Here is a 72,089-nt window from a genome sequence, read left to right as displayed (position 1 = left end):
GGAATGTTGGACAAATCACTCTGAAAATTAGAGTCTCAATTACAGTCAAGATGATGTAACACTGGCTCGTTCACCAGCAATAAATGTTTCTGATTCCACCTGAATTTTTTACCTTGCAACTCAATGATGTACGATCTCAGTTCTTCACACAAATCTTTCACAAGTCCTGTTCAGTCAAACTCTTTCACTGTCTGCATCCTCACTCTTTCTCCTTCTTTTAATGGATTTAGAGGCTTGCTGGTTTTATCTTAGTAGGACTTTTGGGACAAAAGCTTCTTTAAGAGTTGAGCTTTTACTGCTTTGTTGTTTTTAGCACTTGGAACAAATTTTTACTGATTGATAGTGTGGTTCTGGTTTGTTTGGACATCAATCTCTGGGCAGCTGAGCCAAGAAGATTGTCATAAGGACTGTTTCTGAGATTAAGCACATTTAGAAAAAACATCAGTATTGTCATGTTTAGATTTTTCCTACAGCTGTTTTGCACTTTTAACTGCACGTTCAGCCAAGCTGTTTGATTGTGTGTATTCAGGACTACTAGTAACATGAATAACATCCCATGTTCCAGCAAATCTTTTAAACGGCTGACTTGTAAACTGTGCACCATTGTCAGAAATGACTTTGTGTGGACTAGCATAGACAGAAAATGTCTCTTCAACTTTGTAATGACAGTATTGGACATCAGGTTAGGAAGAAGGTCAATCTCGAACCAATCAGAATAAGATTCTACTAACACCAAGTAATGCTGACCATTCCATTTGAAAATATCTGTAGCTACTCTCGACCAAGGTAGTTCAGGAATCTGGCTTAGGTGAAGTGGCTCTTTTTGCTGATGCTGTTTAGCACTATTACAAACACAATGAGCTGAAAGTCCTTTCTCAATATCTTTTGACATAGAAAGCCAAAATACTAGCCTTCTCACCCATCTTTTGGTAGAATCAGTTCCTGGGTGGTCACAATGCAAGATTTTAATATACTCTTGTTGCAAGGATTTTGGAACAACCACCTTTGGACCTTTAATGATAATACCATCTTCCATCAAAATCTCATCTCTGTAAGGAAAATACTGCTTCACATCTGGTGGTAAACAAGACTGCTTTGATGGCCATTCTTGACTGATAAAGTGGTTGAGCTTCTGGAGAACTGGATCTGAAGCTTTGTGTGTCGTGAGCTGATCAAGATGCATGGAGAAAAATTCCTCACTTCCATGACTTCAAAATCAGGTTGCTCATTTTCATGCTGTTCAGTGTTTTTTTCTGAGTGATCTGGATAAATTATCAGCAAGATAAAGAAGATTGCCTTTTGTATAAACCAAGTGAAAACTGTACTTTTCAAACTTTAACATCATGCGCTGCAGGAGCTGTGTGCATTGGCTTCTTTAAAACAGTGACCAATGGTTGGTGGTCTGTCTCAATTTAAATAGGCCGACCATAAATATAATCATGGAACTTTGAACATGCAGACACAAGAGGCCAAGAGCTCTTTTTCTACTTGAGCATTACTTCATCTCTGTTTGGGTCATAGTTCTGGATGCATAAGCTACTGGTCTGCCGTCTTGAAGAATGACTGCACAAGACCAAACTTTGAAGCATCACAAGAAACAGTTACAGGTTTGTGAACATCATAGTATCTTAAAGTGGGCATACATTCAGCATTTATTATCAAGCATAACATACTGTGTTTTCTTGCATATCCTTCTGCCAGCAATGCACACTGTTTATTCTTCCTGTGAGAAATTCATCTCTATAAGTAAAAAAAATATTTGTAGACATGTTTTATGACATGTAATGAACTCACTTAAACAAGTATATAAAACAAGTAAGAGTTTTCATGCTGGTATTCTTAATTCCCACTGTCATTATAAAGTATGAGAGCTCACTTTATTGCCTAAATAAAAGTTGTCTAAGCATTTCATCATGCATAGTCAGTATTTTCTTCAGTAATTGCAGAGTCACATACCAGGTAGACAAATACAAGATGAGCAGATCAATCCCTGGGTTAGTGCAGTTCATAACAGGGTTGCCACATTTTCAAGTCGTCAGTGTTGTCATTTTTTTTTTTTTTTTTACAGAAATATGACATTTTGTAGGACTAGCCACTCAGCAGTGTAAACACTGGCTCTAGGTGATTTGGCTATATTGACTAAAGTTGATGACAGTCTGCCCACATAACAAAAAATTTAAAAAAAAAGGGATTGATGACAATGACCGTCACAACAACACTGACATTTGATTGTGTAAGCTCTACCCACAGTTAATAGAAAGTTTTAGATTTTACTTTATTGCATAAATAAAAGCTCACTGATGTAGTTTATCATACAACACATACAGAATGACTGATTTCTGCACCAATTACATAATGCATGAAAATAGTTCCTGAGTGCACTATTAGGTTCATAGATTAGTACTAGGCTAACTGCCCTTGCGAGCCATTTTAAACCTAGTCAATTATCCCCTGTGAGATTTGAATCCTATACCTTGTGTTTGTAAGACAAACACCTTAACTATTAGTCCATTCTCCCAACTCTAAGAGATAACCTCTTCAGATCCATTTATTCAAATACAAGATGAGGGAATCAAACTTTGAACTAGTACAGCATGAAGATCATTAGTATCTCATGAATAAGACTGTTACCTCTTCAAATGCCCAAAGTGGTGCATTTTTCACAGAAATTTGAGATTTTGCAGGTTAATCCATACTCACAGTAAGTACAAAGTATCAGATTTCACTTTGTTGCCCAAATAAAAGCTTACTTTTGAAGCATTTTAGTTGTTCCTGTGGTTGTATATGCTTCACAAACAAAATCATATTTTTTCTCCACAAACTACAGTTACTTAAGCCCTAAAATCTCAGAACATTTGTAACTTTTCATCTTTTTTCACAGGACACAACTATTGAAACAGGAACAGTGCTGTGAAAAGAAGGATTATACCCTAAATGTAAACAAATGTGGACTACAGTTTGGATGCATTGTCTGGTTAAGTCACTTACTCAAAAACACACATTAGATGGATAAAGGATGTGAGAATCAAATCAAGTCCTGGGCTAGTAAGGGATGAAGGTTATAATAGCACATACCCGTAATCCTCTCTCAACTGACTTAGAAATGGTTTCATAAATAATAAAGGTACACAGTGTCCATTTTGTTCACTTACAATGCTTACTAGTAGATGTCTCTCTCAAAAAATCATTTTTCTTCAGTGTAACATCTCCTGCAGTTGATGCTGTACACCTTTCCTTTTTCTCTTGGCAGAATCCCACACCATTTAGGACTGTATTATAGACTAAAACACTTTTCTTCAAAGTCAGCTGGGTAGCTATAGGGCCTCCTGTCAAGGCTGAAGTCTTCTACTCCTGCTTCCCTATCCCAGAATGACTCAGAGCTTTCATGGTAAGACATACACCACTGCCAGCAATCAGCATACCCCTGCCAGTTTCAAATACTTCTACTATAAAGTCATCTTGAATGGTGCAGTCCCTCCAAAGTCTAAGTAAAACAAACCATGGATCTTTTATTTTTAAACGCATCCTGAGCCCATGTATTTTTCTTTACTTTCTGTGAGACTGGTTGCTACTTCCAGTTGACATGCCTCTTCAACCAATCAGCAACTGAAGTACCTGAGAAAACTTTAATCAAATTATAAGAACAAGTGCTACATCCATCATGTTAACTAGGCCTAGCCAGTCTCCAGTCCTGCTAATACTACATCCTGCTGACCATCAGATCCCTGTGATCCATTGGCTTAATCATTCCTTGGGGAACAGGAATTCATTCTTGCAGCCACTTGGGCTTTTTTTATGCAATCTTAACCTCATCCCATGCTGGTGACGTGAGCTTCCACATGATTAAGGAGGAACTGCTTATACCTGCCCTAATACAGAAGCATGCCTGGTCCTTGACTCACCACCATTAAGGTTACCATTACTGGTTTGGATAGACCCACCCACATCTTTCACTTGGTGGCCTGGTCTCAGGAAGACTAACCTATGCCACTGCCCTAGAGAGTTAGGTCACCCCATGGGCAGGAGCCAGTACAATCCTCCCTCCTTCCTAAGTGAGTGTGCCGACATACATTGTGTGGAATGTGGCTTTGTAAGAAAGGCGTATCAGCTTAGTGTTTTTTTTTTTTTGTGGGAAATTTAGGCCAATGTATTTATCATTTACAGGACTTATTTTCTAATTTTTACTGTGGCATTTTATGATTTCCTTATAGATATATATATATATATATATATATATATATATATATATATATATTTTTTTTTTTTCTAACTGGCATCAATAGATATTCTTACAAGCTTGTCTATGGGGGTGTTCTAAGCTCAGGTCCTGTAGTGGCATCATGGATCAAGACTGAGTTCTGGAGTTTAGGAACTCCAAGTTGTTCAGATGGATGTCAACTTCAGTGATGAACGTGGCTGCCAAAGGATTGTTGGCCATGTTTATAAAATGCTTGTTTGATGTTTAATGTTAGCTGGCATTTATAATGTGTGAAGATTTTAATGCCATTTGCTTAGCTTTTTCAACTCTGGCATCAAAAATTCATATTTGGGGGGGGCAGGAATTTTGGTTTATTTTAATGCAATGTGAAATGTTAATGTGTTTTTACTGTTTGCAGTGCATTTTTCTGTATTTTTCAGTCTTATTTGGGCAGGCAGCTTTTCCTTACTGGACCTTTCATTTTTTAAAACTTTTGTAATGTTAAAGTTCATTTCTTGCTTTTTTTTTTTTTTATTTGTTAGTGTGGGCCTCTTCCTTTCTGATGCGGGATTGGATTTCTTTCAGATTTCTTTTTCCTCATAGCTTTCATTTTATTTTCCTGCTTCACTTTATGAACAATTTTTGGACTTTAAAATTAGATTAGGTGATATTTTGTACATGTATTTAATTTAAGTTGTTAAATTCTGTTATATGACTCAATCACTGTGAACTAAGCTGAGTATTCACAGGAAGTAAGTGAAGTTTGCAGTGTATCTTGAGGCAAAATAAAAAAAATTCAGCTAGATAGAAATTCGCAGAACAACATAGCATTATGGTGCAATGTCCCAAATGACATAGAAAATAGTACACAGATTACCATGTACTGATATGCAAGTAAAGATCAGGGAATGCAGATTGTGATTCATAGTTGCTAGACATTAAATGGTTCAGGCAATTACCTCAAAGTATAAAGGCAACAAGCTACAGGTTGACAATTGCATTATTTATTTATTTATTTATTTATTTGACATTTGTTGACTGGGAAAAGTCCAATTGGGCAGAAGCCCATTTTCAGCGGAGGCCTAGGGAAAAAAGTTCCAAATATATAAAAAAATTAGATAAGTATACAGAGAAGGAGGTGGCTATACCCAATATGTCTCCAGCTTGCCTCTGAAAGGTTAATGTAGCTAGTACAGTAATTGTTACACATAACTTGGTATCCACATGTATAGGATGTCCATTCATTCCTACTGAGAGCAATTCATGTCAAACAGCTCCCATATAATCAAACTAACATAAATTCCAAATGGAAAACACTGTAATAACTATAAAAATAAAAAACAGCCACCAAGGACAAAACCAGTAGTCTTCATCGGTGAAAACTGAATTTAATAGCACACTAAAACATAAATGACTAAGTGCTTTCACCAGATAAACACACCAGCTTCTTCAGAGTCATTTGTATTTTACAAACACTTCACTTAAGTAATACATTATGTAGTTAATTGATTAATTAATCATTCAAACCAACCAATCTGAAACTCACACTGCAAAACTAGTTGCAAGTTAAACACACCAAATCACTTTAAAAGTTCATTACATTTCTCCCCTACAAAAAATATATATAAACAATTCAAAATACACAGGTATAAAAACAGGCAGAAAAAATCTCACTCAATATGCCTTAAAAGTAATCTAAACAAACCCTAAAAAGTACATTTTATAAATAAAATTCTACCAAATATTAAGGATGAAAAACCATGATAATGTTCTCATGTTTTATATTAAATATACTCAAATCTGGCTTGCTTTTAACTTTAAGATGAGCATCAAAGAGACCCCATCATTCAAACCAGGAAAGTTCAAGGCATTAAGCCTGAGTTGCCACTCAGTTTCCAAGGCACCAATTTTATTGTTAACATCACACCCCCTTTCAGTAGTGACAATGCGATCAATAACAAAAAACAAGAATTTTTTTTAAAATTCATGCATTTGATAGTATGTAAATAAAGTGCATTGTGTTCATCTTTTCTTTTAATACATCTCAAGTTTTCAGATATCCTGTCATGTAACCTACGGATGGTCTTCCCCACATAAAACGCTTCACATGCTGTACAAGAAGCAACATAAACTAAACACTTAGTATTGCAATTACATTGCACTGGACAGGAAATGGTGTATTTATAGTCCTTAACACACAAATATGGACCTTCATTAATAAATCTACACCATCTACATGAACCACGTTTTTTCATAAGTGACTTTTTGCAAGGTTTGACCTCCCTTTCAAGAATACCTTTAAGGTTAATACCTCTACTATACACTATTGAGGGTTCTAAACCTAAAACTTCTTTAGTACAATCACTTAAACAAAACTTCCACACATTCCTTAAACATAAACCCAGTTCATGAGACCTATCATTGTATTTTAATACAAACATTGCACTTGCATTTTCTTTTTCTTTTTTATCCTCATCGTCAATAACCAAAACCTTCTTCCATAAAATAGGGAAATAACATGTTTCTCTTTTTTTCATGACCTCTTTTTTGATGTTAAGTAACAATTTCAAGGGGTACCCCTATCTAAAAACATTCCTATTAATTTATAAATTTCTTTTTGAAAAGTCTCATTGTCACTAACTAACCTAGATGTTCTCACAATCTGTCCCTTTATAATGTATTTTCTCTGATGAAAGGGGTGACAACTATTAAAATGCAACAATGAATTAGAATAGGTCTCCTTCCTATAGATGTTACTACAGAGACCTTCAGATGTTTTCTTGATTGTAATATCTAAAAAATTAATTTCCTCAGTATTCCAAGTATAAGTAAACTTAAAAAATTGAGTTGTAGCATTTAAATAATCAATAAACTCAACAATAGTTTGTTCATCACCCTTCCATAAAATTAATAAATCATCCAAAAACCGATTATATAAAATAATGTTATCATTATATTTTGAGGGAAAGATGAAAAGTTTTTCCCATGCAAGCAATACCAAATTGGAAAAAACAGGGGTGCACTTGGCCCCCACCGCCACATCGGTTAACTGCTGAAAGATTTTTCCCTCAAAGCTAATGAAATTATTTTTTTAAATAATTTCCATTAAATCAATCAGCAGATTAATTTTGTTTTTGTCAGTTGTTGTACTAGTCAAGAGACTTTCATGAAACATATTTAAACCTTGTTGATGTGGAATAACCATAAATAAATTGACAACGTCGACTGTTAAAAAACCGTAACTGCTATTAATGTCTTTAACTTCCCTCAGCCTCTCAAGGCAATGCCACAAATCTTTTAATATATGTGCTGCTTCACTAACTCCAAGTGTCCACAAAGGAAGCAAGGGGCTCCGTTTTGAAGCACCTAGCAGCAACTATTGGTCTAAAAGGAGGGTTGCTGATTCCCTTGTGGACCTTGGGAATCCTGAAAATTGTTGGCAAAGTGGGAAATTTTACTGTAAGGTAATCATATTCCACCTCATTGATTACCCCTGAAATAGTGCATCCTGTAAAAAAAGGTCAGTCTTTGTTTTTTTCCAATTTGGTATTGCTTGCATGGAAAAAAATTTTCATCTTTCCCTCAAAATATAATGATAACATAATTTTATATAATCGGTTTTTGGATGATTTATTAATTTTATGGAAGGGTGATGAACAAACTATAGTTGAGTTTATTGAATATTTAAATGCTACAACTCAATTTTTTAAGTTTACTTATACTTGGAATACTGAGGAATTTAATTTTTTAGATATAACAATCAAGAAAACATCTGAAGGTCTCTCTAGTAACATCTATAGGAAGGATACCTATTCTAATTCATTGTTGCATTTTAATAGTTGTCACCCCTTTCATCAGAGAAAAGGCATTATAAAGGGACAGATGGTGAGAACATCTAGGTTAGTTAGTGACAATGAGACTTTTCAAAAAGAAATTTATAAATTAATAGGAATGTTTTTAGATAGGGGGTACCCCTTGAAATTGTTACTTAACATCAGAAAAGAGGTCATGAAAAAAAGACAAACATGTTATTTCCCTATTTTATGGAAGGAGGTTTGGTTATTGACAATGAGGATAAAAAAGAAAAAGAAAATGCAAGTGCAATGGTTGTATTAAAATACAATGATAGGTCTCATGAACTGGGTTTATGTTTAAGGAATGTGTGGAAGTTTTGTTTAAGTGATTGTACTAAAGAAGTTTTAGGTTTAGAACCCTCGATAGTGTATAGTAGAGGTATTAACCTTGAAGGTATTCTTGAAAGGGAGGTTAAACCTTGCAAAAAGTCACTTATGAAAAAATGTGGTTCATGTAGATGGTGTAGATTTATTAATGAAGGTCCATATTTGTGTGTTAATTTCTATAAATACACCATTTCATGTCCAGGGCAATGTAATTGCAATACTAAGTGTTTAGTTTATGTTGCTTCTTGTACAGCATGTGAAGCGTTTTATGTGAGGAAGACCATCCGTAGGTTACAAGACAGGATATCTGAACACCTGAGATATATTAAAAGAAAAGATGAACAAAATACACTTTATTTACATGCTATCAAATGCATGAATTTTAAAAAATTATTGTTTTTTTTTTCTTATTGATCGTTTTGTCACTGCTGAAAGGGGGTGTGATGTTAACAATAAAATTGGTGCCTTGGAAACTGAGTGGCAACTCAGGCTTAATGCCTTGAAATTTCTTGGTTTGAATGATGGGGTCTCTTTGATGCCCATCTTAAAGTTAAAAGCAAGTCAGATTTGAGTATATTTAATATAAAACATGAGAAGAACATTATCATGTTTTTTCTTCCTTAATATTTGGTAGAATTTTATTTATAAAAATGTACTTTTTAGGGTTTGTTTATTTTTTTCTGTAGACTTAGATTACTTTTAAGGCATATTGAGTGAGATTTTTTCTGCCTGTTTTTATACCTGTGTATTTTGAATTGTTTATATATATTTTTTGTAGGGGAGAAATGTAATGAACTTTTAAAGTGATTTGGTGTGTTTAACTTGCAACTAGTTTTGCAGTGTGAGTTTCAGATTGGTTGGTTTGAATGATTAATTAATCAATTAACTACATAATGTATTACTTAAGTGAAGTGTTTGTAAACTACAAATGACTCTGAAGAAGACAGTGTGTTTATCTGGTGAAAGCGCTTAGTCAGTTATGTTTTAGTGTGCTATTAAATTCATTTTTCACCGATCAAGACTACCGGTTTTGTCCTTGGTGGCTGTTTTTTATTTTTATAGTTATTACAGCTCCCATATAATGTCTCTATCCATATGAAGGTGGTCCCTGACCTGTTGGTCTATCAGCTGGTAAGAAGTAAAAGTTGTGACATTGGTAACAGATATGCTAGCAGCAGCAGAGATAATTGTACAGCAGCATATAATAAGCAATTTGTCCTGGTGCATGATGGGGCCACATGTGCAGCAGAAAATGGTACTAGTAGGGGATTGATTCTTACCTATACTAGTACTATACTAGCTCCATTAACCTTCTAAAGGCAAGCTGAAGACATATCAGGTATAATGCAATTGTCAACCTGTAGCATATTCAGGGCATTCCTCAACTTATTGTATCCACATGAGAACAAGCAGATCGACTTTCAAAGCACACCTGGGGAAAGAGACACCTCTGTGCATGCTTTCTAACAGTCATGCCACACTCTGCAAAAAAGAGTGAAAATTAACCATGCACCACAGTGCACTATCCAAACAAAAACATCAAATGTTTACAGAGACAAAGTTTGGAAACAACGGCTTAAACTTTAAACTCCCTATAACCTCCAACTTTACAGAGAACTGCACAATCTGAGTAAAAAAAAAACAAAACAAGTAAACCTAGGTAAACAACAATATTATAGTCATCTAAAACTGCAACATAAAAATGACCCCAAAAATCCTGGATATCAATATGTAACCTGTTACATTAGGGCTCAAACAAGGAACCCAGTCTTTCTCACAATAGCTCACAATATCTCCCAATAGCTATTCAGTAGAAATTGCAACCTTGTTCAATACCTATGTAACAGAAAGCATTACCTCCTTAACTGAAAACTCTTCTCCCCCATCCTGTGCTTCTAACACCCCTCTCAGTAACATCCAATCCTAGTAATTCAGCAAACAATAGTTTAGACAAGACCAGCATTCTTGATACACCATACACATTACGAGTTCCTTTACTCCCTCCCTCAGTAGCCCCATCCGAATCTAATTTACCTTCTATATCCATTGCTAGCAACTTTCAGTAAGGATCTATCTCCACATCAATGATAAAAAAAGTCTACATAAACTTAAACCTTTCAGCTGATAACCTCTCAGGGGTGTAGCTAGGCATAATCAGTGTCCTCATACAAGTACATTTTTTCTGAGCATCCCTTGGAAATGTCAACACTCAAAAAGCAAAGAATGTTTAGAACTGTGTAAATGAATATTTGCAGTATAAAGGTATACAAATAATTATTGGAAAAAAGGAATACACTTCTATAACTTGTTTTGTATGAATATAAGTGGTAACAGATGAAAATAATGTGCCTCTCCCTATATATCTGCGGGTAGCATTTTTGAGGGTTGAGTGCATTCTTAAAGTAATAGGTGGGTAGTGGGGGCAGCAACGTTAGGTTTGAATACAAAATGTAAATCTCTGGCTACACCCCTGTAACCTACCTGAAGATAACTGCTGATGCAGTAGCATATGGAGGTCCTATCCTTATCAATAGATCTATATTTGAATCCTGTCTACCCTCACTGTAGAAAAAATCCTATATTTTCCCTCTTCATAAAGGTGGCATCTTGGTTGACATCTCTAACTTTCATCATACTGCAATGTTATTTTCTCTCTCAAAAATTTTTGAAAGATGTATACATAAGCAACTCCTCCACTATCCTCTACAAGAATGGCTCTTAACATCCTCCCAACATGGCTTCTGCCCAACACATACAGTACAACTATTGCCCTCCTATCATTCACTGACACCATAAAGAAATAGAGGGACTTGGGCAGACTTGTTTCCTCCTTATTCCTTGACTTGTCAAAAGCTTTTGATTTAGTTTCTCCCCTAAACTTCTGTATAAACTGTCTCATCTTGGACTATCCCCTTCTTCATTACTGTGGTTCAATAGCTATTTAACTCCAGTCAGTGAAAAAGGCAGAACAGCTCTCTCTCTCTCTCTCCATACCTGCAAGTCTTCACTGGTGTATCCCAAAGCTCTATTCTTGGCCCCCCTCCCCTTTAATATTTTTAGCAATGACCTCTATACCACCATAGGTCCCAGCCTCTCTTATACAACATGCTGATGATTCTACATGTATATGTGCACATAACGTGACTCAACTTGTCCATATCATGCAAGAAGATTGACAAATGGGTTCATAATGCCCAGTTACTACTCCGCCCTAAAAATACAACGTTACTGCTATTTTTCCCCAAATCAACACCTGATAAAGTGAATTTCAATTTTTTTTCACTAAACAAAACTGAAATTAGTCTCCCATACAAAACTTCTTGGAGGAATTATAGATGATAACCTTAAATTTGACCTATATTTTCAAAATAACATAAAAAGACTCCCCAACAATTAGGAATGCTCTACAGGCATGAAAAGATCCTAAGCAACACCTCCAAAGCCACTCTTGCCTCTATCTGTCTTCTCCCATCTATATTATATGGTGCACCCATCCTAACCAACCCTCAGGATACAGTTAATTCAATAAAGTTGTTTAAAAATAAGCTGGATTCATACTATAAGGTTGCAAATTTTGTTACCAATAAATAATACTGCAGCCACCACTGTATTGCCTTTATGGCTTTGAACTGGTTAGAAAAGCCTCAGTACTTAGATTAAATACAGCTTATCATCCCATACAGCATTATTCAAAAAGTTGATGACTGCCTTGATTTACTCCTAGCCTCCATTCCTTATCACCCTTATAGACTACTTTGATCTAATGAACAACATCTTTTTAGCATATATAAACCCCACAAATCCTCTGGCCAAACTCTCTACTCATACTTTTGTCACTAAAAATTGAAATTTTATCCTCTGCAGAGTAGATCTACCTCTAACCTCTCCAGCTTCAAGCTACTTCTAAAAGACTACCTAAATAAAATCTGACTGTGCTCCTGCATGCCACAGGCTGTTCTAGCTCCTCCACCTTTCTACCACCAGCATACTTTGACAATGTTCATAGAGAAGGAATAAATGAAATCTATTTCTTAGACAAAGGTCAAATATATTTTTGCCTAGGTTATATTATCTAGTCACCTCTGTTCCAAAGATTGTACTCAGTGCATTTAATATCATCTGTATGGACTGCAACTTGTGAATACTTTATCTATTGACAATGTTCTTTTACATCTCTGGTATACGCCAATCTTGTTCTGATGTATTGGGAACGTAAATTTGTATTGGAATCCCATTTAAGAACTGTTGGTCCCTCCATATAGATGTTTCCTGGATGACATAGTCATCCTATGGAATGAATCTGAGAATAAACATAAGGGATTTTTTGATTATATTTCGAAAAGTATAAGTTTTCTAAAATTTACTTATCAAAACGATAACTTAAGATCAAATTACTTGGACATAATTAAAAATTCTAAGGGAGCCTTCAAATCATGAATTTTTAGAAAAGAAACCTATTCCAATTCTTTCCCCCACCCTATTAGCTGCATGACTTCAGAGGATGATGACTTTGAACAAGAAGTTGTAAAATTAAAACACATGCTCCTGGAGAGAGGTTATCCTTATGGGATGATAGAAGGGCTATACAAATAAGTCAAAGAAGGTAGACAAGAGAGATTTTTCCCCATTTTAGGGAAGGATGATCTGTCTGACTTGGATAGCCCTGTTCAGTCACATGACATAGAACAAGTTGTAAGGAGGCACTTGAGTCTGCTTTCACCACTAATTTTAGTGGTGATGCGTTTACAATTAGGGATATTTTAAATAAAGAATGGGATAGGTTCTCAAAGTTATCAGATTTAAAGGGAATCAGAGATACTCCCTTTATTTGTACTTTCAGAAAGGGACTGAAGATTAAGAATCTTGTAGAAAGAAATGATTCGAAAAAACTAACCATAATAAGCAAGGTACATATAAATGTGGCAGATGTCCCCAATGTCACTTTGTTGTCCAAGGTGAAGGTGTGATAGTAGAAGCACATGACAGATATATTGCTGGGACTAGTTACACTTCCTGCAAGTCTTTTGATTTGGTCTATATAGCGAAGTGCGGGGCATGCCCTGCATTTTATGTAGGAAAAACTGAAAGGATGTTGAAGAGAAGACTATACGAACATGAGAGGCATACAAAATCAAAACCTGAATAATGGTCTCTATAAACACACGTTAGATTGTCCTACTGCAAAATTTACATTTTTGCGTGCTTGAGGAAATCGCTCAGGATGTTAGTGGTGGTCAATGGGAGGCCAGTACTGAATATCGAGAGCTATATTGACAGGTTATCTTGGAGGCAAACAGGGTGCCAGGGCTGAATGAGAATGTGTCTTTGCACCGGTTTTGAAGTTTAGAGCTGCAAGATTATGAATTACAAAAATTACAAATTTTATAAGAACATATGTATTTTGGGGTAGTTTGTATTTTAACCACATTTTTAATAACTTTTAATTTGCCCCAATATGACTTTATAATGACATATTATGTTTATTTGGATAGTGCATGTTGTATTTCTATATTATGTTTTGAACAAATATTTATTTATGTCAGTATTTTTAAAAACACCATTTTTAATTTAGAATGGCATTAAAATCTTATTGATTTAGAAAAAGCTTTTAATATTAAGTAGGAACCATATTAGTGGAAAGGTACATATTTTGTAATGTTTTGACTGTCACTTTAATGTTTCATTAAGTGGTGCTAATTGTATTAATGCTCACCTAATGAAGTGAGGGGCTTGTCTATATATATAGGGAATTGTTGCGGGTTTCTGGTGTTCATGTCTGATGAAGTATTTGATGAAAACGTACAATAAATGTGGCATTAATGGAATTATAGGAGTCCGTTCCTTTACTGAGTATAGATTTGGAGATTTTTGAACTTTTTGTGTATCTGCTGGAGTGGTTTGGCATTCCTTGGTCTAAGTGGCTATTTTTGTTTTTCTTGACTGAGGCTTTCCCCTTGTGTTACATTCTTTTACATCTTGTTATAGCTGTCCAAATATTTGCAGTTTGTATGTAAAGGTTCGCACTGTATGAGCTGAAACTGAATTATTACTAAGTTAATATGTCATTCTTCTCTATTAGGCTTTGCAATAACTTTATTTAACTGTAAACATATTATGTCAATGTGGAGTTTTTCTCCCTGGGCCTCCACTGAAAGTGGCATATTATTGCAGTTGGACTTTCCTAATAAACAAATGTCAAATAAATAAAGATACTGCCCAACTTTCTAAAGAGACCCATCAGCATTAAATCAAAACAAAAGGCTAGTATTCCATCAGCTGTCAGGTAGTGTGCAATGCTCAGGGACTAATCACTCATCTGTCTATACAGCACATTTGGAGTGTCCATGACTTCTATATGTGTCATGCAAGTCACCTGTATTACTTCTTCTTGCATGGACAGATCCCACAGGGCCACTTAATAGATAAGTACAGGCACAGCGGCACACCTACTCAGAGCTGGATCATGGTCAAATGGGGTCCTAGGCAGGGTAGTGGAGCAGAGCCCACCTCCCCCCTCCAAACTATTCCAGCATCCCATTACTTGGCTCTCTCACTCCACATTTACCATAAACACTGTTCAGGCCTGTCATTGTGCATACTATTTTCTTCTTTACTTTTACAGTGCTTATAGAGATATGGTTTAAACCCTTTATTTCAAATCTTATAGTACAAACAGTGGTCTTTTTGCTAATGAAAACAAAACAAAAATAGTCTCACATTAACCAAACTTGGTATGAGCAACAGTAAATTTTTCAACCCTTGAAATTCACATTAAATGAAAATGCATCTGGCCAGTGGTAGATTGTGTACATTTACATATACAGACATCCACCAAACCCAACAACTATATCTACATTGTTGACTACATCATTGGTGTCAAAAAATAACAATAATAATGACTAATGTCATATATTTCAGATTTGTTTCACACAAACACACAGTAGCCAAAGGATTGCAGATTCTCACACACACACACACACACACACACACACACACACACACACACACACACACACACACACACACACACACACACACACTAGTGCTGCAACACCAGATTAATGTCTGTTTAAAATGACCAGATAAAAACATAAGATACTTTCATCCAAAGAGAACCCCCCCCCCCCAACTCTACCAGCAATTATAACTGCTTTGTTGACTGTGTACACCTTTTATTGTTATGGAGAAATATATTACTTGGACTTAATTGGTAGCTTCGTATGAACTACATGAAACTGTGTAAAGATCGCTGGCATCATAACAGAAGATCCAGCCATATGTAGCACATTTTAAATAGAAGAGAATTTAAAAGAGCATAAGAAATATCAACTTAATAACATATGCTAAGTCAATATACACAATCTCTACAGAAGTAAAAGTAATCTGTACAATTCCACATTAAACAGCACTATTACTAATGCAGAAATTGCTGCTGGCAAACAAGTCTGCATTTAAGTAATTCATTGATAAATGTAGTGCCTGTGCTATCCTTGTAGAATAGATTACCTGTGTCATATTAAAACAGTGTGCAAGTGATATTGCCCAAAAATTTCCTAAACTAGATCAGCTATGCAATAGGAAATGTCTGGCAAACCACAACATCAGGTTTATGGTTACTAGGCATGCAGTCTTGGAGATTATTAAGGAGCCTAGCACAAATTCCCAATTGTTTCAAAGCATTGTCTGGTTAAATTAATTGTTCACGATCATGTGGTAGGTAAATGAAGGTGGAAAGTTTCAAACCCTGTACTCTTGCCCAAGAAGCAGCTAATTAACAAGTCAGAACTTTAGACTCCTGTGTTAACTGCTGGACTAATAGTTTTAAACTAAATGCATAAATCCTTTGCAATGTGATCTTGTTGAGAGGATTGTACTACAATAACGTGCAACAATTTTTACTCTGACAAGCCCCCATAACTAAGTGGGGCATTACCCACACACACACCACACACACCACACACACCACACACACCACACACACACACACACACACACACACACACACACACACACACACACACACACACACACACACACACCTCTGTTACTTTGTGTAATACTTCCAAACACATGCTGCTAGTTTTGCTCTACTTTGAAATCTCACACCCATGCTTGCTCCTGTTTCATTGGCTGAAAGGAAGAAGCGGACATGAGCAAAACAGGAAACTTTTTTTAATTCTTAAAGTAACAGTGCACAATCACTTAAAAAAGTAAGAAAACTTTTCTTTGCTTTTTTTTAAAAATTTAATGCTGTGGCTAGCCACCACTCCTTGCCAACATAGGGCCCTAGGCAGCTGCCTATGTTGCCCAGGGCTGGTTGTCGCTCTGCATCTATTTAGCCACTGACACATACAGAAAATATACTCATGACTCACAGTCCCCCAGTCTCCGTCACCCATTCCTAATCTGTTACAGGTGATACAAGATACCCACTAGAGCCCTGGCTCATGACGTCCATGCAAAACCTAAAATGTATGGTCAAATAGTTGCATAACTTTTCCAGTGCTCAAACCAGAAGTGTGATAGACCATGTCTTTGGCTTATGGTTCTAGTTCCATTGTCTTGCCATGTCTGAGCAGCAATGCAGTATGTTTGCACTAAAGTCTGCCAGATTTGTGTAGCATGATGTCTATTGCACAATATGATGCAACAAAATCAAGAATGCCAAAAGTATCCCCATCACCCACAATCAGTAAAGCAGCATGATCCAATGCAACTACCATCACATTCATCAGCAATGACATTTACTGGAGAGGAAGACGAGCAGTGTTCCTACCACTATCAGCACAGGCAAATTAGCAATGTCTAGTTTGTGTCTATGAACCCTGCAATGCACTCAGTGGCTGTATAGTGTTACATGGAACAAAATAAAACATTCAGTGTTACTGAATCATTAAAGTTAGGTTGGAAAAGATATTGTAAAATTATATCATACAAACAAAGACTAGAACTTTGTAGATGTTGCAGCTGTTGCAGACATCACTCTGATATCATAGCTCTTTCCAAGTCATAACCTTAAGACATACTCCCAAATCCACCATTACCTCACATAGCCAACCCTTTCATAACTTGATCATGAACCAGAATAGGTGGCAGCCTGCTTCTACTCTTACCTAGGTGAATTACTACTTGTTTCATGTGACACTACATCAGTGCCAATGATATTGATCCCAGACAGATCTCTGGATTCTGTTTTGTGAGGAGCCACCCTAAACTTAATATTTTTTTATAGACATCTTTATTATATCTGAATTAGAACAGTGGCACAAGTACACATACATTAATATAAAAGAAAACAAACCATACTGATATTTTAATGCACTATGCATATATGTTAACATTTTTGCATTAATTCATACTGCTATTATATAAATTGTTCAATTCCTTTCTTCCCTTAAATATCATTCCTCCTCCTGAACATTATTCTACATGTATTGGTCACAAAAATTGTGTTTACTTCTATCTAATTTGTTCTTTCCTTTTTCTCAGAAAACATAACATTGCAGTGCTACTGTTAAAGGCCTCATACAATCCATTTGCTAGCAAGTTAAACAGTATAAATATAAAACAAAAGGTTTGTAGATTTTTACTTAAGCTGCTGTACCAGTACCGAAAGCCAGATGAATGATTCTTTACACACCTCTTCAATAATTAATTAATTACTCTTACACAACCTAACCATCTCAGTTACATGTGCACTCTAATACACTAACCTCTTTCTATTAACTACACTAGACCTCCCAACCAAAAATACATCACCTTTCTTTACTGAGCACAACACAGTGGTGTTCTACATTTATCCCAAATTAGAAAAAAATACATCAAACATGTCCACGTCCAGATTTTATTTGCACATACTCAAGAAATCACCTTTGTGACAAAACCAGCCCATACTAAATGGACTTGTGTTCATAGGTTCATAGGTTGGTACTAGGCTATCGGCCCTAGGGCCTATACAAGCCTAGCCATAACAATTCCCTGGATATTTCTTCCCACAATATTTACTTCCCTGGATCCCTGACTAGCAGGGTGACTGACGGGATCCCCGAGGTGAATTTCCTATCTCCCATCCAATTATCAAGGTTCCTTTTGAAGAAGGCCAAGGAGGCACTCTGCCTGACATGTACAGGCAGTCTATTCCAGAGTATGGGGAATCTCTGGGTCAGGAACCTATCCCTCCAGCATGTTTTGTTCATTGTGATGACAAGGTTTAGATCCCTGGAGCATGTTGGTCAGAGGGATTGGGATTTCTTTAAGTGAAGCATGTCCAACAGCTCAGGGTTTGACATGGCCTTGTATGTTAAGCAGAGATCACCTCTGAGTAGACAATATGCCACAGAGTATAGCTGGAGATTTTTTAGATGGTCACCATGGGGCATCTGCCTTAGGCCTGTGATTCTTTTAGTGAGGTATTTCTGTGGCCTTTCCAGCTGTTGCAGATGTCTTGTGAGGTACATACCAAACGGGGGAATTGTACTCTATAATGGGTCTAATGAGGGATGAGTACAGTGGGACAATGACCTCCTTTTTTCTGGATGAAAAGCTCTTAGTGATGAGGTGTGCCACATAGAAGGATTTCCTGACTGTTGTGGCGATGTGGTCATCGAAGGTGAGATCACTGTCCACCTGTGTCCCTAAGTGTCTCATCACACTTTCTGTGTTTAGTGTACTAACACCTATTTGGTAATTCATGGGTACATGTTTTTTCTCAAAGGGGATAACTATACATTTCTTGGCATTAAGCTTGAGCCCATAGCTCTGGCACCAAGCATCTGTTTCTGTAAGGCCATTTTGTAGAATATCCGCATCATTTGGGGATTTAATAATGGCTCCCAGTTTGCAGTCATCTGTGAACTTTGTTAGCCAGAGTCCCTTAGTGTTACTGAACAAATTAAACATATACAATTTTCTGAAAAGCTGTCTGCCTTTATAGGCAATCTGATCAAGCTAAGCTTTGCAGAGAAGAAATGAGTGACTTCATTCATCAATTAAACATCTTCTATGTGGTAAGACAGGTTGTGCTGTACAGTCTCCCCACCATCTGTCAGAGAGCAGCTGGTGAGTTTGCTGCTGCAAAGAACTTTCTAGATCAAATACCAAGGTTTATTGTGGGAGACCTTCATCTCATAAGGGGTATAATGATCTATTAGCTGAAGCCTATGCATGAGCAGATGGTGGAGTGCTACCAATGATTAAGCCTTCCTCTGGCTCTCCTGGGTAGATCGAGCTCACATATCTTGCTTCTGTTTTGTTACAAGTCACCCAAAAACTTAACATTTTTTATAAACATCTTTATTAAAGCACAACTAAAATAGTGACACAGGTACAAATACGTTAATATAAAAAATAAACCATAGTAATATTTTTAATACACTATACACATAACCTTTCATCATTCATTGTTATTACAGAAATTGTTCAATTCCTTCCTTCCCAAAGTGGACAGAGTATACCGGATGTGTAACAGAACTATCCATTGAAGTCACTGGGGTCATAATACAGGCCTTGACAAGCTCATCTATGGCCTGCTGCACTAGAAGACCTGATGCATGATTGAAAACACTAAAGACTAATATTTCTGCATTGCATCAGCTTCAGGTTAGGGATCTGCACCCACAGAACCTCAACCACAAAATTAGCCAAGTAGAGACTAACCCTGGGATTCATGAAGCTCGGCGCAAGTCCGGCGTAAGGCTTGCACCGGCCGTGCGGCGTATATATGGAGTAGTTGCGCCATATGCATATTAATGAAGGTGTGCAGCCGCCACAGCCAAGTGCATAGGAAACGTGCACGAGTGCAAGGGGCGTATCGAAGTTGCGTAGGGAGGTGTGTCAATGTCGGCTGTCGAGGAGCAACCTAAACTGCTGAATATTATATTCCGCCAGCAATAGTAATTGTACCTATCAGTGTCCATGGAGACTGAAACGTATGCAAAGCAGAATCCCTGCAAACAGTAAATGAAGAATCAAACACAAATGCACTGTAGGGAATAACAGGTCCCTACCCATGAACAAATGACATGAAAACCGTGTGCCTGTAGTCCAACGTAGTATTGATAGCTATACCATGTGGAAATGAAACGTATCATATGTTAGCGTGCCACCAGTAGGTACGTTCAGTCCAACGGAGAGGTTCACCAGCCGACCCATAATGTGAGGGAGGGAACATAGCTGTGCAGATGTGTCCATAACAAAATGCACGAGGAGAAATGTAGATATATGTAGTGACCGTATGTCTGAATCATATCCCACAAGCCATGTAATAGTCACATACAAAAGGTATGTCCATATTTCACATACCAAATGTGATAGGAAATAGCATACGCATGTAAATGAAACAGAAGGAGCATATAAACAGCCATAACAATACGGACACGTAGGCCAAAAGGAACAGTATGATCTGTACCATTGACCAAGATTACCACCTGTCCCACCTTGTGAGCGACAGTCCCTCTGTGGGCAGATGTGTCCTGACACAAACATGTAAAACTGGCAAATGTCCAGAGAATATAGGACATAATTCTTCCATAGATGTCATGCAATAGTTGCATTAAACATATTTCACTGGACGTATATTACATAAATGTCATAACAAACAGAATAAGATACCAAAATGCTACAAGAATAAACTTAGATATAGGCAAGAATTGTAAGTTCTATCTGCCGAACTGACCATGGGTATGTGTCGGCCTGTAAAATATGCTGTGTTCACCGCAACTGTCACAGAAGGGTTGCCACCTTTACAAATGGCCAAAGTGGGACATGGTTGGTACAGACATCAGATTGTACAGGCCGACACATACCCACGGCCAGTACAAAAGACAGAACATAACTGTTTTGCCTACAGAAAAGCGAATTCTTGTAGCATTTTAGTTGCTTATTCTGTTTCTCATAACAGTCAGGTATTTCAGATACAGAATTAACTGTTTACTGCAACTATCACATAAAATATAAGAAATAAGTTTGTCCTCAAATCTCAGGACATTTGCCATGTTTACAATTACATGTCAGGACACAACTGCCCAAAGAGGGACTGTCCCTCGCAAAGTGGGACAGGTGGTAACCCTATGTCACACTGTGGCCAGTTGAAAAGGTGGAAACACAACCGTCGACTGTGGGGAGGCATTGTCCACAACAGTCGGACATGTGTAAGGAATAGCTTGGACATAGGAAAAGGTGCCATCCTACCAATGAGTAGAACAGGCTGGCAAAATCCGGAAGGCAGCTGTATAATTTGAACGTGTATGTGACACAGTAGAACAGGTAGTACCCGGATACACCAACCAAGTAATGAAAGTGAAGTAAGGGCGTGCACCTATGTGCGTGAGGTATAGCATGTGGAAAGCAAACATGGCAGGGTAGTCCACACAACCATAAAGATACCCGACACATGTAGGGTAGTCAATGTGTAACTCTGGCCGTGTCATGGGCCAACAACCAAAGTAGTGCTCTATGGGGTGTGAGGAATTCGCGTGTGAGGGGTGGGTGTTTAATGGTAAATTCCTCAAAGGCGATGCTTGTGTCATATGCAGAAAAGGTGAACTGGAGGTGAATGAGGGGGCAGCAGGTGAAGTGGAAAGAAACACAACCTCATGTAGAAACAGCTGCAAGACAAGCAGACAGGCCATAGTGTAGAACACAATCCCACAAGCATATGAATATGGAAATATACGAGACAAATGTATAGATACAGCACCGTCACATACCCACAGATGGGTCCTGATGGAACTGGCCATAACAAATGCAACACACCTGGATGCATAATAGTCTACCCAGCATACCCTCCACAACACACAACCTGCCAGCATACCAGAACGTCCACCAAATCCAGCCGTACTTGGTCCACTGGTTTGTTGCAGAAACAGCTACACACAGTGACCCTTACACATATGTAGTAGGTATTGTCACCCTAGGCAGTGCCAGGATTGCAAACAATGTATCCCCTGCAGGTAAAACCCCCTGCACATCTTCGGTATCTAATTTGTTTTGGTCTTGTCCAATTTTTGGGATATCCCTCGTGGGATGACCAACTTGTGTAAATAGTAGAATGGATATGACGACATGATGTCCAATCCAGTAGATATCTGGACACAAGTCAGAACGTGCAGTGGAGGTCCATGACATTGTCCAGCCCTAAGTGGGCATGCATAACCTATCACCCAGGATAAAATACCTTCCCGTGATGCACGTGTCCAGACACGAATAGGAGGGAGAATATAATGCACACATTTGCAAAGTGGAAAATGGCATGAGGGTGAGGAAGACACTGACGTTAACAGGTCAACTCTGATCAAGTGTGAGGGACACTGACTGTGTGCAGTCGTGACTGTCCATACCCGTCAACCTGTGTGAGCAAGATATCTGGACAGAGCCATGAATATAAGTGAGACAAATGTCCAAAAACAGGGACAATCTGTAAAGATAGCTCTTAGAAACATAGAATTTGATAGAATAACAGTTTGCACATTGGCATTAATGTCTGGAGTATGAAATATGAAACCCAACTGTCTGTCAGCATGTTCCGACTGCAGTCTTTAATGCTGAGCTACTGCTGTGCCAGAACACAACAGCGTATTACAGAGGTCCGTGCCATATCACTCAACTGTCCGGATATTCGCAGAATGACTAGGGTCACCATCTGTCCCACTTTGCGAGTAACAGTCCCTCTGTAGGCAGTTGTGTCCTGTGAAATAAATCAAGACATAAATGCCCTGAGAGTTTAGGACAATGTTATTTCCTAATTAACTTTAATAGTCACATAAAACAGTTATTTTATATATGAATCCTCAATATGTTATGTGAAGTAGCATAAGCAATTCAAATGTTACTAGAATAAGCTATTATATGTACAAAAAAGGTTAAAGTTCTGTATATGCACGGCTGTAGGTATGTTTTGTCCTGGAAAATCTGACATCTCTACAGAACATGTCCCACTTTGGGCAGTCGAAAAGGTGGCAACCCTAAGAATGACCACAGGTTCACCCCATAGTGTTGGTGTGTGCCTCCGACAATCTGCACCAGTGTGGTAAATAGCTGAGGATTGACATCACTAAATAATGAGAAATATCCTGAGTATAAAACTCCACAACCTGCAGAAAAGTCATGCTAATGCAAAACCTAGCATTCTATCAACGTTCTAAGCTTGTAAGAGCAATCGTTAAAATGTGTCCCTAATTGTCCCCCCATCATGTAGGTTTTGCGCAGGTTCGGTGCCCTAAGAGGTTGAGAGGTATGGTCCGTACATATTTACAGGAACAGCCCTTCACACTTGTGTAATGTACAACTGCATACCTGTAGTCACTTCATGTCCAAAAATAATAATCCCCGTATGACTGTATACAGGTAATAGTCAAATGTGAATGGGAACACCCCTCACCGTGGAGTATGGACTGTAACAACCCCACCCATAATATGTAATGCCAACAGAATAAGCTGCTGACAGGTGCCCAAACACCTATAAACACAGGTAAAACTTCAAAATAGGGAGATAATCCCTGTCCATATGCTTCGTCTGACATTTGACCTCGGCCAGGGAAGTTCCATTCACCAGGTGGATAAGCCTAAATCCAGATCACTACATGAACACCCTGACAATCAAAGACCTGTATGTGGCTGGACTATATGCCTTGGTGTTCTGCATATCCTCTGAGTGATTAACAATGCAGCCGGAGTCCACAGCAGTAGGCAATAGGGAATGTATAATATGTAGTACCGCCTTTTTCCCAGCAGGGGAATGGATGCCTGTGTTGTAGGTGAAGCAGTGAGGCATATGTTGATGTAGCTAAGTACTATGGGTATGCATATCAATGAGGGAGAACACCAATAGAATAGAGGTTCCGGTATCCGGCCAATATGAATGCAGTCCCGGTTGACCTACGACCACTGCACATATAACTTGAAAGTGTAATGTAAGCGTCCGTGCTGTACACACATTTAAATATGTAAAGGTGAACGTGTGTTTCGCAGTAGTCCGTAAACTGGAATACAGATATGTAACTGTTACGGTCAGAATTATCAAAGTTCATGGAAGCACAATTATCTATGAAACATATGTAACCCACAATAAGGATATGCAAGTGCACCTGCGCGTGTGTAATCTGCTCACAGAATAGAAAATGAATGGTGTTTTCCCCACATTCTATGTACATGGGTCATACCTGTTAACCCCGTCAAGTACAAAACCGGACAAAGCCATGACAACAACTGGTACAAATAGGGACAATCCCCAGATATTACCCTAACAAACATAGAAAGTGGATAAAATAACAGGTATGTCACTAGCATGGATTCTCTGAAGGGTATGAAGTCGTAACCTGAAATCTTTGTCATTATTTACTGACGTCAGTCTTTAATGATATGCCACTAACTTGCCAGATAGACACAAGGTTATGAAAAACGGACAAAAGATAAGAGGCAAACAGCTGTACATGCAGCGGAAATCTGTACAGTTGAAAGGTATGATATGGAGATATATATGCAGATATATCCACAGATATAATCCAAAGCAAATTATGAGATGAGGAATGTACAGACATATGTACAGATATATATCTATACACACACGATACATGAATAGATATATATACACAACAAACATATGTCCCTGTACATATAACACATGTACATAAATAGGTCACGGTATAGCTAATATGGATAGACAGACAGACATGCATGAAAGGAGAATACACCGATGGTTTCCAAACCATTGCCCGGAAAGTACCAGTGTGACAGGGCCTGCAAGTTCTACACGTTAAACATGAATATAGGTGTCCTTTGCAGGACCCCAAAAATTGATCCTGTACGAAGTGCGAACCATCATGGATGTGAAAGATGTCACAGCTGCAACTACGATATAGCTGTACATGCAACAGTAGCAGGTGCAAGGGTAATAACACATGGGTCGATTGAATGTATGACGTACGAGCTGATATCCGCAGAGTGGGGAGTGCTCGGAAGTGTTCTCACTTTATTATCGCTCACATTAAACATGTCTAATGGGTATTGTGGAGGTGTGTCAGCTATGGGAATCATGGGTATGCAGAATTGAGCCAAGGTGTTGGTTGGCACAGATCTATTAGGTACGCCCAATGGGAGTGATCAATATACCTATGTGGGTGTAGCACATGCCTATATTCTCCAAAAAGGTGCAACCCATCTACTGGATATTTTGTAAACCATTGGGGGAAGACGTAGGGACCTATATCTGTGTCATGTAGGCGATTATCATGGATGGACATGCGTACAACCAAGATGGTAACCATACCTGCCAGAATGTCAGAATAAGACAGCTGGACTAAGGCATAGTACACAACAGACAAATAGGGACTATATTAAGTATACCTCAGACAAAGTCAGACCATTGATAGAATAATTGCATAGTCAGGAATACGAATGTTATGAGAGTTAGTAATCATGAAATAGAAATGTCAGTCATGATTACCTAACCGCACAGTCTGTCATGGCTTGCCAGCAATCTACCAGAAAGGCACATTATCATGACAAATGCAACAGAATCATAGGCTCAAACCCCAGGGCGTATACCCATAATGTGTACTGGTGAGAGGTATGAAGGTAACCCGTCCTAATGAAATGTACAGAACTAGTGATACTAGGTGGACAGGTGAGAAGAAAGACGTCAGGACAAATGACAAAACATGTACAAGTCATAAGCATGTTTGTCCACAAATGTGAATTGTGAAAGTCAATGTGGAAGGTTAATAGACTCAAAACACATGTGTCCCTCAGGGTGTCATGGAGTGTCACCGATACAGTGTCCAGTCCCCCATACTCGTACGAGCTCTGCCACTGACGGAAAATGCAAATACCGGCGTACACATAAGGTACATGATGGAATAATTAGTGTGGATAAGCACCTGTTGGCCTGTGTGAGGAATATAACCCTGTGGGTGGGTGTGTCCTGCAATAGGAATGTAATGGTAACTGGCCTGTGATGGCGCCATGTATTGTGTGTATTGGCGTAAGGAAATTGATGTCCAGTATCAGAAACATACCTCGCAACTCTACGAATGTGCAGATGTATGCCTCATATGTGTGGTGTGTTCCTCTCACAATCTGTACCTGTCTGCCAAATACCTGAGAACTGACATCATTAAATAATGATAAACATATGTGTTTAAGACCCCAAATCCCTCTAAAAGGTCATACTAATGCAAAACCTATAATACTGTTAACTATCTACGTTTGTAAGAGCAATATGTAGAATCTGCCCCTATCTGTCCCCCAATCATGTTAGGCTTTCTACAGATGTTTTGCACTAGGAGGTTGATAGGTATGATCAGAAACAGATACATGTCTGAGGAAACAGCATTATCGACCGCAAGATAACTCAGAAAGTATGAAAAGCACTGCAGTAGGAAGTTCATCCGCAGGTATGTGCTGACATGTCAAATCACACAGCAGTCTACAGGAAGTACCTATAGGGTGTCACCTTTACCAATGATGACAGTGGGACATACCCACAGCCATGCATACACCACAAATAGACATAGCACACAGCAAAGCCTAGGCCATGATACACGAAGCCTCTGGCGTGTATGGATTGAGTGAGAGTACAGCATGGAAAGATGACTGCCAGGCTATTCAGCAAACACCCGTAGGGGCGTGCAAGACTGCCCGTAACACGAACATTGCATGGACAATGTTGGGATTTGCAACATACCCCATTTGTATGTGTAAGCTATGCAAATGATGTAATTACGCGATACATGAAACAATAAGCTGTCCGTGCAAGAGCAGAGTTATGTGCAGAAATGTACCCGGATGTTATGCGACTAACGTTTTGCACGTTGCTAAATGGAGCAATGACAGCTGCAAATACAGTATGAATACAGTTGAAGAAGCATGCCAATGTCCAAGTCCAAGGCCAGTGGCGGCTTTGTCCATTGGATATCAATGAACCAGTAGTTGTCCTCCCCCGATCCCTGGTATGGAAGCGTAGCGCAGTGCCACGAGAATGCGCTGCGCTTCAAAACAAGACATATGGATAATATACATACAAAATGTAGGTTTAGTTAGATGTTAGTAAGCCATGCAGATGAATGGCAAGCTGGAGACAACATGGCTACTGCGTACTGGTACTTATGTGTGGAAGTGCTCTGTCAGAGATATAATAAAGCATTTGTAGGCAATGTGAGGCAAGTGAGGCTGAGGATAGTGAATCACAACATGTCATGCCATATGGGCCAAGCCTCTACAGTGTAGTGTAGGTTAAGGGGACTATTAGAGTAGACGATAGGTGACAACATGAGTGTGTATGTATAAAACACTGTAACCTCACCAGAGCAGTGTCACATGTGTGCTGTCAGTACTCAGTGGAAGAGGCGTGTCATGAGCTATCCTAGGGAACGTCAGAAGACTGACAGCGTACACCCTGGATACCACCGATGTGACCTGCAAATCTGCCCACAGTGTGTCTGCGCCCGTGCGCACCAGTAAGCCCGAGTAATTATGTGTGCGCGCGTGTTAGCCCGTGTGCGCGTGTGGAGTGTGGAAGAATGAGTAAACTAGTGTACGAATGGTGAAGCCTGTGTAATGTCGTGTATGCGTTTGTAAGCACGTATCCATGTGTACTACACACATCACACACGTACTGCACACACAGACACACATGCTACCAATACTACACACATCAGTGAAATGGCACATGGATGGAGACTACATCATCAGAAGTAACAGTGCTGTAAACTATGCTACAGTGATGGTCATAGCTGCAATGCATCATGCCTGCTGAAGTACACCTGGAAGTAACACTCTGTGTGTTAACAGCATGCTAACATCAATACAGTGGAATAAAGCAACCATGTGCAGCAGCACCAGGTTAGTCAGATCCTGCATCAATGTTACACATCACTGGTGGTGGCACAGGTGACATCATATGCACAGGGTGTGGTGTTAACATGTCTAGAGCTGTCATAGAGCCATCCAATGTACACGTAGGTGTGTGTGTGTGAGGGACAATGGTTATTGCATGGCCCAATGGTGGTGCAATGGGTGTGTGTATGTGATAGCCGTAGCTGTTTGTGGTAAGTGTGTGTGTCTGCATATACACAGGTACAGCATGTGTCAGCCATATACAGGAGGTTGTGGGACAGTCACAGACCGTACCTGCCAGGCTGTAGAGATCCCCATTACTGGCCATGGACACCCCTCCATGCATCCAACACAACTCAGTCCTGCACCTGTCAATGTCTACACATACAGTCCTGGGATCTGTACCACAACCTGTGGATAAACGTGCATCTGTAATGTTAACCTGAGGTGCATAGAATTGACAGTTACTACAGACGGCTATGAGCCATACTTACACTCCAATGTAATAAACATTGCTGACTGTTGCTGAGATCTGCATACGACCAGTCAAAGGTGCTGCACTAACATTGTTTCCAATGCCCGTGTAATACCCAGCAACATAATAACCGGTCACTACACATGTATAACCCACGATCACTACAGCACACAGTATGTGCACTATCACAGAGCCATAGCAGATGTACATACATCCAAGGTGCTCACGTACAGACAATGCAGCACAGTCAAGAGTGATAATCCCAACATACATATCTATATACAATATACATTATATATATATATATATATATATATATATATATATATATATATATATATATGTAGATACATACATACACACACACACACACACACACACACACACACACACACACACACACACATGGCAGGGTTGGGAGCAGAACATAAACGTAAGCACTGTACCACACGACAGCATTATGCAGTTACAAAATGTGCTACCATGATCAGTGGATCACATGATTCACACAGGCACACGTCTAGCCTGCAGACAGCAGCATCAAAGGCAAAGACGCCGCACAGATTTTATGGAGAGTGAATACTGTAAGATCAATGTACTGTTGTCATGCAGCTGGAAACACACACACACACACACACACACACACACACACACACACACACACACACACACACACACACATACACACACACACTTGGCAGGGCTGGGAGTCGAACATACACCTAACTACCCTAACACACTACAACATGACGCATTTACAGAACGTGCTACCGAGATTACTAAGCACAGCAGTCCCAGAGGCAGACATCTAGGTGTGTGTCATCATCCACAAAGGCAAAGACATCGGTAGGTAACTGCTGTGGTGTGTGGTGTCTAAAAGCAAGACTGCGTCCCCAGGTGAACGGGAGCATGCACGCAAACACACACACACACACACACACTTGGCAGGGCTGGGAGTTGAACATACACCTAACTACCCTAACACACTACAGCATGACACATTTACAGAATGTGCTACCGAGATTACTAAGCGCAGCAGTCCCAGAGGCAGACATCTAGACATGTGTCATCATCCGCACTGACAAGGACGCTGACAGGGATTGTATAGAGAATGATCAGTCTGAAAGCATACAGACATATTACTGTCCCACGGTACACGTAGACAAACACATGGCAGTGGTGTGATCGTGGCAACGTAAGATGTACGGTGCACCACGACAACATGACATAGTCACGGGATGCCCCACAGACAGTACACCCATCAAGATAGTCGACCAGTGTGTACTCTGTAGGCATCCATCGTGACATTGAAAATGGACATCTGTTGGCTGGATGACCACCATGGCTATACAGGATATCAACGGCCATGCACAGAAGGACATCACCGACACAAGGTGTCACTGGGCATGGCCACACGCTTAGTAATGCACATCTGTTCGGACTGTACTGTGTGTCGATCTACACAACAGCGTACTGGGCATGCTCACACACTTAGCAGTTGCAAAGGGCCGTCTTGCATGCGGACAGAGTCTCAACTCGTAAGGGCTCAGTTGGGACTGTCATGTGTGTCCATCTACACAACAGCGTACTGGGCATGCTCACACACTTAGCATTTGCAAAGGGCCATCTTGCATGCGGACGGAGTCTCAACTCGCAAGGGCACAGTTGGGACGGTCATGTGTGTCCATCTACACAACAGCGTACTGGGCATGCTCACACATTTAGCAGTTGCAAAGGGCCGTCTTGCATGCAGATGGAGTCTAGACACGGAAGGGCACAGTAAAGCATAACTGTCCCCATGCACAGAGTGGTCACACACATGCAGTGACCAGCACACGCTCAGCTGCCATCACTGCTGTCACAGGTGCAGATCCCAGATGTACACACCGCAGTCTACACTGTAGCCCCCGAGACATCACCATGTTGTTGCTGCAGCAGTACGCAGCCATACATTACCACAACACCGTGTGACACATGACCAGTGGACTGTACAGAGGTCTACAGCAACTGTGCAGGGTACACATGTACTGACAGGGTTCCAACAGGTGTTATGCATTGCAAGTATACCACTATTCATGACCAGGTCAGCTCAAGACATACCAGGGGCCCTGGGTGGTACACAGCTGTGACACATGAGTGTTGCTGTACACCAATGAACACGCATGTTTGGATATGTCAAACATGTGATTGTAGTGGATGTGTGCATGGACCACACACAACACATATGTACATAGCTGAGCCTTTGCTGTCCCCCATGCAGAACAGTGGCCTAAGCAATCAAACGCACACAAATGGAAGATGGGTCCATGTCTGTTGAATGCTCACAGTACAGGAGATAGCAATGTCAGAGGACACATTCCCCTGTAGTAGTCACCCATGACACCCATGATATCATACCACAGTCCATGTGTCATGTATGTCAACACACATGTCCACCAATAGCAATGCATACAAACATGGCTACAGGAGACACATGTAGGACCAACAAACATGTACAATCTGTACTGTGCATGCAGCAACCATGCATGTGCAGTGGCCGATGTCCGTACCACAGCTGTCCCCAACTACAACATGCAGTCGCAATGCAGCCCCATCATTGACACCTGTATATGTTGACATACAGACAGTACAGCTGGTTGTACATCCAGTATGGAGGGATCTGTGTACATAATGTGGTGATCCACCTGTGTAGATGTATGTGTGCCAGGGATGGCTCACAGGTGTGTCACACGCCACCCTACCATGCCATGTGCAAACAGCACGCTATGTCACTGTTACTTGATGGTGATGACTTAACGGATACACAGCGGTCAGGTGTAGCCAACTGTATGTCATGTGACACCTGTATCACTGACATCCACCCATGTGCACATAGCCACACAATTGCCAGACATAGCGTTGGTATACATACTGCGGACAGTACCGTTGCATGTCTATCAAACAGATCATCTTATGGCAGGTGTATCATTCCCAGCACTGTCATGTGTGTCCGCTTGTGTGACCACACATGCCACATATGGTGGGTACTACATCCCAGATGTAACACATGTCTGTACACCGTTGTACATATCTGTACATACTGCAGTGTGGAAAGCATGAGGTCGGCAGGTGTGGTGCATCACACGCATCGGTTATCCGTACACACATCTGGTAACCACAGTGTGTCTGTGTATGTATGTATGTATGTATGGCTGTCTGGTGCTTGGTGTGAGGGTGTATGCTACTATACTGTGGAAACAGGATCACTAACCCCTCATGGTGATGCAGTCTACTACCCTGTTGATGCCATCAGTCCCAGCCATATTGGCTACCTGTGCATGTCCCTTCTCTGTGCCACGTCGTGTGGGTGCAAAGTACTGCGAGGGTGATGGCAACATAGGCTCAGGTCCCCACATGAACACTATGGGGTGTGTTATAGTGCTGTAGACATGTGTGGACATCTGTGTCATGTTTGACATCTGTGTCATGTCCGACTGTCCAACAGTCGGGTTGAGGGTGCATTTAGCATGCTGATATTGCCGTACGTGCCTGTGAATACTCCACAGTTACACATGGGGGACTGCAAACACTGTTACCTGTAGGCACATGCCAGTACACCATAGGAGGGAACCAGGGCATTACCAACATGCTGTTACTGTTGTAACCGAGACACATACTGTGAACATATCACAACACATGCTGCACCTGGACTACATGGTATGACTGGTGCCTGTTGACAGTACACCACTGATGTCACATACACATCTCTCAGTATTCACACACGTCCAATGCAACATACACATCCCTCAATATGCATACACAAGTAATGTGAGATACACCTCTCACATCTCAGTATTCACACATGACCAATACAACATACATATCCCGCAATATGCATACACAAGTAATGTTAGATACACCTCTCTAGTCTGTTCACCCTGTGCATCAGACCATATGAGCATATCCCTGCACCGATGGTGTGAATGACAGGGATGTGGCACAGGCTTCATCATATGCACAGGGTGATACTGTTTGCCAGGGGAATAGGCTGCACCAATGGATGACATCATGTGTGCGGGTAAGGGCCAGTGATTTGAATGGACATGTCTGTTCCGTATGTATGTGGGTGTTGTGGAGCCCTACAGTTGTGTTCGCTGTGTGCGTGTATGTGTGCACACAGTTCTGTCATTTGTGAGGCCTACACAAGGGTATTATGGACAGCTCCAGAATGTACAGACCAGGTTGTACAGCTCACTGTAACCGGACATGGCCACATGTCCTGTGCCTGCCAGGGGTTGCACAGGCACTACCAGGCAGAGGTACAGAATGGCTACTGTCCGACGACACATGGCCACTGGAACCATGTCCCCGCCGGGAATGTCCAGGGCCACATCCACGTGGCCTGCTGTGACCTGGTGTGGACATCGCAGCACCAGCTGCACTGCTACTGCTACCGGCACTATGGGAGCGGCCATGTGAGGTGGCACACTCGCATTGACCTGCACTAGGTGGTGTAGCTGGCCTACGTCCATATGTCCTATGCCTCACCCCTATCAGATATTCCAGCACAGACAGCTCACGGATTGCCATGCCACGGTTGAGGATTCTGACCATGTCACCCAATCGCCTGTCCAGAACATCAGCAAGCTGCTGTTGAGCACCTGCCAATGCCTGGATGTTGTTGTTTAGGGTACTGATAGCAGCCCTCTGCAGCCTCTGCCCTTCTCTGTTCTGCCGTTCGGCATGTGCCTGTGCTGCCATTACAGTCTGGAACATGTGTCTGGTGATCCCAGCTTCTGGGCTATGTCCTGCAGGTGCATGTCTGCCAGAGGTCCTCCTACGAGCAGCACCAGCCACATGCCTGTGTGGCACATCTGCAGTCAATATACTGCCACCATGGTGTGGAGACACACCTTCTGTAGCCACCACACGTTCCTGTTCAATGCTAACAAATGATGACTGTCCTTCCTCTATGGCCACTGTAGATGTGGTATGTGTTGGCAACTGAACTGTGTGTGGGGAAGAGGGGGACATAGCTGGGATGGCAACCGTTGGCACAGATTCCGCCCCTGACATCCCTGCCTGCACCTCGTGCATATGTTCATCACTGCTGGCATCTGTGGGGACACTATCAGATGGACCACAGGAGGGTAACGCACCTACATCACCTGTGAATGCAAAGAAATACTTTACATTACAATAGACACACTGACACACACCGACACACACACACACACACACACACACACACACACACACAGACACACACACACACACCCACACACACACACACACACACACACACACACACACACACACACACACACACACACACACACACACACACACACACACACACACACACACACACACACACACACACACACACCGACACACTGACACACACACCGACACACACACTGATACACCATGCATGTGAGATGACAGATGGCATGCAGCATGCTTGTGATACAGCTGACAGCATGCAGCTCAGACATCAATAGTGTTTGTAAGCATACCCCCTGGAATGCACACTACAGCAGGCAGGTTTCATATCATTATCCATGCAATTCACACGATCATGGTAGTATGCATGCATCCCTGTGATACACCATGTGGACCAGAACAGGATAACAGTACACATGGCTGACATGACCTTGACATGTAATCTGCTGACATGTTCATTAACATGCATGCATGCCTGACACAATGGTGTCGTGACACATGTACAGCATCGTACTGGGAATCACATTGCGGTGTTGTCCATATGCCCTACAGATAGAATGCATGTTGAGCAAATGTGCATGGGCATGGTAGGGGACTGGGCCATCTACATTGCTGTACAGTGTGATGTACAGACACTGTGCCATTGCATGGCATCATGCGGCATCTATATTGCTAAACAGTGCATGTTATGTACACATTGCATATCCAGAACTGCATGCATACCCATGACATACCTGTGGATTGTGACCTATGATGCTGAGGTGTATACACACCCAACCATGCTGTGTCATGTGTCAAGTCACTGGAGGACATATAGATGACACCCCTGCATGATGACTACAGAGTGTTAGCTGCCTGGCAACCATGTCCACACATAGCAGACCTGTCACATCACCATTTCACACATGACATTGATGTACCATGCACACATGGTGCACAGCTAACAGTGATGTCCTACAGCAGGGGGGAAAAGTACTGTTTCTGTGGCCTGGTGTCACTGTCAGTGAAGGTGACTACCATCATGCTATGACACAGACAGCATGTTAAACACATCTTATGAGGTACATGCCACTGACACCTCCGCTAGCTGTGCACAAGCAGTTATGATGTGCAGCGTACCACATCACCTGTACAATCGGTCTAGTATGGCTGTACTTGGACCATGTCTGGACAAAGTGGGACAGGGTGTATCCACATCCCGTCTTCTGTGTGGCTACGTGTCTCTGGCCATCCCCCATGGCCATGTGTGCACATGTGTTGGTCATGTATGTGATGGCCGTCTATCACACGTCTGTGTTGTCCCATATGACATACACCCATAGATGCTGGTTATGTCACCATCCACAGTGCTATGCAGACAACAGGTGTATGTGGGGTATGGGTTATGGGGAATTGTTACAATATTGAAACCAAAATGCTACATGTCTCGGACATGTCGGATGGAACATCACCATGTGTGAAACCTTTGCAGGGGCATATAACACAATGGTGACGTCTGTGGTCTGCCCATATCACAGCTCACTGTGTGGTACTGGTTTGTGTACCACACATTCTGTTCCACTGTATAGTACATATGCCTCCATTGTAGAACACCTCCACTGTTGTATGCACAGCTGGACACACATGTAGCAATGACAAATACTGTAGTTTCATGTCTGTGTATCATTTCAGTTGTATATATTGCACATGGGTGGCCTGTGTGGATGATGGGTGATGCAACCTGTATATCCATGTATTAACTGGCCACATGGCGAATAGATCTATGCTTTGACATGCCTGATACTGATGATAGACTCACCTGCAATGGACTCTTGTCTGTGCGGCAAGCCAGAGGTACCTGTATAGGGTGACACAGCAGTATGAACATTATCCATGACTGTATGACAGCCACAGGGTGCACAGTGCAGGTCAACCCATTCGCCTGCACAATACCATATAGTCAGCACATGTGTGCATACCATACCTCTCAACATCTTAGAACAATAAATGTGGACAAAGCCTACTATGATGGGGGACATATAGGGACAACTGTGACATATTGCTCTTACTAACCTGGATATTTGATAGACCAATAAGTTTGCATGCACATGGGTTTGCAACGCAATGTGCAGTCGTAAACACAACTGTATGTCATCATTTAATGACTCCATTCCTCAGCTATTTGCCAGAAAGAGACAGATATTAAGGGGGAACACACTGACAATATGAGGCAGACATCTGGACATCCTGCAATTTACCTGTACAGTTCGGAGGTATGGTGCATACACAGGGTAGCATAAAGCATGTGTGTCCACATACCTTGCATATGTTGTTACATTACATGATGTACACTGACACATGCACATACATGGGATATACTGGGCATATGTTCAGTACTGACTCACCAGGCAACTCCAGGCTCATTGGTTGGGAGACACCCACCTCCACGATTGCAGCTACTGTTTGTGGGGGCTGTTCCGAGGGTGTTCCCAGACTGGCCAGTAGTTCCTCCGTGTGTGTGAGTGGAGGCTGGGTTGGTGGCCCACCACACGTACCACCTTGTTCTCTGGCGATTGCAGTGGCATGCTGTTTTGCATGATGTATGAGGTCTGTGCAGTGTGTGCGCACCTGTTGGTAGGTACGGTTGTGGCCACCCACTTTGTTCACCCTCCTGCGAAGATCCTGCCACAGGTCATCCTGCTGCTGTGCATGCTGTGGCACGTGGCTAAATAACGCTTCATAGTTCTCATGGAGGTACGGTATTATGACATCATCCTCCTGTCGGCTATATGCTGGTAGGCGTGTACGCGGCATTATCTGTAAGACATGATGAAGGTGACAGGTCACATTTACAGACATGTACAGTGATACTGCTGCACATGCATTCTAGTACATTCGCACAGTTATCTTTGCAAATCAACATGACACTAAAACGACTGGCATGTATGTGTCCCACACATGTAACACCCAGTATGCATTAGATATCATCCCCATATATGTGTGTCACCTCATTAGTGTTTCTACTGCATGTGACATCAGTTTCCATGTGGACATGTCTGTTTGCATGCACTGGTGTTTGTCTCCATGTGGACATGTCTGTTTGCATGCACTGGTGTTCTTACCTATCTACCCATGCCTGATATATCCATGGTAATGCTGTTGACCTAGATGCTGTGGATATGTCACATATCAACACAGACACAGCCTTACTGGACTTGGGCAGTGACAATGCACCAAGTACGCATGGAAACCTGTACATGCATCTGTTTTTCCATAGACATCTACAATGCACATCCTGCCACGGATCACCTGTGTTGCACATGTGATAGATATGGGACAGTGGCTAGTCGGACGTCATTCGCAGGTAAGGTTATCGGCTATAGCATGTACGGGCTGAGTTTCCTAGCTGTATCCGACACCCATTACACCACCACAAGGGGCATCAGTGACACATTCTTATCCACATAGATGATACTACATCTACCATACAGCCATCACACCATGTATGGCAGGGGTGATATGTGCAGCTATGTTGACAGGGCTGCATGGTATGGCGGGAGTATGTCACAGGTATGGCACAGGGATCTGTCCAGTATGTGGCCATCCTAGTCATAGGACAGTGGTTGTCCATGACATATGTCTTTCAGATCAGGCTATGGACATGTAGCATGTCTAACAGCATAGTGTTGCATATGTCTGTATGCAAGGTGGATAGCATGCTGCATACTGAAGGTGAGTATTGTGGAGGCTGGTATTGGCCATCCACACATGGGCCCTACCCCTGGAGGGTGATGTGTATTCCAATATAGGTCACACGGGTGCTGTGTATGCCTGTCCAATGATCTCCGTGCACATGGATACCACCCTGTCATGTCATGGGTACCTCGGATGACTACCTAAAGGGCCAGGGAGATGTCTCCAGCTCAGGGAGGTGTACTACACTACACCATCCCTAACACAGTGTCCATACTGTTGACCACAGCCTAGGTGTTTCCTAATGGGTATGGGGGTATTCCCCTGCTGGTGTCATTGCTGATATCATCCACCAGAATGTGCACATAGGTCACACACATCACACACACAGCCCATTCTGTATGTTGTTCACAGCACTGTGACAACAATTGCCCATAGGTCATGACCATTCACATCATCACATACACAGATGGCTGACATTTGTCTGTGTGGTATGGGCTACAATGCAGGTGGGGTACAACACATTAACCCTGGTTTACTGTAGCTGACACTGTGTGATATGCACATGTCACTGTAGCACCTTTGGTAGTTGTGAGTCTGTCAAGAGGCCACTAGTAAAACACTCCTGTGACATACACAGGCATCTGTAGCCGATCATCCATACTGTCTTGTACATCTGTACTGTTAACATCTACATTGATAATCGTTCATGAACCTGCAGACCATACCCGGCAGTGTTCTGATGGAGTGCCACCAATCATGACTATTGTCAACACATGTGGGTTGATAGTATACAACACCCTATCTGTAATGTGTGGGCATGCTCAGCACTTGTTCAGAGCTTCTTGGCATGTTATGAGCTTCTGCTTAGTTTAGCACCCATTTCACACCAGTCCTCACAGGTACACTGTCTGTCCATACATTTCCAGCTTGATAACTGTACAACAGCTGTCGTACACACATCACTCACATACCTCGTGAGATATGGTGGTTTCTACGGCCTGTCCACCAGCCACGTACCACTTATATACAGGCATGTCCAACTGGCACGTACCAGTGCTATTGCCTGTCACTATGATGACTATGTTGTACATGTGGCAATAGAGCTATTCTCATGTCCACAGTCAATGCACACCTCCCAACATACAACAGTACAGCCTGTGGGGGATGCACATATGCAGCCCTGCTGGGGGTTATACTGTCACCAACCCTGACTGCACCTGACAGTCATGTGGGGTTGTGCAACATTGGCAATGCACCCCACACATCACATTGTCCCACATGATCCCCACCACAGGCCACACATATGGAGACACCTTGTACAGTACCCCTCCATACTCTGTGTGGGCACCGACAACAGCCCACATCGCCAAACACAACCACACCAACCTGTAGCCCACAGACACATGTTCCCATCACATATAGCCAATAGGGTGTCAGAATATACTCAACACACCTGTCTTAGGTGACTGTTGGCAGTCACACTGCTGTTCCACTCAGCAGGCTACACAAGGCAATAGTCACTTACATCCTGCTGTCCAGTAACTGGTTATGCAACATAACCTATGCACACATGCCACAAGTTAGCAGGTATGGTGCGACTCCACTTCCATGTTTGTGTGACAGACATTGTCATTCAGGGCACAAACTACATGTGCAGGGACATGCAATAGCCCACCAGTGTTGTCGTCCCTGCTGGTGTGGTCCACGCCCTGGGAAGCATTTTGCGTTCATCCAGACATGTTACCACTGTACTATGAACGACTGTGTCACTCTCAACAGTTGCCCCTGCTTCTGCTGTCATTCCACAGGCATCTAGTATACGTCCAATTTGACAGACCCGGCCAAACAACATGATGCTGTGGCACAGTTGACCTGCACCTGTCAGCCCTGGGAGTACAGATCACATGTTGGTCTCTTGCTGCTTTAATACTGCCTGTCTTGCACAGTGCCCAATAACAGTCACCACCAGAATGGGAACAGGCTAGTGAAGCATGTGGTCATGTCACACAATGCTTGACATCATCCTTTCTGACGCACGCAGGCAAGGCACACCTGATACTGCACCACTGCAGTATCTCTGCAGTGACTGGGATCTACCTCTTGGCTCTGCAGAGCACACCTGCAATGACTGGGTATAGACAGACCGTACCTCTCAGGCACGTACCTGGACTGGCACACCCACAGCTGAGGTGTCCCCATATTCCACTATGTTGTACACACATCCCGGCTGGTTACTTCGCACAATGCATCACAGGTGCTCCACGTGCATATGACTGTGTCCGGAACTACTGCTGCTACTAATGTGAGACTGACAGTAACCCACACCTAACTGTGTCAGCCGCACATGTACTGACACATTAGGCGTACACTGTGCATGAGTCATAACCTCCGCTCAGCTGGTTCGACCCATACACCACCTCCAAGACCAACAGTATCCTTGACATGGACACTACCAACATGTGACTGCTGTTCGACACCTGCGGTTGTCTCCTCATTGGTGGAATCCGAACATCTGCTACCCACCCTTGTTAGCCACATACCGGCACCACACACTTCACGGCATACACAGTAGATGACTACTACAACACCAACTACAGATGTCGTATGACAGCGGTAGTTGTTGTCATGACACAAGTGCAGGTGGACAATGCACATGCAAATGCTGAGACATACCCCAGTGCACTTCAATAGCGCATACACGACAATGTGATTCATGCTATTCCACACAGAGCCATGCAGGTACACACCAGAATATAGATGACACTCTGGGGGTGCAGTCCCACGGGCATACTTTACAACAACAGATGGGGGCTGTTACACAGTGGTGTACATTCCCATGGGCAGGGTGACTCACTGGTCAGCCTCGGTAGGGCCACAGGATCCCATATCACATACACCATGACTAGCTACATACACATTACTGCGACACATTCCGATACGTGCCACAGGGCATTCTGGTGGTATGTCAGTAGTTGTATGCAATACCCACATCTGCTCACACATACAGCTGCCACTCTGGAACATGACAGTAACAGGTGATGTTGGCAACATCCTGTCTGATGGCTTAATTGCTAACATTACACCCTCTCACTCCCTGCAGGGCCACATTCCTTGCAGGTACATTGCGATGTACCTGCAGTCACATCTACACAGTACTGACCTGCACTCTATATGTCCTAGGACACAGGCCCCTTGTCACCCTGCAATATTCCAGGCTATGATGTCCACAGAACTCTGAACAGCATTTCTCCCCACTGGGACACCATATTCAGTAATAGCCTTGTACCAGACATTGTGGCCCCTGACTGGCACACAGCGACTGTAACACTCCTCACAGGTGGCGCCACACTGCACAACTGGGACTATTGCCCTACATACCTCACTGGTCTGTTATGCACGGCTATAGGGCACATAATCATGGACATCATTCGTCGAGTCTCTGTTGTGCCTCAGTCCTTTGATGCCAGCTGGGTTAGTCTTGTTGGGGCCACAGCATGCCTCCTACACCTGTTGAACAACTTTCCTACAGTCACCAGAGTTGTTGATGATGACACGGGTGTCCACACAGCCTGCATTGTCCTCTCGCTGCCATTCAGCACAGTTCTCCATTCTGGTATTGACTACATACACATCCACCTGCACATCACAACATATGTCTCTGGATGTTATGCAATGTGGCTAATGGATGGGACACACACACTGAGAGCAGCATACCAAATCACATACTGCAATCCAGTTACACTTGGCTTACCACAGTCCTCAGTCATGGGGCCCTCATGTTCGGTATATGCTTCCCTGAGGTACAGGCTACCACTGAGGGGACTTACCTGCCTAGCTTTACAGACCACTGTATACCCAGCGCCGTTGTTGCTCCACCAGCTGATACAGACCCCATCCATATGGGTGTCACTGTGACAGATACCGATATGAACATCATGGCCTCTACCTGCATGACACTTGGTGTGTACATCACCTTTGCAGTACACCATCCTCCCACTGGTTATCACATAGGTGTTATTCCCCTACATACATGTTGCATTGTACATGTGTGTAAGACACATGTATGTCGCACACACTCCTGTGATTACCACATTGCCACTGTGGCATGGATATCCTTCTACATGTTCACACATGTCTGTCCTGGGTGTGTAGCTGGTACATAGGCACCCATTGTACCTCTGAACACCGGACGTCACATCTCTTCCGCTATTCTAGTATGGGAGTAATGTTTGCGTCCTTTGCAAATGCAGAGAGTGGAGTACATAGTTATTTCATCATAACTGTTTATACATATCTTAATTACATAGTATTCACATCACTATATGATACCGTTGTTATGCATCATATGCCTGTTCTCCTGTGTAACATATCTGATGTATCAGTCTACTGTACTTTACATTACACATGTTTTACATGGTATCCCATAATTCAACCATTACTTTCACAGAGGGTCCACCTTAGACATGTCATTGCCGTTATATGCCCATACACATGCGTACTGTTACAGTATATCTACATATACTATCCCTGCTATGGCACATACTTATTGGACATACCCTGCCACTGACGGCGGGTCGTATGACATTGTTCTGTTTAATGCCATCATGTTGCATCCCTTGTGGTGTCTGTGCTCTTTACCGTGTGGCCCACTGCTGGACGCACATCTTCTACAAGCATTGGTACGATCAGCGAGACATCACTACATAAATACCATTCCCCACTTAATGCATGGCGGACACTGTTAATTACTGCAAACCAGGCTATGCATACACTAACATTACGTAATTCAGAACATACTATACATACAGTTAGTGTCATACATATCTTCATATCGTTCTGGTTTTCGTCTCTATCTCGCTCCTCTGTATCACTCTTTCAACTGTTATATGGTATGAGCATACAGTTTGCATATCTGGCAAGTCATCCTTATATACGTCTATACCTGCAACATGTGGTTTACTGCCGCCAATTGGTGGTCCGGTGTGACTAATTACATGCACTTCAGCTGTGCAGCTACTCCATTCACCAATTATGCGGCAGCAGTGGGGTATAATTGAATTCTCCACCTGGGAGTTGGCCATTTGCCCTGCCTTTGGGGAGATGGCCTGTATTGTGTTTTGTTGTGTGTAATTGCAACTGCTTTGTGTAGAGCCAAGTCTATTTTGGGGTCATATCCCCCGTGGATTGTGTGTGATTCTACCTGTGACTGTACCTGTCATCCCACCCGTCTGATAAAGGACTATTGCAAACACCTGTAACATCGCCATTTGTTCCGTTATACGACGGATACAATTTTGCATGGCGCCTTTAAATGTCTCTCACAAGGTATGTCAATGGTTCAGCAGATGTAATTGACTAACTATATGTTTGGGCTGTGGTTACTGTCTGTATTGCTATTGTTTACAGTGTAGGGGATGTAGGCGGGTGTACGTAGCATATACGGTTTTGTGGGGCTTGCATTTCTACGTAGTACATATATATGTGTGTGGGCCCCTTCCCTAATTACGGTGCTATCACTTAATAGACTTCTATTATGGGAATTTACTGTGGGCCGTTGTTAATTGGTTTCAATATGGTATGCAGGTGCGGTTGATACTTCCATACCTCCGGATGTACGGCGATATGTGCAGAGATATTTGTAAATGAACGCTATCCCATGTATGTCTGCTCCAGATATTTGCTGTCATTGCAGTGGTGGTGGTGTCAGACCCTCTGTCACATGGCTTGCCACCTTTTCATATGGCCATAGTTGGACACTTGCGGGTCACACAGTGGTGTTTACAGGCTGACATATGGCCACGGTCAGTACACAGGATAGCACATACTTTTATCCTCATTACAAACCTATTGTTCTTGGTCCTTCACTACTTATCGGTTTGCATGTAACATTTCCGTTTCTTACATACAGGCATGAGTATTTCCAGCAACTATTGCATATTATGTGGGACATACAAATGTCCTACACTCACGGACAGTTGCCCTTTCTAATGTTTCATGTCAGGACACACCTGCCCAGGGGGGACCGTCCCTCCCAATGTTGGACAGGTGTTTACCGCATGCCTACGGATAGCTATACCTGCACCTACCGTAGTCATCTACCTCCGAGTTGCCACCTACAGACACACTATGCGGACACACACGACACACTTTAGTCACACGGGAACACACATGGCACCCTCATCACACACATACACAGGCTACATCACACACAACCACAGTTGTACACGGTACCTATGTGATCCGCACCGCCGACAGCTGTGACTACATGTCCTTACTATCGTCCTATTGCTCGCGGTTCTACTGTTCCAGTACTGTGTTCTTTCTGTCTTTCATCCTCCTGGTTACGCATGTCAGTGTGTGACACATTCCATAGTTGGCGGTATCCTGTTTATTTGTACCTCAAAGGTGTTTAGAATGTCATCGACCTATCTATATATTTGCAGATGCCAGTGACCCCTTGTATATCAACATATATCACACTATAGCCCTTTCTATCTGTATTATATATGTGTAGATATATATATATATATATATATATATATATATATATATATATATATATATATATGCATATCTCTGACAGGGGTGGTGACAGGCACGCTACGCCTTTCATTGTGTGTTTGTCAGTGTATACTGTGTTTCCTAGACTCCGCATGATTGTGTCTGTACTTGTCACATTACACACCTGCCATAGGTTAAGATTACCTCCCATCCCACTTTGCGAGGGACAATCCCTCTTTGTGCAGTTGTGTCCTGCGAAATATTTGCGAACATAGCAAATGTCCTGTGACTTTGGGACAAACATATTCCCTATAGTTTATGTCATTGTTGCATGTCACACTTATTCTGTATCTGACCCACCTACATGTTACAGGACACGGAACACGTACTTGCGACCATTACTAAACTATAAGCTTTTTATCTATGCAAAACACTGTTGTCCTGGTTTTCATCCTGGCCGGGTGTGTGTCGTCCTGCTGACATCTGGCGTATGTCCCACATTGGTCATTTGAACTGTGGCAACCCTACTGTACGTACATCTTGCCTAGCAATAGTGTTGGGTGATTGTGTACATGACTGCCTGTTCCACTCCTGGCAGTGGTCGTTTTACCCTTCAGAGCAGGAGCTATTTGTTCAGGGGTGACTAATGCTGGTGTCACCTGTTCTGTACATCACTGACCGTGATCTGCGCAGTGGTCGGTGACACTTAGCCCTGTTTCGCGCATATCCGTATAGTCATATTTAAACATCGCTTACCAGCTGTGGGCAACACTTATTCCCGCTAATGTGTGCTACACATATTCTGATGACCTGCATCCGGACTGCATTACCCGTGTCGTCGGGATTATGTTACATCCCTTGCAGGACGTGGGACCGGGAACATGCACGACAGTCACTGCATGTACCACTTGGACATCTGGGGGTTGTACATGAATTATGTAAATTTGTATGTGCAGTACACTACAGCAGTTACTACACACTACACTCACATGGATGATTCCATTAGTTTACAACTTGATGGTCCAGTTAATGGTATGTCCATGTGATGTTTACTGGCTGTACTCCAGCACTGGGTATGTATATCTCAATTAGGTACACCCGATAATTTGCTACACCTTCATACGACCATGGATGCAGCATGCCGGGGTGACTAATGCCTGTCATGGGTACATCCCCTGCCTTGACACTACATCCATGATTACATTTTGTGGAGCCCCTCAGTAATGCGGCGGGTAATCCATGATGACTGTGTGTAGGACAGTGCTTACACACATGTGCTCCCACAATTGCCTCTGCTCCAGTACGCGACAGTTGCTTACTCAATGTTGTGGCGACGGGTGTCACTGTTTGCCTGTTTGGTGTTTTGCCTCTGACAATCGGGCATGTACCTACTGATGTACCTGGGAACCTATACACACAGCACCGACAGATGCTGATGGGCGCATCTACTGTTCAGGTGTTGGCAGTTCCGTGTTCCCATGGCTGTTGCGTGTACAATGTTGGAGGGCTGCCTATGTAGGATTCCACAGTGGGCCGCCTATACATCACGATTTACAGGTAGTCGTGTTTGTGTGCCATCCATGTTACTGTGTGCAGGTGGGGAGGGGTGTCAGTCCGTGGGAGCCTACACTGTCAAGGTATGTGCTATACGTTCCCTCTTTGCCAAGGCGTAGGCATATTGGGCACACCTCCGTCTGCCTACTGGGGCTGGCACAGTGTGTCCGTGGTCTGGATCCCTCTGTGCCTGTGTTGGCCTTGGCACTTGCGGTGGGCTGTGAGGCCCTCCCCCATTATGACCCTGCTGCAGTTGTTTCCGCAGGATCATATTATGTAGCATGGCACATACTATAAAGATGTGGGCACATGTGTCTGGAGAGTACTGCAAGGCTCCACCAGATGTGTCCAAGCACCGGAACCGTGATTTCAGCATCCCGAATACATGCTCTATGATGATTCTGGTCTGTGCGTGTGCCTCATTATGGCGTTTTTGCATTGGTGTGTGTGCATTTCTGATGGGGGTCATCATCCATGGCTCCAGTGCATAGCCAGAATCTCCCCACAAGGTGACCTTGTGGGATGTCCCCCCTGACAAATACCTGATACAGCTGTGAGGCATGCCAGATATGGGAGTCGTGGTAGCTTCCAGGGCTGCCAGCACACACATCCATGATAATGCCCTGGGCATTGCACATGACCTGGCAGTTGATGGAGTGGAATCCCTTGCGGTTTATGTAGCACCTGCCATACTCACCGGGTGGTGACTTCATTTGTATGTGCATGCAGTCTATCACACCCAGTACCTCTGGGTAGTTTGCCACACAGTGGAAGTGACGCATATTGCTGGCCAACTCCTCCTGAGTTTGGGGGGAAGTGTATATGCTCATTGACATGTGGTAACATGGCATCCAAGAACTGGTGTAGTACCCTGGATGCCGATGCCTGTGAGATCCCCATTATATCTCCAGTTGGCCTTTGAAAGGTACCTGTGGCTAGTATTAGCAAGCTTACACATACCTTCATGTCCACTTGGATGGGTTCCCCTCTGTTGTTTCTGGTTTTCAGGTGTGGCCAGCACAGCTCTGTTATTTGCTGTAAGATGTCCCTGTCCACCCTGTAATGCTCTACTATCTCCAGATCATGTATCCCCTGGTAGGTTACCTTTGGTCTGAACACTCTTCTCCTCCTCCAAGGCCTACGGTGGTTGTCGGCATCATCCTCCACAACACCGTCTGTCTGTAACACATGCTGATGAATTACAGCTATGGCAGCTCCCAACATGTACATTTTAAAAGTTCCCCGTCTGTTTACACCTATGGTGCGGTGTTTGGGAATACACAGGTGTGTGTTGGGTGCTTTCACACTTTATACTGTTCTGCTGTGAACACTGATGATGTCATAGGTTGTGTATGTACAATCATGGCTACAGGGTATCTTCTGTGTTTTATTTACGAAACCACTATTGTGCTGCCTTTGGTGTTGCATTACATTTGGATGCCGTGATTACCTCCTGCCCTTCCATTTACATTTGTGCACGTTACACCTACCATTTGCTGGCATGCATCCAGCTGCCTGCTTTCATTTGTATTTTCCTAGACCTGGCTTATCTTGCGTAATGTGTGATATTGCCGATCTACTGTGGGTTTGCTTTGCTCTGCTATGACAGTTCTCCTGTCTTTGCATTCCAGGTCCTCCACACCTTTCTTTGCAATCCTATGCCTCCCCTATCCTGTTTTGCAGGTTTCTGCATGCAGGCTTGTCTACTGCCGTCGATTGGCCACCATGTGTTGATTGGTGTTAATTGCTCATTACTACGCCAATTACCCTGCTTCGGCATTTCCTTCTTTTCTTCCCATGACCTTCCTGTTTGTACTATTGTTCGCGGCGCATGCATCCACTTACCGGGTTTTGGGCATGAGTTCATCCCCGTACACATGCGCTTTCGGGCACCATGTGTGCTCTCAGCTAAACGGTTCTATACCCTCCTCCTCACCCCTGTCCTTCAGCTTTGCTTAGCAATGGCCAGGCCAGATTTGCATTGCTCCAATGTGCTTACTGATACGGTGACACACCCCTCTGCTGATACACTCCTCGGTGTTATAGTGCTGCGCCGTCAGGTACATCCTTAATCCGGTGGGACGTTTGCGATTCAGTATTACCTGCCTCATTTGCATGGCATTGACTACTAATTCCTAGTTACAGTGCCGAACACTGTCGAGGGCCCCTGACAACCCTTGCTTGTGGTGTGCCATGCCTACCATTGCATATTATGGTGCAATCCTGATTTGTATTTCATTGCGATTTTCTGCCATTTTTATATATTTCCTTTGTATTCCTGTTTGCACACACATGCCCTGCGGTAATACTGTGCGTTACTGTGGACATGACATTAAATGTTGTTTTTTAGGTGTTGTGCATCTTTTCTTGTGCCATTGGCTGTGTATTTCTCCATTGGCATATGTTAACTTTGTAATACATGTGTGTGGTCCGCTTCCATAACTCCGATGTTCTGTTTGGGAAAATGTAAACCGTGTTTTTTGGTTTACATTACCATGGGCTTGCGCTACGCCTGCACCACTTCGTGAATTGCTGTATGCCTTCATTAGCATGGTGCGACACTGCGCATGGGGTGATTTGCACACCTATGCCGAGAGCTGCGTAGCTCTGGTGTACGCCGGTAGTGCACGTGGAATTGGTTCGTACCTGAATCGCTCGGCGGACATATTTGGCGTTATGCCACCTACACTACGCCTGTGCCTGGCGCAAGCTTCATGAATCCGGGGGTAAGCAAGTGTCAGGCCACATCATATATTTGGAGATAGTTACAGTAAGTAGGATTTCATTGAGGCAGAGTCCATGGATTTGAGCCGAGAGACTTTGCCCTCAATATATTTTGTCTTTCTTTTCTGAGTACCATTTTACTTATTTATTTTTCTGCAAACGACGCTACCTGAATAGGTCTGCAGTTTGATTACTTTTATTTATTTATTATTGTTTGTTAACCAGGTCAGTCCAGCTGGGCTTGTGGCCCATTTTCAGTGGAGACCCGAGGAGAAAAGCTCTGGTACTTAGTATAAAATGCAGAAATTTGCAACATTACAATATAAAGTACAGAAATTTGCAAACTTACAAACATACAAAAAGCTCTGGTACTTAGTATAAAATGCAGACATTTTTAACATTACAAAATATAAAAAAGTACAGAAATTTTCAAAAACTTACAAACTTGTAAAAGACTGGATTATAGAAGTTGACATATTACTGGTAGATGATGTGAGTTATATATGTCATAATTAGTCTAATTTTAGTAGATTTTACTTAGTTACTTTCAAATAATTGTTGGAGAACCATTATGAAAAAATGTTCTGCTGAGTCAGAAACCACTTCTGTGATATAGGAAAATTCACGCCAGAAAGTTCTCTAAATAAATTTAACCCATAACATTGTACTAAGAATGACAACAATAAAATAATTTGCTGAGTTAAATTAACAAACCTGGATAAAGTTTATGTTTGCAAGACATCACAGTTGCATAATTATTACAAAATTATGTTTATTAATGTTAAGAACAGTAAATATGTATATTCTGTCCCATTTGACCACTTTTCTATAACAGCATGGACCTGGTATATAGCCCATCTGCCCAAATATCATATTCTCTCCATAATGCTCAAATGGGTGGAGTGCTACCAGTGGTTGTGATTTCTGTTATTCTTGCCATTTTATAACTCCTTTGCATCACTTCAAAGTGTTATTATAGTAAAATTATTGTTATATTAATTCAGAAAGAAATACAAGTTTTGCCACTATGCATTCTAACTATACATTCTAGTGTCTGACACACTATTCTTTCTCATTTTATATATATTTGTTTTTTAAAACAAGAAAAAAAATGTCATTGTAGCATTTTTGTTACAATGGAAGGAAGAGTGGAAATTATAGATTGAAGATTCTAGGACAGAAAAGTAATCCAATGGAAAGATAATATCCCCATTTTCATGTCACTGCTTAACAAATCACTTACATGTTTCATATTAACAAGAATGTTATAGAACTCAAACTAATAAGAGCCTTTCTCTTTCTTTGTATCTCTCTCTCTTCTCAAGCACACACATGCACACACACTCACGCACAAACACACATGCACAGACACATACAAGCACACACAGGCACACACACAGGCAGACACACACACACACTGACACACTGGTACACACACACACACACACACACACACACACGCACACACACACACACACACACACACACACACACACACACACACACACAGACACACACACACACAGACACACACACACACAGACACACAGACACACACACACACACAAATATTTAGACAAGTTATGAAAGAGAAAGTGGAGTTGCTTTTAATGACAAACCAGCTCTTTAACTGTGATGTGTTCTCATTTCGTGTTTTACAGATATTAATGGATTTCAGTAAATCAGAAAAAAAAATTAAAACATTGCCACTGCTTTCCAGTCGATGCGAAACACAGACAATGACAACAGAAAAAAAGCCACCATGAACTATCTAGTGTACTGAACCTCAGTCACTCCTAGTGTGGCCTGTAATTAATCTGGATGCAAGGTGGCCTGTAATTAAGTTCCATTAGCTGCCTAGGAATCTGATTGCCACCTGTGGCCGTGGGCGTTTGGCACTGACGGTATAATGGCAGCACTTTAAGACATAATTATAGTACATAAACCCATTCCAGATACATTTTGTTCTTCATAATAACATGATAATTCTAAGCACTATTGTTAAGAAGCTATGGGATATGATAAAGGCCATTTTATTTATTTCACAGCTGGAGAATGACTGCCATTATCATAAGGCCCGAGTATCTTGTTTTTTACTAGAGAAACAAAGATTAAGATCTGTTGCTGCTATCTTCACAAATACCATCTCTTTTATAATGTTGTGAGCCATACACCTTCAGTCAGCAATTTTAACAATTCTGAGCCCATTTACAAAATGTATGTTCAATATGCAATAACCATTTCAGACCCATTTTCAAATAATTCTTCTCCTCCTCTGTTATCAAGAAGTATGTGCTTTTTGCAATAAAGTAAAATAAAATATCCTTAACCAAGAAAAAATTCCAGTCTACTTTAATAGTTTGTGTGTAGGACAATCCTAGTAAAATGTTTATGTTCAGTACTGAGTGGAAAAATTATGACTGTGGAAGCAAAGCAAACAACTACTTAAGAATCAAAAGATGTCTTGAAATGGATAAATATGTCTAGGCCCGGTGATATACCGTCAGAACAAAATAAATATATATAGTGCCTGAATTACAATCAGCTCCTTTGCTTTGGTGAAGGGATGGTACCAAGTGTTTGCTTGCTGAACAGGTGAGTACATTAAGTACATGAACAGCTTTGGAGGAGCAACCCAAAGCAATGTTTGGTTAATTACTTTGCACAGTCGCACAGTTTGCAAGCAGAGACTAAGAGACTCAAAGGATGAAACTTGGCTCATAGTCTTGTAACCACTCTGCAAATCTGTCAGGCAACCTTTTTCTTCAGTAAGCACATGCCTTCCAAAACAGGTATAACCTAGGGAAAAATAAATCTAATGTTTTCTGTTTTCATCTGGTTCAACTGTGGGTTTTCGGACCTGAGCTTTGCACCGAGCTTGAAGCTTTTTTGGTTCCAGGGCTGTGACTCCTCCCCTACCCATAAGTCCCTGGCCTTCACCATACTACCTCAGATCTCATTTGCTGCCTGAAGTGTTTGGTTGTGCATCTGAAGGCTCAACCATCTCATATCCTTTGTGGTACTTCTTTTCCAACTCTTCCCTAATGGAGGAAGTTTCTACTCTCTCAAGTTTATTATAAAAATGTGTTCAAAAAAATCTTTGGTAGTTTAGGTGTGTTTTTTCTTTTTAATACAGTTAGTAAGTCTGTTTAGAAAATTGTTAGGTTTTTCTAGGTCGTAGTTAAGAGTTTTTATAGAAGTGTTTAGGACTATTTACCTTAGCAGACTTGAATTTAGCGTCTAATTAGTTGCATAGATAAGTTTAGTCAGCCAATAATCATTGTGTGCGTGTGTGTGTGCATGTGCGTGTGCGTGTTTTACATGTTTATTCATTGCTGATGGTCAAGAATTAAAAAAGTACACAGAGTGTGGGCATAAGTTGCCCCCAGGACTCACACTCTCTCTGGTATAATTGTTTAGGGGCAGCTCATTTAGATTTACAAACTAAGAGTGAAAAACTTCTCTTTCCTTCCTCATCACACAGGTTCTGCTGCCCCCTTCTCCTTCATCCACTTCCTCTCCCAAAACTAGGGACAAGAAATTCAGGGAGAAACCAGATGTAGACAAGGATATGGAAAAGTTGAGTGGGAAGTCAAAAGACAAAGAGGACTACTCAATTTGTGTTTAACACAAGAGGGGGAATAAAATAATTGCAACACATTTTAATGCATTTCATAATGGTGATGTGTCTTTGTTAAAAGGCACTGTTTTAGAAAGTGTAAAATGTTTATGTGGTGATGAAAATGTGTTAAAACACAAATTGTTGTATAAGGAAAGTATTTTTATTTTAAAATACAAAACTATGACACCCAATGGTCTTAATAATGAACTCAATTGGAAATGTTTACTTTGAGAGGAAATTTTGTTGTATAATTATATAATTATATAATTAATGGGTGTGTGTTATTAATTAGGTGTTTTATATAAGGATATGCATTTGTACTTTGTTTGTTTGATATTCCTTGAAGGTGGAAGCACCAAAGCGCTAGAGCAAAAGAAATAAAAGATTCTGTTTTTACTGGTGGTCTCATTTCACAGTCGGTGAATTTTCTTCTGTTGGGGCCAGAGTTGTATTGCAGTTTGGTGGAAGCAGGAGTTTTTGTTGCTTTCATTATCAGATAGAAACCAGTGTCTACTAATGGTTCTTTTTAGTATCCAAGAAAACAAGGGACCTCAGACCCATTTTAGACCTTTGTCATTTGAATCAGTATGTCAAGCAGACAAAATTATTGATGGTCATGCTACAGACTATTTTTCTTCTACTGAGACAAGATGATTGGATGTGCTCAGCAGATCTCAAGGATGCATATTATCATGTGAAGATAGAGAAGCATTTGAGGAGGTCTCTCCGTTACTGGCTGGCAACCATCCATTATCAGTTCAGAGCTTTGCCCTTTGGACTCACCACAGCCACACAGGTGTTCACCAAGTCATGGCAGTAGTAGCAGTGCACTTCCACCTCTTGGGTCTATGTTTTCCCATATCAAGATGATTGGCTCCTCACAGCTACAAGCAATCGTCTCTTATTGCACCACCAGGACTTGTTGCAGAAGCTAGAGATCACAGTCAACATCTCCAGGGTTCTCTGTCTTCATTTCACTGCTATGCAAGTGCTTCATCACTCCTGCTGGTTCTTTGACTATTGAGTCTTATGGCATCCTCAATCATCATGATACCTCTTGCCAAATATTTTAAAAGGGTTCTCCAATGGACCTTAGTGGTATATTGGTCTCAAAGAGTCCATCCACTCCATGCCAAAATAAAACTAACTCATATCTGCAGGTGGCACATATCTTGGTGGCTAAAGTCTCCTTTAATGCTAAATGTATGACCATTCCAAACAAGTTCTCACCTGGCAGTTGTGGAAATGGATGCTTCCCTTCTTATGAAGGGGGGGAATTTTGAAGGGAAGACAGTTCAGGACACATGGTCACATACTGAGGTCAATATTCACATCAGTTTTCTGGAAATGAGGGTGGTCCTCCTAGGGTAGCTGGCCTTTCTAGGCATGGACAGACAACATGTCAGTAGTCTGGTACATTAACAAACAGGGAGGAACCCATTTTTACCCTTTGTGCTGTGAAGTCGTGAGAGTCTGACAATGGGAGAGGTCTTCACACTCCTTTCTTTTAGCAATGCATATCCTGAGGTCATCCAAATTTCTAGCAGACAAATTGAGCAGATCTATCCTGATGCCTCCCAAGTGATCCTTCAATCCAACAGTGAGAAACTTGATCTTCAGCCACTGGGGATAGCCTTGCTGCAATCTTTTTGCTTCTCACCCAAATTACAAGTGCAGCAGTTACTTTGCCCTGATCCCTCCACAGAGACAGTCACACAGGGATGGTCTGGCTCAAAATGGCCTCCAGGTCTCCTTTATCCTTTTTCTACATTGCCTCTAATGAACAAATGTATAAGGAAAGCAAGAATGTGAAAGTCAAGGTGATCATCATTGCCCCTTTCTGGGCTTGGCAAACATGGTTTCCATTCCTGTGGCCTCTTTTAGTGCATCCTTCATGGAAACTCAATTAATATCTAGATCACGTGTTTCTCCCATCCAGACTAACTTCCCCAGGTCAAAAAAACATGAAAATTAACAGCTTGGTTCTTCCAATTCTATGATTAGCCAGAGATGCCTGGCTTTTCCCCAGTTATTCAGAGCGTATCAGCATCTCAAAACATGCCACTACCAAGATGCATCACAGCAAATGGAAAAGATTTTTTTTTTGGGGGGGGGGCATCTTCCAAAGCTGTAGACCCCTTTTCATCTCTTATTCCCTTCATTTTAGGGTTTTTTATCAGAACTTTTTCAAAAAGGGTCTAGCTACTCAACTATCAAGGTATAATTGGCAGCCATCTCTGCTTTTCACATAGGCACAAATACTCTTCTATAGCCTCATTGAAGATTTCAAAGCCTTTTTAGAAGGAACTTACCTACTTCAGCCCCTAGTCAGAGATCCTGCTCCTCCTCAGGACATTACTATCATGCTGCGAGTATCAAATCAGCTTCATCTGAGCCAGCAGCATCAGTGGATTTGAAATTTCTATCTTGGAAAACAATGTTTTTGGAGTCTGTCACTTCAGCTAGGCATATATCAGAGAGGCAAGCACTTTCCTGAAGACCTCCTTACTTGGTTTTTCATAAGGATGAGATTTGACTGAGAAGTAATGCTTCTTTTTTACCTAAGGTGTAATCTAAAGCAAATCTAAACCAGGCTATAAATCAACCAGTGTTTTTCCCATTTGCTGGATGTCCATTGCCAATTCAAGTTCTGTCTTCACAGCACTAAGCCTTTCAGAAAGTTGGATTAACTTTGTGCAGCATTGTCCCAAAAAAATTTGAGAAAGCATTTGTTAAGTTTACTTTATCTAAATGGTTATCTGATTGTATTACTTTTGTGTATAATAAAAAGGGTGTATCCTTCTAGTCTCACCCTAAAGGTCATTCCCCAAGGGCTGTGGCCACTTCTACAGCCTTTACCAGCAGACTTTCTTTTGCTACTTGGTCAACATGTCATACATTTATGCTGCATTATAAGCTGGTTGAACAATCAAATCTCATGCATCCTTTGGCTCTACCATTAGGAATGTCCCTCCTTGACACCACCAAATATGATATGCTTGGGAATCTGTCTCATGGTTGAATAAGATGAAAATAAACATTGGGTACAAAAGTTATGTACTTACCATAAAAGAGAGATCCATCTTGTCTGATTTTTGTTCTGTTCAACATTCCTCCCACCTTCTTCTGGCTTTTCCCGGTTAGGGGTTGCCACAGCGGATCACCTGACCACTCATGATTGGCAGTAGAGTTTTATGGTGTCGAGTTGCCAGCCCAGCTCCCAACCTTCCACGGAAGGCACACACATGCACACACTCATGCCTAGGGACAATTTAGAGTGTCCAATCCACCTACAGCATGTCTTTGGGATGTGGGAGGAAACCAGAGCACCCGGAGGAAACCCATGCAACCACAGGGAGGACATGCAGACTCAGCACAGAAGGCACCCAAGCCGAGGATCAAACCAGAGAACATCTTGCTGTGAGGTGACAACGCTAACCGCTGCACCACCGTGGCTGCCCTAACATTCCTCCCAGCTACATCCTGCCAAATTGTCACTAATAAGACTCCAAAGACTGGTCAACCTTGGCATTTCCTATCAATAAGCAGTTGTCCCTGACAGTGCTGTCTATCCGTGTCATGGCTTATTTCATATAATTTAGAAATTATTCAAAATAAGACCCTTTTTCATTAGAATAAGGTTCTTGCTTGTATTTTGATAAATTGTATTCATCAGGGGGAAAAACTTAATCTGAGGGAGTAGGGTCGAGGCCAGGGATTTATGGGTAGGGGAGTTGTCAGACCCCTGTAACTGAAAAGCTTCAAGATCAGTGCTGAGTTTGGACCTAGTTGGGTCAGACAACCCACAGTTGAACCACACAAAAGTCAGACAACATGGCTCTGTCGTTATGGTAATTACATAACTTTTGTTTCTACTTGCTTGTAAAAACAACTGATCAGCAATTTCCCAGTTGTCAGAATACAGAGTTTGGAATTTTGTTGTATTTTTATGTATTGTACTCTGTCAGTGCTGCCAACATACTACAATTTATGAAGTAAACGGTCCGGGCACACTGAAATCAGCTTTCTTACTTGTATTTTGATAAATTGTATTCATCAGGGGGCAAAACTCAATCTGAGGGAGTAGGGTCAAGGCCAGGGATTTATGGGCAGGGGAGTTGTCAGACCCCTGGATCTGAAAAGCTTCAAGATTAGTGCTGAGGTTGGACCTATTTGGGTCAGACAACCCACAGCTGAACCACACAAAAGTCAGACAACATGGCTCTGTCGTTATGGTAATTACATAACTTTTGTTTCTACTTGCTTGTAAAAACAACTGATCAGCAATTTCCCAGTTGTCAGAATACAGAGTTTGGAATTTTGTTGCATTTTTATGTATTGTACTCTGTCAGTGCTGCCAACATACTACAGTTTATGAAGTAAACGGTCTGGGCACACTGAAATCAGCTATAAATAAATTAATTTATTATAAAGGTTCATACACAGTTCATACACTATATAAGTTCATACACAGTTTATACACTTATAAAAGCTCACACACATGGTCTGCATCTATTTTCTGGTTGGAGAGATATTACAATTTATGTATGTTTACTTCCATAGCCAAAAATATAAAAACTTAAACTGGGAGTACTTTTGTCCTGTTCTTCCTTGTAAGACACAATTTTCATTGAGGACTATCTACCTATACCTAATACAAAGAAAAATATATTTTCTAATGTGACATTGTGGGACAGCATCTACTAATACCTTACCAGAACTGGAAACATCAAACATCAGTGGATGAAGACAGGCCGATCAATCACCCAGAAGGCAAACATCCAGATGACCAAAAATAAGGGAGCCAAAGACTTTGAACTCTCAGTGAAGAGTTCTAGTCAAGAGCTCTGGGCCATGGAAATAAAGTAGAACCTTACTAGTAGGTAACATTTTGAAATTTTTAATTGCAATTTCTCATCTTTACTGTGATTTCATCATAATTGTTTATCACATTGTCTAAGAACAGGAACCAAGTTAAAACAAAAATCATTCACCACTTTGGCTTAATGCTATTCAGAAAATAAATCCCAAACGGTTGACTATTTGCTCTAATCTCAGTTATCTATCATAACTTCTAATACTTCTTAAATGTTCTGTACCTATTAACATTTTATCTGAAGTATTCCTTCCCTGTCTACAAAATATTAACTTAGCATATGATCCAACAAGCATTTGTAATATCTCAAACATGTTCTCTAACTTGTGTACTTAATGTCTTAGACTTCATATCAAAATATGTTTAAGAATAAGAGGAGCAGAAATAATAAAACTATTTCTACAAGTAATAATCCCAATTATGGGTAGTATCTGGTTAAAGGCTTATAGTGCATGCATATCTGAACTGCTTCTTACTGAAGTTGGTGCGCCTAGTTTGCTGTCACATAGACTGGATTCGGGCCTGCTGGATCTAGCTTTGTTTGTGTAACTTGAGCACTAATCCAGGCATTCTCTAAAGTATTCAGTTGTATTTATTACTGCTTGGTAGTAACTTGATTAAAGTGTCACTATCATTCTAAGTCTTTTGGATTAAGCACTTGGGCTTCAGACCAGTTGTTTTACATTAGGAAGGTTTGTGGCATGCACTGTGGTGGCAGGACAGGTAGCTTTCATCCTTCTAAGTTGGGAACTGCTGATTAAGAGCCCAGTGCCTGTTATTCCTAAAGTGTATTAGTTCTGGTTTAAGCACTTGGGCTTCAGGCCAGTTATTTTACATTAAGAAGGTTCATGGTCTGCACTCTTGTGGGAGAAGAGGCTGGACTCTGCCCTTCTGAGCTGGGAATTTCTGGTTAAAGGTTTATAGTGCTTGAATATTTGAACTGTATCTTACTGAAATTGGTACACCTTGTTTGCTGTAGCATAGACTAGATCCAGGCCTGCTGAATCTAGCTTTGTTTATATGCTTGTTGTTTGTTTGCTTGTTATTTCCATGGAACGCTAATTCCACCTAATACGCGGCTTCTCAGCGCTTCTGTGGATCACTAGTGATATCTGCATTACTTACTGTACTTATTTCCTTGTTTCACTTGAAAGAAAGTTACTGTTTGTCATTTTTGCATTTAAGTTACCTGTAACACATTGCACTTAAGTTACCTGGCACTTGCTCGCTAAAGCAATTATATAAGTCAGCACTAAAAATTAAAAGCACTACACCCTCACTCCCCACTGGCCCTTGTTTTCAATTATTAAGGAATTCCCAATATTATTCTAGCATGTCCAAAGCTCAGTTGTCAATCTCCTCTCCAGTCCAGCTGGTGAATCTGGTTATCTTAAGGCAATGTTACAACTGCCTCATGAACACAGACAACCCTCTCCTCCTCCCAACAAATTCCAACACATGTGAGAGATGCAACCATATAGCCAAACTGGAGGCTAAGTTCTCTCAACTCAGTACTGGCATAACCAGTCAAGAGGAGAAGGAAACCACACTCACTACAATTCCAGTCTCACATAGACCTACCACGACAGCAAACCAAACACATAATCACACAAAAGCATACTCAGAGGCTCTAAATAAAGATCTGCCTAAGCAGCAGAGACCTCCAAAGCAGACACCCAAGCAACCGCTACCCCAAAACAAAACACATGTAACACATATCTCACAAAGCCAGTGTGCTGAACAGTCACAGCCCTTAAGACTAAACAAAACACCTGATACACTTGTAATAGGTGACTCTATCGTCAGGCACACTGACGTCCCGCTCACCAGGCTGAACAAGGAGAGGGTCACGGTGAGCAGCCTGTCGGGCACTAGGATCCGCCACATAATACAAGCACTCAGGTCACTCCAAGGCAAGTACAAATATGACTCAGTCATTGTCCATGCTGGTGTGAATGACCTGAGATGTACCTCCCTGGACTACATGAAAAGAGACATAAAGGAGCTCTCTGAGCATGTAGCCCAGGCCGGTATGACCCTGACCTTGAGTAGCATCTTACCCTCACCAAGAATGATGCCACAATATGAAGACAAGATGATCAATTTCAACAATTGGCTTAAGTACTGGTGTCATTCAAAGGGGATCCAATGCCTGTCAGCTTGGGATGATATGCTCTACAAGCCACAATGCTTCGCTAGGGACGGTTTGCACCTGTCACCCCTGGGCTTTCGGATATTGGCAAAGGCTTTTGCTACCCCCATAGTGCCTTTTTTAGGCAAGGCTCAAAAGATAAACCCACCTCCATAGGTATCACAAGGGACAAGAAACTAAGAGTAATGCTACTCAATGCCAGAAGTCTAAACCTCAAGATGTACGCACTCAAAACTCTCCTTAGCATGGAGAACATCGATATCTGTGCAGTAACAGAAACCTGGTTCAGGGCTCCCAAGAGCACCCCAGCACTACCAGGTTATACCTCATACCATGCTTTTTGGCCCCAAAACTTGGACTGAACCACAAAAGGAGGGGGAGTATCGATATTCATCAAAGATACCCACACCTCCAGGTTGGTGGCAAAGCACAAAGCATCAGACACTATCCATGTGCAACTAACAGTGGGTAAAACTGTCTTCCAGTTTATAGCCTGCTACAGACCACCCTCCCAAACCCAGGAACCCCACTCAGCCTTTCTGTGAACACTGGAAAATATGAAGGTCTCTCCAAACACCATTATATTGGGTGACTTCAACTACCCAAACATAGACTGGGAGCATTACTCTAGCTCCAACACCCTAGCCCAAAGGTTCCTAGAATTTATAAACTCAAATGCTATGGAACTACTTGTTACCACTCCCACAAGAGGGGAAAACATACTGGACCTGATCATCACCAACATGGGGACTCTATGCTCCAGACCAGAAGTGTATTCCTCACTGGTAAGAGCAGACCATAAACTAATCTCACTGGATATTCACATCCCGACCCCACCCCCTGCCCAGAAAACCACAGTGAAAAACTTCTAAAGCAGATTTCACACTCCTCAAAACCGAGGTGGAATCCTTCAAAGCCCCCGGGCCTGTGGAAAATATGGCCCAGACCACAGAATCCTTTATAAACGCATTCTATGAACACCTTCAGGAATGCATGGATCATGCGATCCCAAATAAAACCAAGACCCAATCCTCCAAAGGCAGACGTCCTGTCTGGTGGACCCCAGCCATAAACAAACTATACAATAGAAGGAGGAAGCTACTAAATGATAGAGCAAAATCCCAAAAAGGGAAGGCATCACTGATCAGTATTAGCAAAAAACTACGGGCACTCATAAAATTGTCTAAGGCCAGCTTTGAGAGAAAAATTGCACAGGACACTAAGGATAATCACAAGGCTTTCTTTAGTTATGTTAGGAACCTGGGTGGTAATTCCCAGATATGCTCAGAATTAGTCCAAAATGACAAAAAATACACTGAACCCACAGACATTGCCAACATCCTAGCTGATAGGTTCAGCACAAACTTCTCCCCTCCCACCAAAAGGGCAAATATCTATCCCAGCAGAGTGCTGCCCCTGACATCTCAGATGCTCAGGTAAGAGCCGCCCTCTCCAAAGCAAAAAACACAGCATCAATGGGACCAGACGGTGTCCCGGGCTGCGTCCTACATGAACTCCAAGAAGAGCTCAACCTAAACATAAAACTACTGTTCAATCTCATCCTTACTACAGGATATGTGCCCAAAGAGTGGCGTACAGCAACAGTGGTCCCTCTCCATAAAGGTGGTGCCTCAACGGATCCTGGAAACTATCGCCCCATAAGCCTGACTAGCTTGGTCTGCAAAGCTATGGAAAGGATCATCATGGACCTCATAAATAAAGATATTGGGGACCTACAGACACTGGATCCTACCCAGTTTGGCTTTGTTAAGGGCAGATCCTGCCTCTTAAACCTGGTTGATTTCTTTGAAACAGTCACCAAGGCCATTGACGAGGGGAAGGTGGTCCACACAGCCTACCTGGACCTCACAAAAGCCTTCGATACAATACCCCACTCGGGCATTATAGATAAGCTCACCAGCTTAAATATAAACCCCTATGTCACTAGATGGATTGCAAACTGGCTCAAGGACAGAACCCACATGGTTAGAATTGCTGGAGCCATGTCAGACTCCAAACCAGTTACAAGTGGTGTCCCACAAGGCTCAGTCCTAGGACCTCTCTTGTTCGGTATATATTTCTCGGAGGTACAGGCCAACACGGAAGGACTGTGGCTGACCAAGTTCGCAGATGACTGCAAACTGGGCACCATAATAGACTCTCCAGCTGACACAAGCATCCTCCAAAAGGGCCTCATAGAAACAGACAACTTGTGCCAGAGCCATGGCCTCAAGCTAAATGCCCAAAAGTGTATAATCATCCCCTTTGGCAAAAACAAAGTGCCCACAAATTACCACATAGGTGGTAATCCATTAAGTACAGAAGAAGTAATTAGGGACCGAGGGACCTAAGTTGATAGCAATCTCTCATTTGACAACCACGTGGCCAAAGTGGTTAGAAAAACATTTTATATAGCCCAGCTAATCATGAAGGGATTCACATCTAGATCAGGGGAGGTCATCGTGCCTCTTTAATCATCCCTCATCAGGCCCATAATTGAGTACAATGCCCCTTTTGGGATGTACCTTACCAGACACCTGCAGCAACTGGAAAGACCCCAAAAGTACCTCACCAAGAGGATCAAAGGGCTCAAACAGATGCCATATGCTGCCCGGTTAAAGAAACTCCAGCTCTACTCAGTGGCATACTGCCTGTTCAGAGGCGATCTGTGCCTGACGTATAAAGCCATGTCTAACCCGGAATTAATGGACATGCTGCACCTCAGAAAATCCAAATCCCATCGAGCTTTGCGCTCGAGAGACTTGAACCTCAGCACTGAAATAAATAGGACATGCTGGAGGGACAGATTCATAACCCAGAGGCTCCCTTCACTCTGGAATAAAACCCCAGTCCAGGTTAGGCAGAGTCCCTCATTGACTCTCTTCAAGAGGAATCTTGAGTCGATGGGAGATTGTAGGTTTACCCCGGGTATCACTTCTGTGTCACTGTTAGACAGAGGCACAGTATACTAACCTCGAAAAAGGGCATAGCAAAATAAATTTAAAATGGGTGGCGAAAGCCAAACACATTCTGGCTAGGCTTATAAATGCCCTAGGGCAGATAGCCTAGTATGAACCTATGAACCTATGAACCTATATATTAATTCACAGGATGCTTAAATACTGACCCTGGCATCCCAAAGGTAAATTACAGACGCTACTAATTAAACAGACATTATAACTACCCAATCTCTTTTTTTCACCTATGGTATCTTTATAAACCTATACCAAACAAACAAACAAAAAACACTTTTCCTTTTGGTAAAGTTAATCTAGGACTACCTCCTATAATAGCTGAAACTTTGCTGTCAGATAACAATGTCTTCAATTATAATAAATTATGTTCACTATTTTGCCTGCTACATCATTATAGTGGTAGGAGTTAATGGTTCACCAGACAGCTACAGTTATATTTTCCAAATGGACACTATAGCTATTAATTTCTGCAAAATTTAACAAGCTTTTAGATAGATCATTGCGAAACTAATCCTGCTGTAAAAATAACCTCCTAGCACATCCAGTATATTTAAAGTAATCTTGTAAATCTGTAAAATTCACTTTATTTCATAAAAACTGCACATGTAGGATAGTCTTTTTTCATCTTTAATAAGAATGTACTACCATAATGGGGCAGGCAGTAGGTTTAACATATGTTTTTGAAGAAATACGATATTTCAGCTCTGAACATTAAATCTAAGAAAATTATCTTCAGTCTCATTCACCTGATATGTATATTTTAAAGTAAAAGAATTTGAATTCTACCAATAAAGTGGCTTACAGAGCTAATATCACCATGCTTCCCAATGAAGCAGTCATCAATAAAGTACAGCCATAATTTGATACTGTTTTTGAAATGTCTTTAGCCCTTCTTCCAAGGCAAAACATTCATCATACCATGCTATACTCGTATTAGCCATGCTGGGGCCATTCAGTTGCTCCTATATTTTTAGATGTCTGACTGGTAGTCTGCATCATGGACTCAAAGTCTTCTTATCACTTTCTTTTAACACTGCAGTTATTATGAAAGCACTTATTTAATTCTTGTAAAACAAGTTTGGAATCTATCAAAACATTACATTTATTAATACTAGTAGTTGGGAAAGAAATGGTAATGCCTACTTAAGACAGACATTTTAATGTCTAAAAAGCTATAACCAGCCAACAGGAATGCAATCAGTTCTGTTCAGTTTTGCGTCTTCTGTATTCTCGTTTTATTATTGGCACTGGTATTATTGCCGTTCTGTTTTCTTTCAGCATTTGATACTTCACTCCCCCCTTCCGCATGATCTTCTTTTGTTGGTGGTTTTGTTCTTTATCTAGACATTCTTTTCAAATATTTTCAAAAACTTTAGCAGAAGAAAAATGAATGACAAAATGGTTGCTAACAGCATTACTTCTCTTTCTTGTCTTAGAGTGAGAGCAAGAATTCCCAACATCCCATTTGAGGAAATCACCTTTAAGGAAGTTTACATATAGGTAACTGGCTCTGCTTTATACATACTCACAGTTTTATTTACATTAGATTTCACTGAGGCAAATCTAAGATTATGAGTTGATCAAGATTGTCAGTTGAAGTTGTAATTTGTGTAGACTATTAGTCAAGATAGTTTGCACAATGCACAGTGCAAGATAACACTGGTAACAATCCTTTGCAGGATGCAGCAAATCCAAAGATTTAAAGAAGACGGATGTTTGATATTCCCTCTTCTCCTACATTTTTGGTGTTTTGCTCCAGCATGCTGACACTCATCATTACAAGTGCCAACATTTCAATAGAGAGTCCACATAAACAGGTGGTGCTGATCAGAAGCACCATGCAAGTTGTACAGACCATAACTAATGCAGCAGCAGTAGTAGGTCAGGGAGGATATACAGGAAGAGACACTGGAGGAGTAGAGCCACAGTGAAGGCAGTGATGGGTGCAATATATTGCAGCACTGGCAAATTGGTGCTGTCTGGTTCACAGCTATAGGCCGTGACAGAGACAACACACAATATGATACATGCTGCAACACTTAACCTGGGCAGAGAAGAGATAAGTCAGGTTACAATTGTGCATTACACATCAAAAACCCACACAGGATATGGCTAGGCAGGGTACAATCACCATCATCTTCCCATGTTGGGGTACACACTGACAATTGACAGTTGAATAAGGTAGCCATATTCTCTGGTATCAGATCACATCCTCCAGTGACAAGCTTGGGGTGGTGATATGCACTTTTTAATAGTATGTCACCTAGCCATGTCAGTGCTGAATCTATCCCCCCTTTCAGTGATGGGGTGAACTATGATACTCTGCATGGCCACACTGAGGAGGTGTCCTATAGGTATAGTCCAAGTACATCTCTGGTCATCATCAGGGATTTTATATCATAAGCCACCAAATGACACAAATGGAGCATCTTCAACATTCTGTATCTTCTGACATAGGACACCCTATTCATCTCCATCTTACATCCATGCCCTCCCATGGCCATGGACACCATGGCCAGTGTATTAAGACTGGAGGGCAGATATAACCTTTCAAATGGATGGACCTACAGATGCAATGTTCACCACCAGTAACCTCATTAGTAGCATCATCTCATTATGCCAATACTCCAGATCACTGTTCCTTTTGTGAATGTCATCCTGCATGCTACACAGTACACATACCAACTTCCCAGTAGTAGTCATTTTTCCTGGGACCACTGACCAGCACATTGGTTAGGTGCTACTATATGTTGGATACAGATAAGGGAGAGTACAGGAATAATGCTGACACTGGAGTCCCTGTGCATCTGCCATCTGCAGTGGGTATGACCACATCAGACGTAGGGCACACATCAATCACTATGTCTGGTAGGGACATAGTAGGAACCTATATGGGACTTTCAACTAATATGTAAGGCTCTTGTAAGGCTGTATGTTTAGTAGTGACCTTCACAGTTACCTCTCTACTCATAGATGCAGGCGCTGCCTCCACACCAAAGTGTCACAAATAGTAGCACTTTGTCATAAGACCATACAGTTTGCTTGTCAGCATCATCAAAATTACCAACAACAGCAGCCAGGCTGACATCAGCCCTCTATTCCTCCTCCCTGCTGGACCCTTCACTAGTGAAAGCTGTAAGTCTATGAAATATAGGTCACAAATGTCAGCTCATAGCCTTATACTATCTCTCAATACATCAAAGTCATATAAAAAATTCTTCCCACAATTCCATCAACCACATGAAAAAATAGTACTACAGTAATATGACACATAACATATAATGTGGTCTATTGGTGACTTGCACTTCATATCTGTATGAACCTCTGGTCTGCAAGCAATAAGTCCTGCCAAACAAAGTATATGTTATAGAGGATTGTATAGCAAAGTTTACCAAGTATCCCAGAAGTTCTAGGTCCTTAGCATCTATGTAGATTCTGATATATATTGTTTTATGAAGCTGCTTGTGAGTTTTGTTTGTGATCTGAGCACTAAAAAGGAAAATGGTGACTGAAAGAGTTGGACAGATAAGAGATGTTTGGAATTTCTTTGCTATGTTTGTTATTAGAAAGTCTAGTAGACAATGGCATTAGGATATTTGGCCATGCATATATGGGAAGGATTGTTTATTGTTAGACAGACCCTGATGTTGTTTTTAAGTCAAAATTAAAGTCTTTCACAATGGCAGGAGTCCTGGGAAAAATATTTAAAATGTTGTTTAAAGTACTAAAAAGCAAGTTAGGGCTTAGGGGATAGAATGTAAACTACAACAAAGTTTACTTTCATATTGTTGAGGATTTGAACAAACATCCAGTTATGGGCATCCTCCTACTGAATTTCATTTTCAATGAGTATAAGTTTTGATCTTTTTTATTAACAAGTTTCAGATACTCAAGATATTTGTTTTTTTTTTTTTTTAGTAAACACAAATCTATGGTTTAATAATAACAAAACCCATTTGTTAAAAAGGGAGGCCACTTGGACACACATTCCCTTTTCTGGGGTGACCCAGGAGCAATGTCTGGTTAAATGACTTGCTCAGTGTCACACAGTGCACAAATAAGGTCTCAAGGAATCAAATCCTGTCCCACAGTGACTATAGTTTACAGCCTTAATACTTTGTATCAACTGCCAATATAGGTTTTATACTCTGACCATTCAGTTGCAATAGTTGATATCTTTTTCTTAAGGTGACTAGCTTGTGTCTGAAGCAGGTATGACACTGATGCACATTGTCCTTTTGTTGGTAAGGTCTTTATTCGGGTTGTAAGGTAGCTAATGTGCAGAGATTGTATTAGTTTCAAACAGACTCCTGGTGAAATACTCTGGTGAGACTGAGGTTGAGGTTAATGTCACCAGAACTGCCTTCTTAGAATGCTCAGATACAGGGGAGATGTTTTCAATTATGGCACCTGTATATGGAATCAAGGCTATTTAAACTGAGCTTATGACTACCAGAATATCTCTTCAGGGTGATCAAATTGTTATTATCTGTAGCTAAAAAGTACTATTGAAATGCCAAAAGTAAGGTCAGGATCTTTGAGGAAAGGTGTTTCCAGTTATTGTATAAAAATAGATAACAAAACTTTCTCCATTAAGCGCCATTGTGTTTTTCAAGAATATAAAGCATATGAATCATGTGATTAAAATGAGAAAGGCAAAGGAAGATAATAAGGTGGTCTCTTATGGAACCAGACATAGTGCCAGTGTTAAGAATATTGTTGGGAGAAAACATTAGAAAGCAATTAAGGATACTCTTTTTTGGCAACTTTATTATCAGGAGGGAAATGAGTTAGAACAAGATGCTGTGTTTTAGAATGAATATACTGATTTTATATTTAATCTCAGTCAAGGGTACAATTTTGGCAACTTTATTATCAGGAGGGAAATGAGTTAGAACAAGATGCTGTGTTTTAGAATGAATATACTGATTTTATATTTAATCTCAGTCAAGGATAAAACATTGTATAGATGAGCCAGTTCTGTTGACATAGAGAGTTAAAGCCCTGGCTACAACTGAGGTGACCTAAGTTTTATTGTGGTTTAGGCATCTGTTGAAGATGATGTGGAAAGTTGGACAGGCCTGTCTTTGGAGTGGAGGCAAAGCTGTCTAGTGTCATAATCCTCCAGAGGAGAGGGGAGGTGTTGATGCAAAGGATGACACAAATGTAGTCAATTGGCCACCAAGGCTTGAATAGTAGTCCTCATTTTGAGGGCACAGGAGAAAACATGTGATGTAGGTCACTTATAGCCTGCCTGCAGGAAGGGATAATGACCATAATAAATGCTCCCACATTAACAGGATGACAGATGTATCCTAATTGGGTCTATATTAAATTACTGAAAGTTGAATTCACCGAACTGTATTTCCATCGAAAATACCGGTCAGCGAATTCACTCGTGGGGGGCTGTGCCCCCCACATCCCCCGCTAATTATATATACCAAGTCTGAGATCGCACTATAGTGAGGAAGGGGCAAATTTTCCGATCTTCACTGTACTGCGATCACAATATTCAAAATTCACTGAACGGTATTTTTGATGGAAATGCTGTTCACTGAATTCAACTTTGGATAATTTAATATAGACCCATCCTAATTACCAGGATGCTGATGAAGGCACAGACCTTTGTTGTCTGCATCAGGGCTACCCTTATACTCTCTACAGAATAGCCAGAATAGGGGAAAAATAGGCTTGTTTATAGGGAGAGGCTTGATGGTTAGCAAGTGCAGTAGGAAAAAGCAAATAGAAAAAAAATAATTCCATATAAGCAACTGATCTTTAACACTGCATATAAGACACAATAATGTTTCTTTAGGGCTGATTCTGTGTGAGACATGAGAGATATGGGTATATAGCAGAGACATGGCCTTAGAAGCATGTATCTTCATAGTAACAAGTGTATTTTTATACTCTACAGAGATAGGGAGTTGGAGGAGAGACAGCATATAAATCATGAACAGTAACAGATGATGGCAATTCTACCAGGAACATTATGCAATTAATAATAATTGATTGTCATGCAGCCCAGTGGGAACATTTCTGTATATCTGATGTTAAGACATACCCAGGCATTTGAAAAGTTAAATATTTCCAGTATACAAAAAAGTCAGAATGTAATGCTACTAATTTTATTACAGATACTGTGTACTCACATAAATCAACTTAAGTTCTTTTGCATACATTAGTACAAGGTTAAACACACTACTAACTTACTACTATATTATCAGAAAAGTGTGTTGAAGTATTGTAAGAAGCACTGTGGAGAGCAGAGGGGGTTGGATATGAATTTGTATGGCAGTTACCACATTGCAGAATAAGCCATTCTCATGTTTGTAACTTTATTTGCAGAAAAAAAGACATATATAGTACAATGTTCTTATTAATGACTTCTTGAATCTATTATTGGGTGATACCATTAAAATAATAGATACTTGAGGTTATATCCATGATGTCTGACAACTGCTTGAGGAGATATTATACGAGCTGCAAGCAAAATGGCCATATGATGTATGTCCAGTTAAAGAAGAATGAGTCATTGGTCAGTATAGCATGAAAGAAGGAAGGCAACGCGTAGAGATTCTTTTAATAGTAGATCTGCCTGTGATGCCATCATCACTTTAAGAGTCGGAAAGATACTTTTCAGCCTTTGGATGCATGGAGTAGGGTATGAAGGAGCAGGTATTCATAACAAATGTTAACCAATTTTAGGGAGAGAGGGAGCCTGGAGTGGGCATGTTGAATACTTCCTACCTATGCCTCCTCACCCTAGGGTAGAGTTTGGACCTAGACATAGTAATTTGATACTATTATAGGTATGTGAGGGGTTCAGAAGAAACCAAAGATCTACAAGACTGCTTTCAGTAGCTAAGGAGTTTCAGAGGGCTTAGTTTTGTGTTTCATCCTCCTCACAGACTTCATTGCTAATATGATGAGAAGAACAGTGTAAAGCAGCTGCTTGCTGCTATCACTAAACACATTTAATGAGATAGTATTTATTAGGAGCATACCATACCTTAACCTCTTGCAAAACTTAGTTGAAATTATTTAATTTGTGAAATCTTACCTTTATAGTGACAGAATGATATGGTTAACATTTGCTTATCCATTATGAACTCATCATACTTACAGATGTTTAGCTCACAGATGCGACACATTACAAAAATAGAGAATAAACAATGGCCATGTTATGTATACAACTGCAATACGGCAAATCCGGTTTCACCTTTCACTAATAATACCCGATTAGGAGATGGCATGAATTGCATAATGCATTTGCTACTAGTTGACCAATAGAAATGCAGCCACACAGTTCCAAATGAGCAAACATTGCATATGTTCCTGCAGCACGTTTCATGTCTTCAGTCAGTTTATGAACTAGTCCCACAGATGTTTTGATTGCAAAGCTACTACAAGATTTCTGTATTAAATACCCTTCAACTGCTTCTGGCAACTTTTTCAGCTGTAATTACCAAATGATGTGGAAGCAGATGTGGCTCAATTAACTTTTTTTTTCTCTCTAGGTGAAGAGTTTTATGTCACCATATTACAAGGTACAAAGTACAATTCCTTAATCGTGAATATTGTTATTCTTCTCTAAGGAATAGAAAGTAAAGTGCATGGTAAAACTGCACTCAGAAAATACATGCTTCACTACAGAAAGCTAAGAAAAATAAAACGTCACCCTGACAAGAACAGGAAGATCATAGTATTTCCCTGTGAACTGTGAACTGTACTTTTATTCACATCTCATATTTGAAAACATAATTCCAATATCAAATCTGGAGAGTTAGATTATAATTATTCATGTCCTCATAGTGAATGCCTAAAAAAATGATACTGAACAGCATTTGGAGTTTTGGTCTGAAAATTCTATATTTTGAAATTTCGGGATTTGAACTTAAACTTATATCCTTTCCTCAGTACATTTTAATCAAAGAAAAAGCGAAATGGTCAGGAAGTATATCTATTTAGGTACAGATAGAGATACATGTGCAATATGTGAGTGAGTTTATGTGTATGTGTGTGTATATATATATATATATATATATATATATATGTGTGTGTGTGTGTGTGTGTGAGTGTGTGTGTATAAAAATAGATATAGATATGTGGTTGTGTATGGTGTGTGTGTGTGTGTGTGTGTGTGTGTGTGTGTGTGTGTGTGTGTGTGTGTGTGTGTGTATGCATGTAGTACAAAGAATGATATGATTATGGTCAAAAATCAGAAGAACAACAATCTTGTTTTGTACAGCTTAAACTATACTACTGTCATTACATTAAAGCAGACATGTGATAGCTCACAGTCCCAAGATATAGGAAATTCCAGGAACAGAGTATTTTACTATAAAGCCTTTAATAGCAAGTAAATTGCATCGAAGAAACAGAACTGACAGTTTAGTATTATTAATCTCTATTAAGCAACACAGATAGGCTCATACTGTCATGGAAAGCAATCACTTCACAGGCAGTTCATGCTGTGCATAAACTAGAAAAAACAAAAAAAATGCACTTAACACAAACCTACTTAATGAAAAATAAATCTTGAGGATAGCAAACAAAAATAGAACAATCACATAACTTGAAAGCAGAGAAGAACCCCAAACCATAATTCATCAGTAAATAAAAAGAAAAACAGAAATGTCTCACTAAAATGCAGCAACAACTACAGAAAGACAATAGCTTATACAGATGTAGAAACAACACATCAGAACACAAATCCAGACAAAAGACTACTAAGACACCAAGTCAGAATAAATGATAGATTAACAAGTTTAATTTAAAAATATAATGAAAACAGAGGCAAATAAGAGCCATCTGCAATGTCAGAAATTCTAGGTATTCTAGACAAATACCTAAAGTACAGCAAACATGGACATTAAGTATTTCATGGAAATAACAGAATCTGTAGAAAAACTACCTACTGTCCAAGTAAAACAAAACCACCTTAACAATCTGAGAAAGCAATAAAGTAAGGCAAGCACAAGTACTAAGTTCTGAAGACACTGAAATGCCGTGCAACACAAAGACAATAAAAACGCATTCATTTGAAGCTTTATTAAGATTGAAATTCTCCAAACCATAGGCATCCCTGTCAACAGCTAGTAGAACTTAAAAGAGGAGACATCACACTTCACACTACATCTGAAAATGAGTGATACAGATTAAAACAGCAGAACATCCATAAGATATAAAACAAATAAAACTATGTACAAAACACCTCTTTACTAGAAAGACAGCATACAAAATATGTGCGGCACAAAAACCCAAAGAAATGCAAAGAAAGGTTCACAATTTTAGTTAGTACCAAACATTAGCTTGAAAAACTGATCGGTGTTGTACATAAAAATACTTGCAGGAGTAAACAAAATGAAAAATATGATGACAAACTATAATTAAAAGCTGCCCTGCCACAAGCAGAAAAGTAGCAGTAATTCAACAAGAAAAACGACCATACAAATTCTAGTAGAAAATAATGTCCTGGTCAAATGAAAGTGAACAAGTCTCAGAACATTAAGCATACAATCAGTAACAACTACAGGACTTTACCAAACTTAAAACAAAACAAAAACTCACAATAGCAATATAGATACGGAAGTAACTGAACTACCATGAAGACAACAGTGCATTCAGCAGAAAGAGCAGCATGAGAACAAATAAGCACAAACCTTTTGGATAAAACACCTTCATTGAAAGATTGAGGGCACACAGTTTTTAGCTGAAAGTGTTTAACAAAACTGTGCACTTTTGTCTGTATGTATCAACAAGACTTCTTCAGAATACAAAAAGTAATAAAATCAACTTATTTAAAAGTCCCTCTCTCCAACTCATGACCTTAATTAACCAGTAAGCAAATAAACATAAAAAGAACTGTGATAAGTCATTGCTTAAATAACAAAGAATTTCCATTAATAAACTATCAGGGTTGCACTAAATAAGAATGCCATTTCAATACACCAATAATAGACATATTGTCAATAAGATCAGGGGATATAAAAGAATTCAAGCAAATGTTCCATTTTAACTCATTGAATTCAATCAAATCCTCCCACAGCCCACCACAAATATCTCTGTGAACAATGTCCAAACCAAAAAACAAAAACTTGTGAATAGGATATTCAGAG

The sequence above is a fragment of the Protopterus annectens genome, chromosome 6.part1 (genome assembly GCF_019279795.1).
Source record: "Protopterus annectens isolate FY-2018-M chromosome 6.part1, PAN1.0, whole genome shotgun sequence".
NCBI classification, from domain to species: Eukaryota; Metazoa; Chordata; order Ceratodontiformes; family Protopteridae; genus Protopterus; species Protopterus annectens.
Note: the sequence above shows the minus strand (reverse complement) of the source record.